This window comes from Pongo abelii, chromosome 7 (genome assembly GCF_028885655.2).
Source record: "Pongo abelii isolate AG06213 chromosome 7, NHGRI_mPonAbe1-v2.0_pri, whole genome shotgun sequence".
Taxonomy (NCBI): Eukaryota; Metazoa; Chordata; class Mammalia; order Primates; family Hominidae; genus Pongo; species Pongo abelii.
Genome location: NC_071992.2, coordinates 110,995,634 through 111,061,591, shown reverse-complemented (window position 1 = coordinate 111,061,591; position 65,958 = coordinate 110,995,634). Strand labels below are relative to the sequence as shown.

The 65,958-nt window shown below is 40.1% G+C and overlaps 1 protein-coding gene across 2 annotated transcripts; it reads right to left on the bottom strand.

The window, feature by feature from the left end:
* Window positions 1-9,764: 9,764 nt before the first annotated feature.
* On the bottom strand, window positions 9,765-32,546 carry PLEKHF2 (pleckstrin homology and FYVE domain containing 2). 2 transcript variants are annotated; one of them, XM_002819296.6, is made up of 2 exons: window positions 32,408-32,546; window positions 9,765-12,430 (listed from the first exon to the last, which is right to left on the bottom strand). In XM_002819296.6, the coding sequence occupies exon 2, from the start codon at window positions 12,414-12,416 to the stop codon at window positions 11,667-11,669; it is 750 nt and encodes a 249-aa protein (XP_002819342.3). In that variant the 5' UTR covers window positions 12,417-12,430; window positions 32,408-32,546; the 3' UTR covers window positions 9,765-11,666. The 2 variants fall into 2 exon arrangements, with proteins under 2 accessions (XP_002819342.3, XP_054374669.1); XM_054518694.2 differs by lacking the exon at window positions 32,408-32,546 and adding an exon at window positions 12,736-23,290.
* Window positions 32,547-65,958: the final 33,412 nt, after the last annotated feature.

Sequence of the window (65,958 nt, the reverse complement as noted above, 5' to 3'; positions counted from 1 at the left end):
GAAAGCACTTGCTCCTTCACGCAGGTGAGTGAATGAGCCAGGGATTGTGCTGGGATGTAGCTGACAAAAGGTTGCAGAATGTAGTAGCATCTACTCATTCCATATAAAAGGAGTTGAGAGGTCCCATTCTAGAATGGGAAGGAAGACATTTGCCTAAAAGCTGGTTTGCAAGGCCAGTACATTGTTTCTAATTAGATCATGATTTAGGTTGATTTGTTGAGAAAAACTGATTCTCAATTCCTGCCCTCCCCATGGTCTCACATTTACTAGTCAAGTCCCATTTACTAGGGTAGACAGACATGTAAATGGACACATTAGGACCAACATGGTGGATGCAAAACATACGTAAATTAAGTGCTAGGCAAGCCCCAGGAAATTAACAACCAAATGGGGAAGACAGATGAGGCCCTTTGAGCTGGGACTTACTATAAAAGTAGGAACCTGCCAGTGTTACTCATTTGCTCAAAAATCTTTGGTAGTTCCTTCAAACACACACAAGGACTTTCTTGACTTTGAATAGCCTCTTTAACTTAGACACTGGTGCATGAACTCTGGAGCCAGACTTCCTGGGTTCACATCCTGGGCCTGCCCCTTATTAAATATGAGACCTACCTCTCTATGCCTGTAAGTGAAGGATAATAATATTATACCTACCATACAGGGTTCACATAAGAATCCAATTGACTTAATAAATGTACTTAGAACAGGGCCTGACATACAGAGTGAAATTAGGTGTTAGCCCAGGCACAGTGGCTCATGCCTGTAATCCCAGTACTTTGGGAGGCCGAGGTGGGTGAATCACTTGAGCTCAGGAAATCAAGACCAGCCTGGGCAACAATGAGAAACCCCATCTCTACAAAAAAATATAAAAATTGCCAGACATGGTGGCACACGTCTCTGGTCCCATCTACTCAGGAGACTGAGGTGGGAGAATCGCTTAAACCCAGTAGGCAGAGGTTGCAGTGAGCTGAGATTGTGCTACCGCACTGCAGCCTGGGCGACAGAGCGAGACCCTGTCTTAAAAAAAGCAAAGACAAAAAAAAAAAAAAACGATAAAAAACTACCAACTATGATCTAAAGGCAGTTCTACTTTCCACCATAGGCAGTGAGGGCAACTGGGACTCCAAATAAAGGCCTATACCAGAGAGAAGGCCCCTAAAACACCAGCATAGCTTTTAATGTAAAGGTAAATCAAATTGAATGATTCTTAAATCCACAGCATGGCTACATAGAAGCAACGAAGGAACAATGAATGGACTCTTGGCCCTGTGCAAGAAACTCCATAAGGCTCAATAAGTAATAATAATAAATGTTTTTGTTTTTGAGACAGAGTCTTGCTCTGTCATTCAGGCTGGAGCACAGTGGCACGAACTCGGCTCACTGCAACCTCCGCCTCCCAGATTCAAGTGACTCTCCTGTTTCAGCCTCCCAAGTAGCTGGGATTACAAGTATGTGCCACCACACCTGGCTAACTTTTGTATTTTTAGTAGAGACGGGGGTTTCACCATGTTGCCCAGGCTGGTCTCGAACTCCTGACCTCAAGTGATCTGCCTGCCTCAGCCTCCCAAAGTGCTGGATTACAGGCACAAGCCACCGCACCTGACCCATTATTTGTTGATAAAGTGTTTTAGGCAGATCTGACATGGCCTACCACCAATCCATAAATTGGAATCGTCCCTGTTTTTCTTTCAAGATTCTTACTGCCATATTCATTTAATTAAAAATACCCTAAATGTTTGTTATATATCAAAGCACATGAATACTTTAGAGAGAAAAAAATACATTTTTTTTTGGTCCTAAGAAAACAAATGTTTATTCATTTATCCAAATGTTATCAAGCCATTTTTATGTGCAAGCTGCTGGCTTATACGGTATTTTAATGCACCATACTTTTGTTAAAGGGCTGGCAGCAAGAAGAAACAGCTACAACTGGCCAGGTGCAGTGGCTCACGCCTGTAGTCCCAGGATTTTGGGAGGCCAAGGAGGGCAGATTACCTGAGCTCCGGAGTTCGAGACCAGCCTGGCCAACATAGTGAAACCCTGTCTCTACGAAAAATACAAAAAATAAAAATATAAAAAGAAATAGACACAACTAAGCATAATTACAAGGTAAGGCAGAACACATTGTCAGAGGGATTATTTCAGCTCTGAAGGAGGCAGGACAGCTTCAAGTAGGTAGTGTGTGAGGAAGGAGAAAATGGGGTAAATACACAATGGTTGCATAAGCAGTGGCACTGCCATGAGAAGAACAGTGTGAGCAGGAAACAGGTGAGAACACTTCAGAGCATATTCAGGGAGCAGCAATGGTTCCAGTTCGCCTGAAACCTAGGTGTACAGTGAAGGAAAATACTGTGCAAAATCTGATTCAGGTATAACATCACGAAAACCAAAGTATGAGTTTAAAGATGCAATTCAGCCTTGGCAACATGGCGAAACCCTGTCTCTACAAACACAAAATTAAAAATTAGCGGGGTGTGGTGGTGCGTGCCTGTGGTCCCAGCTACTGGGGAGGCAGAGGTGGAGGATCGCTTGAGCCCGGGAGGTAGAGGCTACAGTGAGCCAAGATCATGCCATGGCATCCAGCCTGAGCAACAGAGACCCCGTCTCAAAAAAGAAAAAGAAAAAAAAAGCAACTTCAGACATTTTTCCTCATTCACTTTTGCAAACACATATTACCTCTAAACATTTCAAGAAAGTTTTCTATCTTAGGTATAAACAGTTAATTAAATTTTAAAATAACATCTTTACAATGATTACTATAACCAAAATAAGTGTCTATAGCCAGAAAACAGAGACAACATATTCATGACAATCACAACTAATTGTATGGAGCTTTTTGTTGATAAAATATAAATTTTCCCTTATCCACCATAGGAAAAATCCACATTAAAGAACGCTTTCAACTTCCTTTTTCTACTTACAAGTAACCCAAATATCACATTCCTAGCACCTCATGCTCTCTAAACTGAGGTTAACTCAATGAAACCTCAGTTACTGTGCACAAAATTAAAACTTCACAAATAGAAGTGAATTTAATTCCCTTATAACACACACATATATATCATGAGCATAGATAATAGTTGTACACATTACATAGAAGGGAAGCTCCTCGTGAAAATAAGGAATTATATTAATCTACCATTTAGCCTAGACTCTACAACTTGCTTTGGTTAAAGTTAAGATAATTTGGCATCTTCGCCAAGTGAAAGCTGCTTTTAACGTTTTGCCATTGATTCTTTCTGCTTTAAAGACCTTAAAAGCTACCATTAGGTTGATGCAAAAGTAAATGCAATTTTTGCCATTAAAAGCAATGGAAATCACTTTTGCACAAACCTAATACTAAAATATTCCAAATCACAGAAGCTATTTCTAAATCACTGGATGTAAAATATTAAATTATCACTGTAAACTTCATGATGTTACCATTGACACTTCCCTATTATGAAATATACATTTCAGAAGATCAGTAAAAACTTTCTAAGTCATTTGTTTATGTTCACATGAGGCATGCTTTTCACACTTCTATTCATGCAAAGGAACAGGAAAAACCTTGACCTTTACTAGCATAGGCCTCAGCGTCTATGCTCAGAGATTTAGATGTTAAGATATCCGCCAGATTCTTGCAGATGTTTTCTTGTAATAAAATATTTTTAAAACTTAAGTTATCCCCCAGAAATGCTTTTAAAAGATAGAAGCCTTTGAAATTGGGAGTCATTACACCTCAAAACCAACTATATGCTTTATTATACCAAGTTAAAAGTAAACTGGTTTTAAAAAAAAAACTAATTTTTCAAATGTAATCTCTTTTAAACTAATTCTCCCTAAGTTTGCTGTTTTTTTCTATTCTTCAATGACACAGTATTCTGTATAATTATTATTATCACTATGTTTTTGAGACAGGGTCTCAATCTGCTGTCCAGGCTGGAATGCAGTGACACAATCTTGGCTCACTGCATCCTCAACCTCCTGGGCTCAAGTGATCCTCCTACCTCAGCCTCCCAAGCAGCTGGGACTACAGGCACGCCACCATATCTGGCTAATTTTTGTATTTTTTGTAGAGACGGGGTTTCGCCATGTTGCCCGAGCTGGTCTCAAACTCCTGGGCCCAAGCAGTCTGTCTGCCTCATCCTCCCAAAGTGCTAGGATTACAGGCATGAGCCACCACATCCAGCCTGTATAATTATTTTAATTTAACTATCAATATTCCCTTTGTACTTTAACATGTGGATAACGAAGTTTTTATTTACAGATTTTATTTTTTTGAAATACGCCATGATTTGCCATACTGGCCCAAAACACAAATATACAATTGTATACAATAGTGGCTACTTATTTTTCACATCACAAAAATTAATTTTCAAATAATTTCTGGAGAATTGTGTACTTGACTTTTGATTCATTTCACTAAAACTCTCTTAAAAATCTAACAAATTCCATTCATGAATTCCTCATCTAAATCAAGATCCTAAGTCTCCTCCTTCCAGCCTGCTTTATGTCTAAAAAAAATACAAAAATTAGCCGTGTGTGGTGGCAGGCGCCTGTCATACCAGCTATTCGGCGGAGGCTGAGACATGAGAATCGTTTGAACCTGGGAGGCAACCTGGGAGGCGGAGGTTGCAGTGAGCTGAGATCGCACCACTGCACTCCAGTCTGGGAGACAGAGTGAGACTCTGTCTCCAAAAAAAAAAAAAAAAAAACCTCCCTTCCTTTCCTCCTCTTCCCTTCCTCCCTTCTTCATTCTCTCCCTCCTCCCAGGTGAATTTGTTTTAAATATATCTTTTCCTGGCCGGGTGGCTCACGCCTGTAATCCCAGCACTTTGGGAGGCCGAGGCGGGCAGATCACTTGAGTTCAAGACCAGCCTGGCCAAGATAGTGAAACCCCATCTCTACTAAAAATACAAAAATTAGCCAGGCATGGTGTGGGCACCTGTAATCCCAGCTACTTGGAGGCTGAGGCAGGAGAATCGCTTGAACCCAGGAGGCAGAGGTTGCAGTGAGCCGAGATTGCACCACTGCACTCTAGCCTGGGCAACAGAGCAAGACTCCATCTCAAAATATATATATATATATATATCATTATTATATATTATATATAATTATATTATACAATTATAATAATAATTATTATATACTATATATATATATTTTTTCTCCTTTCTTCCTTCTTCTCTTGGTTCTCCAATCCTTTCTTCAGGCAGAACAGCTTGAGAGCTCTGGTTTTATCTGTCTTATTCGTTTATGCTGCCAGGTGAGTTTGTTTTAAAAAGATCGTCTCTCCCTCCCCCACCCCCAGGTGAGTTCGTTTTAAAACCATATTCTCCTGGCCGGGGGCAGTGGCTCACGCCCGAAATCCTAGCACTTTGGGAGGCCAAGGTGGGTGGATCACCTGAGGTCATGTGTTTGAGACCAGCCTGACCAACATGGAGAAACCCCATCTCTACTAAAAATACAAAATTAGCCTGGCATGGTGGTGCATGCCTGTAATCCCAGCTACTCGGGAGGCTGAGGCAGGAGAATCACTTGCACCTGGGAGGTGGAGGCTGTGGTGAGCTGAGATTGCGCCACTGCACTCCAACCTAGGCAACAAAAGTGAAACTCCGTCTCAAAAAAAAAAAAAAAAAATATATATATATATATATACACACACACACACACACACACACACACACACACACACATATATTCTTTCTTCCTTCCAGGTGAGTTTGTTTTAAAAAGACATTTTTTCTCCTTCCTTCTTTTTTCTCTTTCCTTCTATTATGTATATAATATGGCCATAACCCTTCCCTCCTCCTTCTGAACAACTCAGCCCTAAAGCCATTAGGTGGACTAGAGAAAGGCAGGCACCTATGCGAAGAAGCAGCCTGGTGTGAGGGGTCAGAGCCACAGCTGGCTGAGGAGAGCAGCAATGGTGACAGGTAAAGGGTGGTGGGGACACTGGGATAGTGCAGCCAGTGTAGAGTCAGAGCCCAAAGAGAGTCAGGTATCCTGCATGGGGGAGCAACCTGACATGCTGGTTCGAGCCTCAGCAGAGGGAATGGGGAGGGCACCCTCCTATGTGGGGAGCTTGGTGCCTAGTTCTGGATCCCACACAGAGAACTGTGAGGACATCCACACAGAGGACAGGCTCAGGGCCTGGTGTCAAGGCTCATGCAGGGTGAGGATGGCACTCAGATGTGCGGGTGACCCAGTGAGGGGAATCAGAGATCAAGCAAGTAAAATGTACTCACATGTGGGTAGCCCAGAGTGGTGGGTGAGAGCTAGGCAGGTTGAGGAGAGCATTCTCACGCCACAGAGGAGGTCCAGTGTTGAGTGCTGGAGCCCAAGTGAGGTGTGGAGAGCATCCATCTGTGAGGGCAGCCTAGAATGCAGTACTAGAGAGAAGGATGTCCATGGCGGGCAAGCCAGCAGAGGGTGTTGGAGCTCAAACAGAGTAAAGGGGGCATCTATGACAGGAGCAGCCAGGTGTGAAGTGTCAGAGCCTTAGGAGTGCAAAGAGAATGTCCATGTGGGAAAGGGGCAGCAGTGGTGATAAGAGATTGGTTACATACAGGGAGATTGATCAAATAATTTAAATATCTTAAAGCTAGTGAGACCCAGTTCCTCAATGTCAAGAGAAGGATGGAGCCCTACAGTATTGTTAGAATTGGAGGCATCTGTATGATTTCATGGATTTCAATAGATACAGAAGTTTAAATAGGAACATGTAGGTATGTATATACTCATGTTCTCTAAATGTGTCCCCTGAAAAGGCCTGGGAGTGGCACTTTCCCCAAGGCAATGAGCACACCTGGTGCTCAGATCTTGGCTTCTAAGTACCACTTAGCACTAAAAGAAACCAGGGATCCTTGAAGAAATGGCCAATTCCAGGGTTGGGGCAGGGAAAGTACAAGATGAGCCTGGAACATCTTGCTGTGGCAAAAAAGTAAAGAAGCGTTCAACTAATGAAGATTTGTCAATAGGCCACAGAAGCCAGCTGGCCACTGACCAAATTAGAGATAGTTTGAGCATCAAAATAATGACAATAACAAGTAATAAAATGTGGTCCCTGGGCCAGCAGCACTAACAGTACCACCTGGAAACTTGTTAGAAATGCATATTCTCAGGTCTTACTCCATACCTACAGAATCAGGAACTCTAGAGATGGGACCTGGCAGTCTTTGTTTTAACAAGCCCTCCAAAAGATTCTGATGCCCACTCAAGTTTGAGAACCACTGAATCAGGAAACTATGAGTTCATATTGAAAAGTAAATGAACTGAAAGTTTGATGAGGAGCATAGTATTTACATAATCTCAAAAGTACCACCTCAAAAATACTATAAAGAGAGTAACTCTACAATTAATTCTGGGATACACCACCTTAATCAAGTGATCAAAGTGAACATAAGCCACGAAACAAACTGAAATTGGGCACCATCTGATGTGATAATACAACTTCTGTGATATTTCGGCTACACAGATGCATAACCTGAATTTAATGAGAAGACATCAAACCCTAATCAAGGGTTATTCTAAAATCGCTGGTGGATGATCTTTAAAAAATATCAAGGTCATGGCAATAAGGGAAAGAATGAATTGCTATTCTAACTCATTCTAATGATAGTAGACATATTAGAAGTGCTCAATAATGCCAGGTACTGTGTGGTTCGTGCCTGTAGTCCAAGCTACTCAGGAGACTGAGGCAGGAGGATTGCTTGATGCCAGGATTTTGAAGCTGCAGTATGCTATGATCACACCTATGAACAGCCATTGCACTCCAGCCTGGGTGTCAGAACAAGACTTCATCTCAGGAAAAAAAAAAAAAAGTACTCAATATATATTTATTGAGTGAAATGGTTTAAGTAGCTCTGGAATTTTGGTTTCAAGTCATTAGAATATTTCTGTAAGAAGGCAGGATCTATATCAAAAATCTAAACTTATTATTTTACCCTATTACTTTTGTAATGGTTTAAGTCAAAATAGTTTATCTTGAGTCATTCTTTTGAAATGTACTTATTTTGTGAGACAGGGTCTTGCTGCTGCCCAGGCTAGAGTGTAGTGACATGAACACAGCTCACAGCAGCCTCAACCTCCTGGACTCAAGCTATCATCCCACCTCAGTCTTCATGTAGCTATGTAGCTGGGACCACAGGTGCATGCCACCATGACCAGCTAATTTTTTATTTCTTGTAGCATCAGGGGTCTTGCCATGTTAGGCTGGTCTTGAACTCCTGAACTCAAGTGATCCCTCCACCTTGGCCTCCCAAGTGCTGGGATTACAGGTGTGAGCCACTGCACCTGGCCTATTTTTTAAAAACTGACAAAAATTTATATATATCTAATATGGTACTGTGTAATATATAATTATACATTATATATCATTATATATATATGATATTATATATATGGTATTATATATAATTATATATTATATATATAATTATATATATAATTATATATTATATATATAATTATATATATAATTATATATTATATATATAATTATATATTATATATATGATATTATATATTATATATATAATTATATATAATATATATATGATATTATATATTATATATATTATATATATAATATATATTATATATATAATTATATATATATGGTACTGTGTATTTGTTTTGAAAGATGGATACATTGCAGAATGGCCAAATTGAGCGAATTAACATCACATACTCATCAGTTTCTGCGGCGAGAACACAAAATCTACGCTGATTTCCAAGGATACATTGTTATTAGCTATAGTCATCATATTGTACAATAGATTTGTTGCATTTATTTCTCCTGAAGTTTTGTATCCTTTGGCCAGCATCTCCCACCCCCATCCCCTCAACCAGCCCCTGGTAATCATCATTCTACTCCTGGTTCTATAAGCTCAACTTTTTTAGATTCCACATATAAGCAAGATCATGAAGTATTTGTCTTTCTGTGCCTGGCATATTTCACTTAACATAATGTCCATCAGTTCCATCCGTGTTGTCACAAGTAACAGGATTTAATTTTTTATGGCTAATATTCCACTGTGTATACAGACCACCTTTTCTTTATCCATTCATTTGCTGATAGACTCTTAGGTGGATTCCATATCTTGGCTACTGTGAATGCTGCTGCAATGAACATGGGAGTACAGATTATCTCTTCAACATACTCATTTTCTTCAGATATTAATATATACTTAGTAGTGGGATTGCTAGATGCTATAGGTAGTTCTATTTTCACTTTTTGAGGAACCTCTACTGTTTTCCTTAATGGCTGTGCTACTTTACATTCCCAACAGTGTGCAAGGGTCTCCTTTTCTGCATATCCTTGCCAACACTTCTTTCATCTTTTGGTAACAGTCATTCAACAGGTGTCAGGCATTATCATTATCTCATTGTGGTTTTAATTTGCATTTCCCTGATGATTAGTGATCTTGGACATTTCTTCATATACCTGTCAGCCATGTGTATGTTTCCTTCTGAGACATGTCAATTCAGGTCAAGTCATTCCTTCTAACAGTAATTGGACAGCAAAGCCAAATTGTATTAAGGCACTTCCCAATAACATTAAGCCATATCTTCAGCATTTGGAAGAATGCTTGTTTTCTGAGCCTTCGTGCGGTAAATCCAAAAGGGAGTTTTGTTCACTGCTCTAACCTACTGCCTAGAACAATGCCTGGCACATAGCAGGCACTCATGGTTGCTGATTAGGCAAAACATGCATAATATCTTTATTATCTTAGCAGAGGGGGTAAATCCTCAAGTCACAATATACAGAGAACAGAAAGTAAGTTGTAAAATATTTTTTATTGTAAAAACAAAGTCAATAAAGGTTGACAATGTAAATGTTATCTCAGAATATTTCCCCTTGGTTCCTGAATTTGCTAGATTCCTATGTACCAGCAAATCTCCATTAGCATTTCTCAGGTTTCATGATCCTTTTCAGATATGTTGGTTGATTATATGTATATATTGCTTAGAAACAAAAATCCACCTGATATTAAAACAAACCAAAAAAAATCATAAAAGCAAGCAAACGAACAAAAAACCCTAGTTTTGTTGTGCTTTTCTTTCACATTTCCTACAGGGAGATTCGTATATCTCAGATGCTTTCAAAATCTAATAGGTAAGTAAAATTAGTGCCTTAACCAAACAGTAAGATACCAAAGAATCCTCCATCACAAGTTACTGAATCAAACTTCTCATGACATTTGCGGTATATTCAGATTTGAAGATTTTTTTAATTTAGAATTTAAAACAAACTTTAGACTGCTGATTTTCCATATTTCAAAGACTGTAGTTGTTTGCAGCATATAAATGGAGAGAGTAGTGCAAAACGCATCAAGTTTTATATGATAAATACATACTTTCAACCTAATGGCTGCCTCAAAAGTAAAGAGTGAACAATTACTTCTCAAAATAAATCTAGATTGACTTAAAAGTTCACAATTTAGAAATAGCAATTGCTACTCTATTTCCATAGATTGCAAAATGATTTCAGATACAGATTACACATACAACTGTTTTACAAAAATAGAAATATTGTTTGGGATTTTACAAAACTTTATAAAATATAACACTATATTTGCAAATTCAAGATAGTTTCACACTGAAATAGACAATACTTCCACAATATGAAGTCTAGCCAAAGTTAAAGTGGTCTGCCTTGAGGCCATTCTTACATATTATTTCTTCCAAATCTTCAAGCCTAGGTAAATCTGTGCTCTAACACAGGCTTTGTAAAAAAGAGACTGTTTATTTTCAAGGGTTTTATAAGATTTTCAATCCAGAAATAATGTTAAAGCAGATGAATTTGTATCTAAAAAATATGTCTTACTAAAGGTAGAAGCTAATGCAGTATGACAATTCTATATAACTGATAGATTTCAAACCAAATTCCTAAGAATGACAACCTATTATTAATTTAAAATATATATTTGACAATTATAACTTGGGACCTATATAAAACAAAAATATAATCACAACTATTTTATTGAAAAATATTTATTCATATAGAGTGAAAATACCTCCAAACTTAGTTATTTGTAGCTGTCAGATGAGAAGTATTTCCTAATTACACCCATTCATAAACACTCATTTTATCACTTCAAAGAGCACCAGTGTATTTTTTCAACAAACCAGAAAGTAAGAAGGTAGGGGCTTATTTCATGTAACAGTGCTATTATGATAAGGCACCACTAGGTATATGAAAAAGCCAAACAAAGTATTTCCAAATCATGTGTTTTTGTTACTGGTGTCTTAACCATTAGACAGGATGGTTAGAAAAAAGCTGCTAACATTATTAATGAACCACATTACAGCCCCTTTCCCACCATTCTGTGCTTTTAGTTTTACTTATAACAGAAATGAAAACAACAATGTAGTACATGATCTGTTAAACAAACATCTTTTCCCAACCTTCCAAGAAAATAACCTAAAAATAAACAAGAATAAGAAACAAAAAATTTATCTGATATATTTGCAAAAGTCTATCCCTGTAGAAGAGTGCGAGGAGTGGGAGAAGGCAGGGGGACCTACTTTCTATGGAATATATTGAGGCACATAGGTTACAAGTTTCTCAGGCAAATTCATGGCTAGAACAAAACAGAGAGAGAGCTCAGAATCTTACATTTCTCCCAAAGTTGATTTCTCAGATAGCCACACCTGATTAAATACTCCCAAATGTGTCCTTAGTCACTGCTATCATCATCATCATCATCATCAGACATATCATTTAAAGGAGACTTCAATGACTGACTGTAAGAGTCTGATCTAGCAGGCTGGCATGTAGCCATGTCCCCAGTAGAAAGCAGGTCATAGCAGAAGTCACAAATCCGCACAGGCTTAGAGGACTGGCTAGGAAGAAGAAATCTCTTTTCAGAGCAGGGCCCACAGACAACAAAACCACATTTGCGGCAATGGTGGCGACGATTAACAGGTGTGAATTTTGCTTTCTGACAACGCATACATACAGTTGCCTCAGAGTCAGGAACCCAGACAGCAGCATGTTCATTACTGGGTGTCTTCCCACTTTTGGAGAGTAAATCAGTAACACATTTATTTATGTGATTCATCCATTCTGATTTCTCCGTAGCAGTGGCAGCATAAACTGCAAAAGATTTAGTTGGTGTCTTGATTAGCCATCCATTCCTTAAGTCTCCCTCATCTTTGATGGAATCAATAGTGACATTTTCCAGGGGAATAATATGCTGTTTGTTATATTTTTTCTTCTGGATGACAATATTGCCATATACAAGAATATCATTAAATAAGAAAAACTGCCTTGCTTTGGGCTTTTTTCTGCACAACTTAGTCAATACTCCTTCTCCAATAAGAACTCGTCCAGGTATAGTTAAAGGTTGACCAGCTGCTCCAAAACAGTTTTCCACTATACTTATACGTCTAGTATTTGCTTCACTGTTTGCCAAGCGATCCACCATCTTTCACTAATAGCCTTTTAAAAAAAAGAAAAAGAAATTAGCACATATAAATTATAAATTCCTATAAGTTAATTATATATAAATTAAGCTAACAAAGCATTGCTTTTACACAAAGGCAAAATGTTCTAAAATTCTTTCCCTCTAAGATAATCACTAAGCACACCAAAAGGGCTAACATTTCTCAATTTTTAAAATGATCAAAAACACTTATTTATCATCTCCACGTAGCACCATACTAGTTAAGCAGGTATTTGTAAAAGTATAAACTTCCTACAGACATAATTGAATGAAAGACGATTGGATAATTAACATAACTTACCTCTGCAAAATAATAAACCCCGTTCAATGAAATGTAATCTCAATGGGATTCTGAACAATAGAGAACAAAATGTTACATAAACTAAGAAAAATGACTACAATTTTCCGAGTAAGCTATTACCACTGAGCTACAGCCTTAATTCTCTCACCTGGATTACTAGAACTGTTTCCCAACATGTGTCCTGGCCTTCAGTCTTGCCTCCAAATCAATCTTTGGGCAGTGATCTCTAAAACACTAATTTGACCCCATCATTGCTCAAAATGATCCCTTAACCTATTAAATACAGGGTGTTCACGGCCTTTCATTACTTGGTCCTTACTTGTCACTCCAACCTCACCATAAATCAGTCTTCACCTCAAATGTCATATTCTAAGAACACTCTACTACTTGTAGTCCATTTCACTGTTGCTCGTTTTACTACTTACTACTGCAGCTAACTCATATTCATCCTTCAAGACTTAGTTTATCATGTCTCCTCCAGGAAGCCTTCTTTAAACTCCTATGCTAGACTAAAACCCTTCCTGTGAGCTATCCATATTCCATGTATATTCTAGCTTCACTTTTACCAAAGGACTGCAATCTGTTCCTCCAGAAACCATGCGGAACCTAAAAAGCAGAGATCATCTGATAGCTTTGTTTGAAACTGATATGGTCTGACACAGAAAAGGTACTAAAAAATGTTAATAACATTTTAACAATGTGCAAAACACCCTATTAATCTAAACATTTAATCTCTCAGTCCAATATTGACTTCACTCAAGTCCCAGAGTTGTATCCTATTTCAAACCTACTAAACTAATACTACTATACTATAACCAAGTCATATTAAAGAACAACAAGCCTTGAGAAGAAGAACATTTAAAGTTTAAAGACTAACAGCATAGTATAAGTTCCAGTATTCAGCTCAAAAACTGACACTATAGCCCTTCTTGGACTTCATTATAAAGGACACTAGAATTCTGGTTATTCCTGAATTCTGTCTCCCCGCAAATCTTGGGTCCTTATAAAGCCCTCTTGTCCTCCACAAAGGTAGGATGTAGCAGGCCTAAAAGTTATTCCCAAGAATAGGATAATGCATGGTTCCAAACTGGAAAGGTTTCTAATTAGGAAAGGTTTCTAGTTAATGCCAGCCAATTAAAAGCCTACTATCCTATGCACAAGTACATCACAGAAAAGGAAATAAAAACGGCTAATAAACAGGAAAAGAGGCTCAATCTCTATCATAATTAAAGAAATGATATTAAACATTAGTATATTTTTCACTTAGATTAATAAAAATTGTTAAATTTACTAAGATGCAGTACTCGTAAAGGTATAGGGAAATAGGTACCCTTGTACACTACAGAGAATATGTGTATTCACCAATCTAATTAAATAAATTTCACTCACGTGCATAAAGATATGTACAAAGATAATAAGCACAGCATTGTTTATAACAGGAAAACAATTGGAAAAGCTCCAAATAGCCATCAAGAGGAACTGGTTGAAAAAGTTATGACACACCCTTAATCATATATCTTGAGAATAAGATAGATCTAAAACCAGTGACAAGGGAAATGCTCAAGATCTTTAGGTGGGGAAAAGAGATGAACTTCCTGTTCTCATTTTTATTTCAAATAAATACCACATTTCATCACATCTGAGATGCTATAGATTTTAAGACATATTTATGTGCAACTCATAAAGAGAAAAATGTTGCCAATTAAACCACAGCATACCATTGATTATAAGACCAATTTCAAACACATAAAATATAGTAAAAAATGTTTATCTTTAGACTCAATGGAATATATATTTCAAAAGCATAATCATAGACATCTGCATCTGTAAGCACACACAGAACATAAAGTTAAAAAATATATACTATCAACAATGGTAATTTATCTCTGGAAAGTATAATTATGGATCATTTTTTCATACTCTACATTATATTCAGGCATTCCACAAGTATTTGTCAGGCACTTAGGATCTAGGTGCAGGAAAAGTAAAAATAAACACCACAGGCGATCATACTTGAGTATGTGAGAACAGCTAAAAATTTAAAAAAATAGTAAATTAAACAATACAGGCAAGGTCCCTGCTCTTCAGGGTTTACATTCCAGTTGGGGAGAGGGAAAGAGAATACAAAATTGAGAATCTAGTACTAATCAATGCTATGATTTTTTTTAAAAGTGATTTTTAAAAGAAACTGAGAGCTATTCAGACTAGATGGTCAGGAAAGGCCTTTCTACAATGGTGTCATTTCAGCTGTACTAGATGGACAGACATAAGAAGGGGTAAGGATAGGGGAGAATATTCCAGACAGAAGGAGTAACTGCAAAGGCCCTAAAGCAGGAAAAGACATTGGCACTTTAAAAAAAACCTGAAAGGATCTATTTATCTCCACCTGAATCAACTACTGAGTCCACCCATTTGAACATATACTTATTAATTAACTCATATACAACACAAACAGATTTCCTATTATTGCTACTATGAGAATACTATCATAAATTTGTACTGTGCTTTTCATATTATTTTCTGATTTGAACTGTTTGAAATGCCTATGAAGTTACTAGAGAAGTTTTTTATTGTGCCCCAAAGAAGCATCTAATAATATTAGCTGAACTGTGAGCTGATGAAGAAATAAAGGCACAAAGATATTTAATAATGTAAAAGCAAAACTTAACCTGGAATGAACTCTACTCATAGGGAGTCCAACCAATGTGCTGTGCACTTTGCACTTATTACTGTATTTGCTTCTCACAGCAACCTTATGATACATGCACTATTAGCTCCATTTTATGGATGAGTAAACAGCCAAGGAGGGGTTAAATAACTTGCCCAAGGCTGTCACAGCAGAACAGGCCTCAAATCTGATTTCTCTGTGATGTTACAGTATGTTATGGTACACTAATTGTTTCTTAGAACCCCACTGAATCTACAAGAACTCTAAGGAAGCTATTAACTAACCTCTGGACCTTCACCGCAAACCCTAAAAATACTGAAGATAAGGGAATACTACCTTGAACAAATCACCTGAAAGGATGGATATGTCATGATTTACCCAGCTGGTGTCTTGATAATCTTTCATTGTCCAAATGTTTCAATATATTAAGTCTAAATCTTTGTTCATAAATCTTTCTCCCTGTTTAATAATGATGCAACTTAAGCGAGGTTTGAGGCATTATTAATTAGTATTTGGCTGCAGCAAAGCAAATAGCTTTCAAAGTTTGACAATGACCAACATAAACACATTTTATATTGCAAGGTTACAAACACTCGTATAATTATTTCAACAATGAATGATGCATTCTTTTATCTTCATTTATTTTAATGATTCTGGCAACCCACTTGATTGATTGGTGGGTTGTGACCTATATCTGAAAAACTACGGGCATGCACAAAACCTAAGGCCTTTGGCCTTAAGCAGCCTCTTCCATTATCCTTTTTGGTCCTGAATATTTTCTGTATGTGTCAGACATAAAAAAAGATGGTAAGCAATGAACTAAAAAACCCAGGAATACATAAATGCTGCCCTGCACACACACACAAACACATATAAGAGAGAGAAAGAGGGAATGGTGGTAGGGAAATAGGAGGCAGCAAGGAAAGAGAGGAGTGGGGAGAGGTTATCAAAAGGGAAATCAAAGTACTACTTTTATCTGGGTTACAGCTAGATACCCCAAATAATGTTCTTTGGTAAACTGGATTAGGGCACTACCATTTGGTTCAGAGCCTAAGCAAGGCCTCTCCCTTCCCCTAAAGCCCAAATCTAAATTTACCTCCAGCACACTGAGGTGCCCCAAGCAGTAAGAATGCTACACTTTTGTGAGAGGATTAGAACACAAGATTATAGGGCCTAGCCAAGGACTGAGTCCTTCCCATATCCTACTCATTGAGGGGAGGAAGCAGAAGAGAGCTATAAACATGGCCCAATTTGATTAATGTCTACTTTTCTTGGGAAAGAATACCAGTGTATATAAGAAGAACTAAGAGAAAGCTTTCCCATCCCCTTGCAGAAGTGGCTTCATAGAACAAATTCCAAGAAGTAAATAAAATTACTGGCTCAAAAGGCATGAATAAAGAATCTTGCTACCTTTTACAAAATTTCCATTCTGGAAGTAACACCAATTTACCAAGCAGCACAATGACAGTATCCATTCCATCTTGTCCTACATATGGTATTTTTCTTTAAAAATTTCAGCAAGCATGACAGATTTTTAAAAGGGTCTTGCTTTATTCATTTTACTCACCTTTATTTAGTGTTTATTTATTCAACAATTATTCACTGAGCACTCTCTAGATGCTGGGTATTATGCTTTTCTTCTCAGAGCTTAGAGGCCAGTGGAAGAGAAAGCCCATAAATAAATAAATAGGTAATTCCAAAAGATGAAGTACAATGAAGGAAATAAGCCGGTTGTCAAGATACAGGGGAAAACTCATTTAGATTGAGTAGTACAAAAAGGCCTCACTGAGGTAGTATTATAAACTGAGTCTTAAGGGATGAGGAGTCAGCCATGCAAAGACTATTAAGCAAAAGTCCTAAGATAGGAAGGAAAAGTACTTTTAATTTAATTGAATGTTTTCTTCTGTAGCTACCTAATGAGGTCAATGATTTTCTAACGTGTTTATTAATCACTTGCATTTTAAAGACTATATATTTAGAGGTTATTAATCTACAAGTGTGTTACATATAAAGACTATTAATCCCTTTTTTTTGTTTTCCTAGTATATTAATCTATAGTTTTATGGTGTTTGACATGAAGTCAGTTGTATTTCTTAGGCAGTTAAACTTACAGATCTTTTCTTTGCGCTATTTTTCTTCCATCACTCCTAAGCTTCCCTATCCAGATATCAGATGCACCTATTTATTATCTATGCTTTATGACACAAACTCTACATTTAATTATCTTATCCACCTAAAATGTATTCTGGCATATGTAAAAATACTTTTTTTCTTTTCAAATATTTGCATTCTGAAAGAGCTAATTGTTAGAGAAACACCAAGAACTGTGTGACCTCAGATATCCTTACTTGTACATGGGAATAATAGCAGATACATCAAGGAAAAGATGGATGAGATAACGCATATAAAACGTTCAGCAAGCAGTCAACGAGTGGTAGCTTGCATTAATGCTGTTAGTAATCTAATCTACTGATTGATGTCACTCTCGTATTAAATTTTTACCTATTCTAAGATCTGCTTCTGGGCTATCTGCTTTAATCCACTAATCTGTTTCATAATTCTTATGTCAGTACCATATATCTGGTAGCTCTATTCTAGACCATTACTCAACTTTCTTAAAAACATTTTAACTAATCTTGTTTATTTGTCTAGATAAAATCCACTTAGAATAGTGCTTCTCAACCTTAGCTTCACATTGGAATCACAAGGCAGATTTAATCTCTGGCATATCAGAAAAAAATGTTCACCTCAATTGACTATCTGGGTCCAAAATACTTTTTGTCTTTAATATTTTAAGTAATTTTATGACGAATTTAAAAAATAAGAATAAAGGGGTAGTTTTTTAAAAAAAAACTTTAAGAGAAAGCTTTATAAAAACTTAAACATAACAAATTTTTTAATTCCATCTTTCTCTGATATTAAAGGTATATATATCCGAAATAGGAAACACCCTTTGAATGAAACTTTGAATGCATGAACGTGTATTATTTCCATTTTTTGTCCTTAGAAATACTGTTCATTAGTTCTTGAGTTTGAAAAAAACTCATCTAGGAAATCATCATTTGAAGACTCACAGTCTAAGGTTTCACTTATACAATTAAATTCACTATCATTATTAAGTGTTGTTTCTTTGCATTTATCTTCTGACTGGTCTAATAATTCTGAAATGTCTTCCTTTGCCTTTTTTCTTTGCTATTAAAGACAGAAAATAAAAAATGAAAACAATATGAATTCCCAAATATGTTAAATGAAAGCTTAGAAGAAAAATGCTAAAAAGGATGATCTCAAAGCTGTTTTCATATTTTTGAGAAATGATACAGTAGTGATGCTATATTTCACCACTGCATCATCCTTCTTGGCAATTCTATCACTCTTCCATTTTCTTCTTTTTGGCATAATTGGGGGAAATTAATGAATAATTATTAAATAATTCGCAGGAAAATGAAATAGCAAAATGCTTCAAGATATAGGAAAAGCAAAATCACTAAGATCCCATAATATATCTTAGATTTATAAATGCCCAATGAAACCATATGGTAACTGCACACTAGAATGAGTTTTATTTTGCTTTTTAAAATAAGTAAATTTTGTTTTTGTTCTTTGGAAGACTCTATGAAATGAGTTATAAAATATTAAATCAATACAATAATTAGAACTACTCAGAAAAGAAACCGAAAACCCAAAATTAAGAACAATGAACTCTGCTGATAAATATCAAGGGTTAAGAAACACCAATACCTAGATTCTTCCTCCAGACAGTCTAATTTTATTGGTCTGGGGTATGCAGGGTAAGACCTGTGCACCGGAGTATTTTTAAAGCTCCTCAGATAATTGTAACATGTAGCTAACGTTTAGAACCATTTTTTAATTACAATAAATAAATAAAAGAATAAAATCCCACTGAAATGCTGATGAAAATTATATCCATAAGTTACTTCAGAATTAACATCTTTACAGTTTTGAGCATTTAAGGGTGATAGTTATCTCTTCCCAAGGCTTCAAATCTTTTATGGCATGGTAATTTTGTAAGTTTCTTCTGTAAGATAGTTACACTTTTTAAATAGGCTCCCAGATTTTGTATACTTTTTGTTGCCACTTTGAATCTAAGCTCTTTTTTACAGTATGTTTTCTAATTAGTTGAAACTGTTAATAGGAAAACTATTGATACTTGTTTCTTTTCACATTCAGGTACTTCATAGAATTCCATTAATTTCAACAGTTTTCCATTTGACTCTTTTTTTTTTTTTTTTACGTTCTTTGTCTTCTTTTCCAGCAGTGCCTGGCAGTGTTAATTCAGTTAAAACGTAAAAATTAGAGCAGAAGCATATCTTTTAAAAGCCAGCTTTTATATAGCAATTTTTAAATATAATGAAAGGTTTCAAGTCATCTTCTTCACACTGCAGACAAGAACTGCATTTACATTGCCTAAGCTCCATCCTAGTCTTTTGGTAACATCTTGCTTTTAAAGTAACATGTTCTTCAGTGGGGTGTCTACCACCTGTTAAAAATGTAATACTAGAAGATAAAAAAACTCTTTCAAAAAAAAAAAAAGACACAGAATCCTACTTACAATTGAGAAGAGAGACCAAATGTCATAGACTACTATGTCCTAGTTCTCCCTGCTGGAAATCAATACTTCTTATCTCATCCTTATAGGTGAGTTTAAAATGAAAACAAATCTAATTTTATTTCTTACATATACCCATGGTATCTGTTATCAGTGAGCTTCAGTATTCAACTGTGCATTATAGTGGAAAACCAATGAACTATGAACTAAAGGACCTGGATTCTAATCTTGGTTCAGACACTAAATAAGTGATTTCATACAAATTACTTACCTTTTTTTTTTTTAAAGAAGAAAACATAAATAATTTTTAAAGCCCTTTCAGTCCTTAAAATAGTGAGTCTTTGATAGTAAATGGGCCATATTTTCTGGTTTACTGTAGACTTACTTGTCTACAAGTTAATTTTTAATCAAATTTATGACTCTTTTAATCTCAATCAAGATTTTAAAATCTTGTTACTACTGGATTGAAACTTTACAGAAAATGTAAAAGGAAAGGGAGAAACAAACAAGCAACTGGAGAATGGAGGTAAAAACAAACAGCAATAAACTACCAGAGGTACATTCTCCTGAGCAAATGTATAATAGTAAAGCAAACTATTCCTCTCTTAACACATCTAAGTCAAATGAACAAATATTCTGAGTACCTACCACCCGCAAGGGACAAGACAGTTCTTACTTTCAAAAGTTCTACAGTTTAGTAACCAGAATAATAATCAGGGAATTCTTGGTAAGAGTCTCAATAAATCATTAGGATGATAAAGCAAAAAAGAAATACTTGGCCGGGCGCGGTGGCTCATGCCTGTAATCCCAGCACTTTGGGAGGCCAAGGCGGGCAGATCACGAGGTCAGGAGATCGAGACCATCCTGGCTAACACGGTGAAACCCTCGTCTCTACTAAAAATACAAAAAATTAGCCGGGCGTGGTGGCGGGTGCCCATAGTCCCAGCTACTCGGGAAGCTGAGGCAGGAGAATGGCTTGAACCCGAGAAGTGGAGCTGGCAGTGAGCTGAGTGAGCCTGGGTGACAGAGCGAGACTCCATCTCAAAAAAAAAAGAAATACTTGAAAATTTAGCAAATTGCCTTTGGAATTTTAGTAAACTCTACTTATTCCATCAAAAAGAGAGGTCAAGATTTTTTCTGTCCCTTCCCACCAGCATTTCTGCCACTGTGGCCAACCGATTACACAGTATGTGTTGTAGAAATTATTAGTGATAAAAGGAAGAGGTTCATTTCTTTGGTAAGACAAAACTTCCATATGTTAATTTTAAATGTATTAAAACTGGATTGAGAAAAATGGAAACTTCAAAATTCTGATTCACATTTAGAGAGAGGTCAGTTTTTTTTTTTCTTTAAATCTCTCATAGGCACCAAATATGCCTATTACTGAAAATTAGACTTATTCTATAGTCTCAGCCAAGAAAGAAAAAAAGGAAGTAACATTTACTCAGCACCCACACATGTGCATAATAGCACATTCACATTATACTCTTTCATTTAATAACCTCGATTTTGTTAAGTGATCATTAATTTTACAAAAAAACTGAGTCACGAACTAACTAGCTAAGCAATTATCAAACGGCCTCATAGTTTTGTTTTTTGTTTTTTTTCTGGGTTTGTTTTTTTTTTTTTCTTGAGACAGAGTTTTGCTCTTGTCACCCAGGCTGGAGTGCAATGGCAAAATCTCAGCTCACTGCAACCTCTGCCTCCCGAGCTCAAGCAATTCTGCCTCAGCCTCCCGAGTAGCTGGGATTACAGGTGGCCACCACCACATCCTGCTAATTTTTGTATTTTTAGTAGAGACAAGATTTCACCATGTTGGCCAGGCTGGTCTCGAACTCCTGACCTCAGGTGATCCACCCGCCTCGGCTTCCCAAATTGCTGGGATTACAGGTGTGAGCCACCGTGCCCACTCTTTTTTTTTTTTTTATGCATATTCTTTCCATTATACCTTCACCTTCAGAAATAAATATGACAGAAGTATTTTTTGCATATGGACCTATATTATGTATTTGGAATGGCCACTGACAAAATAAGAGGAAAAAAAATTACATATCTATGGTAATAACCATAAGATATACTCAAAATGATTCTTCAAATACTAAAAGGAAGTAAAAGGCAAAGCTATGACTAATTTAGGGTACTAGTAAAGGCAGTTTCAAATAGGTTAGATTTGATAGAGAAATAGTACGTAAGAACAACTAAGTCATAGTTGAATATTTTAGAAAATGAGTTTGGAAAATCAGAACAGTCACACTGGAGGTTTAAAAACATCTTTAGAGAGGTAGGAGAGAGGGAACAAATATAGACTTCAAGTTCTAAACAAGCAACAAGCCCTCTAAATTTTTAGTATTTAAATCAGGGGTGTCCCATCTTTTGGCTTCCCTGGGCCACACTGGAAGAATTATCTCACACCACACATAAAATACACTAACATTAATGATAGCTAATGAGCTAAAGAAAAAGAAAAAAAATCACACACAAAAAAAATCTCATAATGTTTTAAAAAAAGTTTACAAATTCGTATTGGGCCACATTCCAAGCTGTCCTGGCTTACATGCACCCCATGGGCTGCAGACTGGACAAGTTTGATTTAAATCATCCTATGCAAGGCAAGATTAATATTGTTTAACTATAGCTATAATCAGGTAAGTCTATTCAGAAACCAGATTCCTTGGCCAACAGAATCAAATCTAAAATCCTTAACCTGGTATTCAAAGCCCTTCACAGTCAAGTCCTAACCTGTTGCAATCTATCTTTCCAGTTTTACCTCTTTCTCTACATTCTCTGTTATAGTCAAACCAGACGACTAGCTATTACCAGAATATGCTCTGGGCTTCCTTCCCTACCTCTAAGTTCGGCATGTCCTCCCTCCTTTGTTCTTCTCTATTTACTGAAATCTCACCAATTCTTCAAGACACACTCAGTTCGATAGCCTCACAGCCAAATATTGTGGCTGGGTATATCCTGTGGCCAGGTGAATCCTCACACCATTTTATTTGTACCACTTTATAGCACTTATAGTCTATGTGTTTCATAAAAATGTGTGTACTTGCTCATTCCCAACAGATGTGGAGGTTCCTTAAAAAAGATTATTTCCAGGCCGGGCGCGGTGGCTCACACCTGTAATCCCAGCACTTTGGGAGGCCGAGGCGGGTGGATCACAAGGTCAGGAGATCGAAACCATCCTGGCTAACACGGTGAAAGCCCGTCTCTACTGAAAATACAAAAAATTAGCCAGGCGCGGTAGCGGGCGCCTGTAGTCCCAGCTACTTAGGAGGCTGAGGCAGGAGAATGGCGCGAACCCAGGAGGCGGAGCTTGCAGTGAGCCGAGATAGTGCCACTGCACTCCAGCCTGGGCGACAGAGCGAGACTCCGTCTCAAAAAACAGAAAAAAAAAAAAAAAAAGGATTATTTCCTCCAACTTTGTATTTGCAACAGCACCTAAAAAAAATGCTTGCATAAATGGCATCAATGTGCCAGTGTGCACTGAACTGAATATGATCAGCAGTGAGATGTGGCAGCAGCTCTCAATCTTGAGTTTGATGAAAATCAAAGACTTCATTTTTAACGTCTATATTAATTTTCACAGAAAACAGGAACCACACCCTACCCATCAACTGCTTCACTAGACCCACAGATTTTAAATTTACAAGCAAATGTTGTGGCCCATTTAAGTACAGTATGTAATTAAAAATTCTAAGTATTGAGCAAGGCAGATCCTGTTTTTTAAAAAATTTCAATCTCATGATAATATATATAAATGATTTCTTCTTTCTCCAAAAAGCACAGCTGTTTAGTTAGTAAACAAAAAATGATGATTACGTGCATATTTTCATCATCACAAAACTCAGATTCAAAAACTCACATCATTTCCAAAAGTATTTGTACAGGGGCAGCTGTACAGTGCTGACAGCTGTAAAGAAAGCATTGGATAGTATCTAAAAAATAGCTTGGGCATAATGGCACAAGCCTGTAATCCAGCACTTTGGGAGGCTGTGGCAGGCAGATCCCTTGAGACCAGGAGTTCAAGACCAGCCTGGCCAACATGGTGAAACCCCATTTCTACCAAAATTACATAAATTAGCCAGGTGTAGCGGTGTGCACTTGTGGTCCCAGCTACTCAGGAGGCTGAGGCGGGAGGACAGTTTGAGCCTGGGGGGCCAACGCTGCAGCGAATCATGACTGCACCACTGCACTGCAGCCTGGACCACAGAGCGAGAACCTGTCTCAAGAAAAAAATTAATTAAATAATATCTGAAAATAAAGCTGGTAAAGCTCAACTAAAACACTACTGAGGAATTAGTTATCCTGTCACATCCCTGACCAATTTTCTTTAGTATCATTCAAAACAGTTACAACCTGCTCACTACATTCAAGGTTTATGTTTGGTGGAAAAAAGAACAAAGCAGACACTAGGAAATAAGATATACGCCACAAGGTTTAATACAAAACACAAGGAGATAAGTACCATAATAAAAACATTAGCAAAGTAGTAAGGAAGCAAAAAAAGCAAAGAGTGAGGGCACGGCACAGAGAATACAGCATTTGAACACTGAAAACAGGTTGTGAAGAATGAGCGGAATTTAAGAAGGCAAAAAAATGGCTAAATAAAGGCACAAAGCTTTGCAAGTAAAAACACACATAAAAAGTCACACTGGGCAAGGCGCAGTGGCTCACGCCTGTAACCCCAACATTTTACGAGGCCGAGGCAACCAGATCACTTGAGGTCAGGAGTTCGAGACTAGCCTGGCCAACAGTGAAACCCCGTCTCTACCAAAAAAAAAAAACAAAATTAGTCAAGTGTGGTGGCATGCACCTGTAGTCCCAGCTACTTGGGAGGCTGAGGCAAGAGAATTGCTTGAAACCAGAAGGCAGAGGTTGCAGTGAGCCAAGATCGCGCCACTGCACTCCAGCCTGAGCCACAGAGCAAGACTCCCTCTCAAAAGAAAAAAAAAGTCACACTGTACAGCTGCAGCAGAGGCTGTAGGGGAGTTATTTAGTGGGAAAAGGGGGGAAAAATAAGACAAAATCTTGTTAATATCTGAGACTTCCTTCTGAAACTTTTGGAAGGAGTGGCCTGATCTGATCTGGATTTTTCTAAGATAACTGTAGAAACGACGAAAGATAAATTGAGAAGGAAGAGACTGAAAACAGGATCCAGTTGAAAAGTAACTGCAAAAATAGAGGGGAAAGAGTCTGAAGCTTACAATAGGAAAATAAAGGACGGGTCAGATTCAGAATTGCAGACTGGATATAGAAGAGTAAAGCTAAAATTAATCTCCAGGGTTTTAGTCTAAGTGATTAATTCAAAAGCAAATAAAACCATTAATTTTTAATGAATTCCAAGTAGACAAACATTTATTATCACTTGCTCTGTGCAAAGCAGTATTAAAGGACAGAAGATACTCAAAACTGAAAACCTTTGAGGAAGAGAAAGACAGCTATATTCTCATATTTATATAGACAAATATATATAATTCAGTTGTGTTTCTATAGGAAAGATTATCATGGGAGTAACTGACAAAGAAGAAAAAAAATGAAACAAGGAAGGGGTTTGGTATCCCTATAATGTGCTATAAACTGAGGTATACAATTAACTTAAATCTGTGCAAAGTCTAAAACAGCGAGGAAAAACAAGCCAAAAACTTTTTTTTTAACTTAAAAAAAAAACAGTGGTAAAGGTCCCAGGGCCAAAGAGTTGAGGTGGGATGTAATTTTGACCAGGTAGAACATCTACGAACACGTCTTGTAAGGACTAGAAATTCAAGCTGGGCCTTAAAGCAAAAGTAGTAGCTCAAACTATCTGGGGTTTGGGGATGGATGATGGTACACAAGACTACTCCCCCAGAGAGGAAATAATGGAGCCTAGGCCAGAGGAGGCAGGGTCAGGAGAAGGCATAATGATAAGAAGTCTGGTAAGAGAGGGATGAGACAAACTGCAAAACAAAGCAACCATCAGATAGAAGAGTTTACACTTTATTACACAGGCCATGGGAAGACAAAGGTTTTTAAATAGGAAAATATTAATCAGACACAGAAGCAGTACACGGGATGGACTGAAGAGAATATGAAGAAGCAAGACTGAAGACAAAGAAACCAGTCATACAAGGATTACAACAATCTCTAAATGAAAGGTAAGAAAAGCCTGAACCACAATAATTGGCAGATAACTGAGGCACAGCAGATAGGATTTAGGAAATAACTGAACACATGGATGAAAAGGGACTGTAAGATGACTTCAAAGGCTTAAGGGTAAGACACTGGGCAGATGCTAGCTTTGTTTTAGGAGAGAGAAGAAATCAGTTTGGGACATATTTATCTTGAAGTCCTCCAGGGCATCCACAAGACAAACACTTCTGCAGGACAGAGATGCCAGGGTGGGCAGGGAGCTTCAGGACAGAGAGATTTGGTAGTCACCCACCTAGAGATGCTGGCTGATGCTGGAAGAAAAACGAGGACAGAGGACTAAACTTTGGGGAACTCCTAGTTTAGAAAGCAGGAGGAAAATTTAAGAGAAAAAAGAACGGGACACAAAGGAGCACAAAGCACCTTTTCAACCTGCTCTCATATGTTTCACAACTCTCAGAGACTAAACAACCTGCCAAAAGGTCACAATCAGCAGTGGGACACATGGAAAAAAAAAAAAAAATCAAGGACTAATGGCAATGTATAACAATAAAATATCTGAAATTTTTACCCACAAAAATTTATCCTGGAGAAATAAACTGGAGAAAGGGGGTGGAGGGGGTGTGGCACATAAAAAGTTTTCCCTCTGGTATTAACTCTAATAGTGAAAAACAAAACCTAAATTTCTAGCTGAGGAATAGTTAAATGTATCACAAAAAGCCATCATAAAAGAAAAAATTTACTACCTAAACTTTTAAAACTTCATAATTGGGGGAAGAATATTACAGTAATATGGCAAAGGGTCAACATTTATCAATTGATTGACAGGACAGGGTCTTGCTTTGTCACCCAGGCTGGAGTGCAGTGGCACAATCTGAACTCACTGCAACCTCTACCTCCCAGTCTCAAGCGATCCTCCCACCTCAGCCTCCTGAGTAGTTGGGACTATAGGCATGCCACCTTGCCCGACTAATTTTTGTATATTTTGTAGAGACAGGGTTTTGCCATGTTGCCCAGGCTGGTCTCAAACTCCTGGACTTGAGCAATCTGATCTGCCCATCTTGGCCTCCCAAAGGGCTGGGATTACAGGTGTGAGCCACCACACCCAGCCAACATTTGTAATATACAAAGGGCTCCTGTAAATTCACAAGAAAAAAGGAAAATATCCCAACAGAAAAATAAGAAACAAATGTCAATTTAAAAAAAATGAAAATGACCAGTAAATCTAAAAAACGGCAGTCAGTCTCAATCAAAGAAATAAAAATTAAAATGATATTCATATATTACTCACCTAAGATGTGGTAAAAATGGACCCTCATATTCTTGACAATACTGTATACACACTGGAACAACTTTTCTAAATGCCATTTTGGCAATATAAATGCTTTAGAAAGTTTATACAACAATTCTATTTCCAATAATATATACAAAAATTAAAAGTGTACAAAGTTGTTCACATGAAGTTCACTGTAGCTTTGTCTATAATATAGAAAAGCTGGAAACAACCTAAATATTTAACAATAGGAGACTAAATAAATTATGGCACATCCATTAGTTTTTAGGCAGTTTTTTAGAAAACACAATATTTAATGTGAAAAATGGTTAACGCATTTTATTAAATAAAAGTTTCTAAATAGCACATATAGTATAAGCCTACTTGTTATTTAAAAGTGGTTGATATGCACCAAAAAGTTAGTAGTGCTTATCTCTAAGCACTAGACTAATAATATTTTGATATGCCTAATTATCTTATAATGAACACATTCTCTCATAGACAAAAAAAGCCTTTTAGTTCGGGAAGAAAATACAAAGAAGAATGTGTAGAAAAATATAAGTATAAAAAGTAAAATATAGTTATATGTACAAGTAATAAAAATATGAGCAAAGAACACAAAAATCTTTCTTTTTCCCCAACTGTTGTTTAAATGAAACAAGTACAAGGAATTAAAAATAGTTCCACTTCTGAAAAAGTGGGGGGGAGGTGGGGGGGGAAGATGAAGAAGTTGGTGCAAAGAAGAAAATAGAAAATTCACATCATAAAATCTTAATCATTTTAGAAGGAAGCAAGGTCATCTGCTCAAAGTGTTTCGAGACTGGGGTTAGCAACCTGACTGGAGTGAAAAAGCAACAGAGAAAATAAGTCAACTTGGGGATAAGAAAAGGATTAGAAAGTGACTAGTATAAAGCAGGTAGAAAACAAGTATGTAACGATCATCAAAAGCGTGACTTTGGGGGAGAGTGTAGGGCAGGGACAAAGGTAGAAAACTGACCAGTTATACCCAGCAAAGGTCAAGGAGAGGAGGGACTATGTGGTCTAGTGAGTTCAGGTTAGAACATGAACTACAGAGTTCAAGGTTGAAAAGAGGGACGACAACTAATGGCCTAGGAGGGACTGGAGGTGACAATAAGGACAAAAAGCTGCTTCACCAGTTATGACAGAAAAGAGAAACAGAAAACAGACCCTTGCATCGCCATCTGGCCACAGGGTTTAAGACCTGAGGTAGAGTGGTTCTGAATGATGACAAGTAACATGGTCATAACATGCAAGCTGCTGTTGTAGAGTAGCAGTGGGGGTCACTGGAGTTAGTGAAGTGTAGTTCCAAAAGTGGCCATTCTGGCCAGAAATGAATGTAACCCTTACTTAACCTCTATGCACTTCGCTTTCCTCAGTTACAAATACTTAATACATCCTTTCTAGCCTGACTGATAGGAATCTGGCTGGCAGCTAACCCCTCTGCATTTTATTCAACTACAAAATGAAAAGCATAAGAAAGGAGATGGCAAATTGAGTTAAATCAAAGGTTCTCCACCTGACTGAACACTAAAATCAGGGATGTTTTAAAAAAAGAGGCAAAATTACCTTTGTTCTGTTCCCAAACCCAGTAATTCTGATTTATTTGTCCTGGGGTGGGATCCAGCCAATATTATTTTTAAGTACCTCCTCAGGAGATTTTAATATGCAGCCAAGGCTGAAAACTGAACTAGGTATTCCTACAGGCTGCTTCCCTTTAAAACTTTTTAAATTCTATGATTCTATATAATTCACTGCCACTCTGTTCATTTGTTAAAATAATAGCTACTATCGTATTCCAGGCCCTTCCACAAACATCGAATCTTGGGTGACCCTCACGCTAACACTGAGGCAAATATTTCTGTGCCCATTTCACAAATGAGTCCAGTGAAGCTCACAGAAGTGAAGTGGCTTGTTCAAGAGTCACAAGCCAGCAAGGAGCTGAGTCAGGACAAGGTTTATTTGTTCCAGTCCATCCTACATGCAACTTGCTTTCTTTCCAGTGCACTCACAGCAACTACTTGAATGCCTTTTATTCTCTTCCCAGGACCTCCCTAAATTGAGCACATTAGTTTGTGGTTTCGTTTGACAGGGAAGAAAGTTATCTTGGGTGGGGGCAGGAAATAAACCCCGAATTCTATAGGCATTACAGAATTACAAAACACCTTAACCTAGAGAGGTTTTCCAACTTAAAACAGCACTGTGAAAGTGTATCCATGATTATTCAGTTAAGTCAACACATACATTGCTTTTAAATATTAAGCAGGCAGCTCATGTACAAAGCTGGTTCATCAAAGATAAACTTAACAACAACAAAATTTTCATATACTTTCTATTAAGCAGGGCATTCTAAAAATTCTAAGACAATTCTGGCAAAACAATAATTGATAGAGCTATAATGAGATTTGTTCCAAGAGCTTAAATGTATAAATATGAACTTTAAATTTTTCAAGCATTAACAATATTTCCATCAAGTTCAAATACATTCAATCACACTTAAAATTATGATTGTAATCCTTTTGATGATCCATGGCTTCTCTCTCATACATCAGTAATTATACTTTAATCCATTATCTACTTAGAAATTTCATAAATATTCAAGTTCTGTACCCCCAGGCGAAAATTCACTCAGTTACTAAGTTAAATTCTCAACAAAACAACAAAACATATATATGTGTGTGTGTGTATGTGTGTGTGTGTGTATATATACATATATAAAATAAACCAATTTGTGGATTTAATGGAGTTGATGGCATGTACTGGGAAAAAGACTACAAAGAAGATTTAACTATGATGCTCATGGAATTTATAATTTCAAAAGAAATTCATGAAGCGTATTTACAAGGAACAAACATATGTGTACTCATCCATTCAAACCTTTCCTGAGCATCTGCTATGTTCTTGGCATGCAGGGAATGAAGAGGCAAATCAGACCCGATGTGTTGCCTGCTGTCAAGGAGATGTCATGACACATTTACGTGATATTTACAGTAATACCATGGGAGAAATTAATTGATTTCTGGGGAGGGAAAGGGAGTGGAATGAGAGAACAGAGCAGAAAAGGCTTCAAAGAGTATAGGCTTAAGTATTTTTAAGGAAAAAATTTCATCACAAGGATCACCTGGAAATCAGCTCGCTGGGAAATAAGTATTTATACTGAAAAACTAAATTCAAGTCAGAGCAGTGATAAGAGTAAACGAGATGGACAGATTGCTCCAGAAGACTGAGTTATGCATCCTACAAAGTTATGCTATAGGAAAAATGAAAAGGCTTCAGAGTCATAAGATCTCAGTTAAATACCAGCTTGGCTGCTACATTTGTGAAATTAGTTAATTTCATTTCTAAATAAAAAATAAATATTATAATGGCATTTACTTGACAATGAAGCAAAACTAAAAGAATTTTTAAGAACAACAGAAATTGACAATAGAGCCTGAGCAACATGGCAAAACCTTGTCTCCACAAAAGTCAAACAAAAATTAGCCAGGTGTGGTGATGCGCTCCTGTAGTCCTAACTACTCAGGAGGCCGAGGTGGATCACCTGAGCTCCGGGAGGTTGAGGCTGCAGTGAGCCGAGATGACATCACTGCACTCCAGCCTGGGCGACAGAGAAAGACCCTGTCTAGGAAAAGGAAAAGGAAGGAAGGAAAAAGAGAAAAAAGGAAAAAGAAATTGACAATCAAATATGAGCAGAAGCTGTATTTTTAGATCTAAAAAGTAAAATTCTCCAAGAATTTGGGGTTTTAGGGCTTACTGTATTTGTGTTTAAGAGCCTTTTTCAGTTCATTTAACAGAATTTTAAAGCAAGATGTCTTTATTTAAAAATCATTTAGATTCATTTACTGAGGCTGAATCTTTTCTTTTGATGCTTAGTCACTATACTAGTTTTATTTAGAGGCCGATTACGTGTGCTTTCCAAATAAACAGCTTAATTACCATTCATCCCCCGTGTGGTCGGGACCCAAAGAGATTATAATGAAGCCTTCGTTAATACTGAATTAACGTGAAGACCCCACGAGCTACCAGAGTATTAAAAAAAAAAGTAAATGCTCAAAACGCGGTAGGCATTCACCCTTAAGAAACTAAAGGGAGGGGAAAAAAACTTCAAACTGTCAAGATCACTTCTTATTCTTAAGAGAACACATGCCTTCAAGACTCTCAAAGTTTGTGTCTAAATCTTTCTTTAATGAGTCTCTTCAGCAACGTACTACACAACACGACAAAGAAGGCATTTATCAACAACGTGTTTTGTGAGTCTATGAATTACCGAGGAGGGCTTAGGTGTCTGTAACCTTCATACCCACTTCCACCGCACACTCAAGTTATTGCTGGAATGTACGGAGAGCACACAAGGCTATTCAAGCAACACCGGCAGCGCGCTCTCGGCCTTCAATCACGTTTTTAAAAAGAAAAATAAATTCGGCAAAGGATCATAAAACTTGAAAAGTCTCCAAATAAATAAACCATCGCTTCTATCAAAGCAAATTCTGCGGGGCCATTTTTTTCTCCCAAGTGACATACAAATATGTAGTTCAGGTCATAAGGTCCCCGACACGCAGACCCTGCAAACTTTTCGCCCAGAAATTTGTTGCGACCCTGAGACGCCCCCGGCCGTGTCCAGGACCCCCGTCCTCAGGCCCCATAACTTCTCGCCCGGCCTCGGGGCTCCTTCCTGCGTCCGCCGGCTCCCGCCCCGCAGACCCGTGGACCGGACCCTCCCCGGCGGCCCCCGTTCCCCCGCGGCGGCGGCGGCGTCCTACGGGCGGGCGCGGCTCGCTCCGGGGCTGGCGGGACTGCGGCGGCAACTGGCCCGCGGGCCGGCCCCGGCGCGAGGGGAGCGGCCGGGAGCGCCCCGTTTCTCACAGACCCCAACATGGCGTCGGCCGCCACCGCCCGCGACGACGACACCTCCCGGCGCTGCGACGGCTCCGGGACCGCGGGAGGAAGCGCCCGGAAAGTTTCGCGTCTCCCCTCCCGGCCCGTCAGGAGCCGGCGGACCACCCACCCGGGCTTCACCTACCCCGACGGCCACGGGCGGCGGCGGCGGCAGCGAAGGCGAAGGTCCGATTCTCCTGGTCGCGGACGCAGGGCGCGGACTCTGCCCGTTCCCCGCCGGGGCCTTCCAGGGTGTGTGCTGTCCGCAGCCCCGCGCAGCTGGCGCGATCCAGACGCGGTGGGCGGGCGGCCCGCCAGCGCAGCCGCTCGCAGGTGACTCCCCCGCCCCTCCGGTCGAACCCAACAACGGCTGCCTGTGGTGGCCTCTCCCCTGCGCGCGCACGGGCGCGCCCCCGTCCACACTCCGGGCGCGAGCGCGCGGGCACGAGCACACCCACACCGCTCGATCCCCGCCCTTTCTTGCCAGTTCCCTCGCCCCGCCCCTCGCGCCCCTCGCGACGCGCTCTAGGGGCGGGGCCTTTGGCGGAGGCCACACCCACCCAGGCCGGCCGCGGGCGGAGCTCGTGCATGAGTGAGGTCGGGACGCGCTCCCGCGACGCGTTGAGGTGCACGTGAGGCGCCTTACCTGACTTTCCTGACTCTGACCAGCCCTTAGAAAGTATTGCTCAACTGTCTACGAAGTTCTTAGGGAGACTGGAATAATAGAAGGAAGACACCTCCCCACCCACAACAGGCCTCCCCAGGGAACTGAAGAACGAGAAAGGCAGGCTTCAGATCTAAATGCCCAAAGGCGTCGGTACTGGCATTTGCTGCTCCCATTTAGCACAGCAGTCCTTTCCGTCACACTTTCCCTTTGCTTTACCTAAAATCCCTCCTCTTGAAACCAAGGGAACTGCGGCGACACACACATACCCCACGTGCTCCACCCAGCCCTTTCTTTTAAATGCATACTTTAGAATTCTGGTCTTTCCAAAACTTTGACGACACAAAACCCCATCAGCCTACTTCACATACCTAGAAACTGTAATTATTGCATAGTATATAAGGTTAAATGTGCCCTAATTGATCTGATAGCTAAGCGCTCTGGTGGGTGCGTAGAGAGGTAACGAAGTTGCTTAGGGAAGACTAGGGATGGGGGCGAGGTAGGGAGAACAGCATACTTGTTTTAAACAAAGTGTGTGTGGTGTGTAGGAGGAAATTGGGTTTTGGTAAATTTTATATTTCTTATTCATCTATTATTTCAGTAAGTTGTTTTAACCTGTGTTTGATTGCTGTTGAATCAGAGTCACTACCAGCCAAGCTGCACGTGTATGAGCACCTAGGGATGGGAGCAGACGTGGGGAATTCCGCCCTGCTCTTCCACCTGGGATCCTCCTCCTCCAGGCTTGTTGCCTCCTATCCTCCTCTATTTCAATAGAGTTTGTCTCTGAAACAAACAATTCTTTTTTAAAATTAATAATTAGAACAAAATGGGCAAAGATGAACTTTTTTTAAATGGGGAAAGTTGTATGATCACACACACACAATCTTTTGTGTGTTAGAGTTGTCTCTAGATGAGTACAGATGTCACCAGGACGCTTGTCTGTACCATCACTCTACCTCATTCACCTCTACGTGCGCAGCAATATCTATCAGTGGGGAAAAGGCAGGACTAAATAATGCCTAAAATCCTTTTAAATTTTGAAAGTAGGAATTGCTATGTCTGACTGGTTGTCTAAGGTCAAGCCTAGAGCATTAGTTATCAAATATTTTTGGTCACTCACGTTAGTAAAAATGTTTGCCCTCTTCACTTCCCATGTACTTATTTAGCTTAAGTAAAGTGCATAGATAGAAGCCAGAATGACTGTAATCAAACATTGGCTTTGTCTCTAACAACCTTGGCACATCCAAAGATGACTTTGGTTTTTTCACTTGTAAAATGGAGATAATAAAAGTATATCACAGAGTCATTATGCAGATTAAATGAATTAATATATGTAAAGCATATACCTGGCACACAGTGCTTTACAAGTGTGAAATAAAATTATTACGTACATAATATACCCACTTATATAGTGCTACCTAAGTGTGAAATAAAAATTGTTACATATGTAATATACCCAGCTGCTCAGGAGGCTGAGGCTGGAGGATCACTTGAGGCCAGGAGTTTGAATCCAGCCTGGGCAGCATAGCAAGACCCAGTCACACATACACACAGAATTATATGTATAATATATATAGTGTGTATTTATATACACACATACACCTATTATAATATACCTAGTATGTTAGGTACATTAAAAAACAACATACACACACAAAAAAATCAGTATATATATGTATGTTTTCTTTCTGTACTCTTCATAGTCTATGCCCTCCCTGGGCTGCATGCACCCCAATTTGGAGACCGTTGATTTAGATCTGTGCTAACAAATACAGTAGCCACTAGCCACATGTCTTAATTAAATGTAAATTTATTTAAATTAAAAATTTAGTTTCTCAGTCACACTGACCACATTTCAAGTGCTTAATAGCCACATGACTATTGGACAGTGCACATATAAAACATTTCCATCATTGCAGAAGTTCTATTGGATAGCACTGACCAAGCTGGAACAAAGCAGGGAACTCAAAGTCACTGAAAGGGAGTAAGATTCACTCCTACCCAAACCTGTAAGTGTGGTATCCTATTCAAGTCAAATGATAAGGCAGCTCTTTGAGCCTCATATCTCAACCACAAAATGAAGATAAAAATAGGAATTACTGGCCTCACGCCCAGCCCCACCCTCCCACCTGCCCAATTTTTTTTTTTTTTTTTTTTTTTTTTTTTTGAGACAGAGTCTCACTCTGTGGTCCAGACTGGAATACAGTGGCATGATCTTGGCTCACTGCAACCTCCACCTCCCAGGTTCAAGTGATTCTCCTGCCTCAGCCTCCCAAGTAGCTGGGATTACAGGCATGTGCCACCGTGCCTGGATATGTTTTGTATTTTCTTTTTAGTAGAGACGAGTTTTCACCATGTTGGCCAGGCTGGTGTCAAACTCCTGACCTCAAGTGATCCACCTGCCTCAGCCTCCCAAGGTGTTGGGATTACAGGTGTGAGCCACCACACCCGGCCTGTAATCCCAGAACTTTGGGAGGTCGAGGCGGGAGGATTGCTTGAAGCCAGGAGTTCAAGACCAGCTTGGAGAACATAGTGAGACTATGTCTCTACAAAACAATTTTTAAATTAGCTGGGCACTTGGAGTCCCATCTCCTCAGGAGGCTGACGTGGAAGGATTCCTTGAGCCCAGGAGTTCAAGGCTGCAGTGCAGTGCAGTGAACAATGATCCAGCCACTGCACTCCAGCCTGAATGACAGGAGACCCTTTCTCTTAAAAAAAAAAAAGAGAAAAAAGAAAGAAAGAAAAAAAGGAACTTCCTCATGAACTGCTGAATGGAGGAAATAAGATAATGTGTAAAGTGTATGACACACTGCTAAAACATAGAGGAACTTGAAAAGATTAGTAAAACTTGAATTTATATTTCCCCAATTTCTTTTTTTAATTTTTTATACTTGAAAATAAGAGATTGGGTCTTGCTTTGCTGCCCACGCTGGATTCAAATTCCTGGGCTCAAGGGATCCTCCCTCTCAGCCTCTTCAGTAGCTGGGATTACAGGCATGCACCACCAAGACTGACTAACCCGATTCTTTAATCCTGAAAGGCAAAAAAGATCATGTTATTGTTCTTGAATCTAATGTGTATTTTGTAAAAGTGAATAGTTTGGTTAAGTTTTAATTGAAAACAGAATATTCAAGAAGAGATAGGATGGCAAATACCTGCATTTTAATTACTCCTTGATTTCTTTGTCCCCTCCACTTTTAAAGGCTGGTCCTCTCCCAGTTTTGCCCATCTCAGTAAAACGGCACTGCCATCCACAAACCTGATGAGTCATCATCCTGTCATCCTTTTTCCCATCTCCTCCATCCAATCTCTTTATCTCCAAAATATTGTAGGATCTACCTTCAAAACACTTCGTCTCATCTGTTCTCTCCTCCTGGCCCCTCCACACAGGAGCCACACAGGATTGTGTCACTCCCTGAGGAAACATTTCCATGGCTCCCCACAGAGGCTGCCATATAGAATTGTACAGTTGTGGTAGAACAACCCTATGGCAGAGTGCATTCACATTGGAGGCACTGGAAATTTAATATTTATTATGAATATTTTCTGGCAGATTTTAGTGAAGCGACTCATTCTAACAAAATTATCTTACAACAATTTTCCAAAAAGATGGAAATCTAATTTGCCCAAACATGCCACATAGAATAAGAGCGTTTCTCTTTCACTTAGTACGAAATACCAGCTCATCACCAGGTTCTACAAGACCCAGCACAATCCAGCCCCTGCCATCTCCTCCAACTTAAAATGATGCTACACTCCACCAACTGCCATTCACACTGACCTTCGTCATTTCCTAAAATAAATCAAGCTCTTTTCTGCTGTGGGGCTCACTGCCCTGGACACCTCTCTACCTGGATAGTCACAATCCCACAGTCTTTGCCCTTCACATAGCTGTGGCTCCTTGTCATGTTCCAGGCCTCTGAGAGGTCTTTCCTGGACACTATGTCCTCGGTTACTGTCAGTCACAGCCCTTTGCTTGTTTCCCTCACAGAACTTACAGGTCTCCCTGGAGTCTGAAACCTGCATGAGGCCAGGGACCTCATCATCCTCTCCTTTCTACCCATAGGTCCCAACAGGAGCATGTGCCAGCTTGTCAGTGGTCAACTCGGCATGATTGCCACCCCCTTCTACATTCTCCTCTGCACCTATAGGGAGACAGCCTAGCACTCTATTTTCCAGAGAACTTACCCTAAATGTTTCCAGGTTAAATTCTCCCAGTGGAGACACATATATAAGAATTGAAAGACAGAAGAAAAGCAGAACCCGTCATTCTCCAGTTGCTATGTTCTGAATGTTTGTGTCCCTCTAAAATTCATGTGCTGAAATATAATCCCCAATGGGTTGGTTTTAAGAGGTGGGCCTCTGGGATGTGATTAGTTCATAAAGATAGAGCTCTTGTGAATGGGATTAGTGCCCTTAAAGAAAAGACCTGAGAGAGCCTCTGTGCCCTTCCACCACGTGACAACACAGTGAGAAATGTGCCATCTGTAAGGAACAGGCCCTCAGCAGACACCAATTGTTCTGGTTCATTGATCTTGGATTTCCCAGCCTCCAGAACTGTGAGCAATACATTTCTATTGTTTATAAGTTACCCAGTCTAAGACATTTTGTTACAGCAGCCCAAATGGACTAAGGTACCGGTATAAATTTGAACATGCAGCTCAAATCCTAAGGGGCTATTTTCCTGAACTTCTGGGAAAATATTAGATACAAAAAACACAAAAAGGCGGGCATGCTGGCTCACACCTATAATCCTACCACTTTGGGAGGCCAAGGCAGGGAGACTGTTTGAGCTCAGGAGTTCAAGACCAGCCTAGGCAACATGGCAAAACCCGGTGTCTACAACAAATACAGAAATTAGCTGGGTGTGGTGGCACACACCTGTGGTTCCAGCTACTCCAGAGGCTGAGGTGGGAGAATTGCTTGAGCCCAAGAGGTCAAGGCTGCAGTGAGCCATCATCATGCCACTGCACTCCAGTCTGGATGACAGTGCGAGACTCTGTCTCAAAAAAAAAAAAAGGCAAAAAACTGAATATACTACTTTTTAAAGAGGAGGGATACGTATTATTATTTTTTTTTTTTTCTTGAGACGGAGTCTCGCTCTAACGCCCAGGCTGGAGTGCATTGGCGCCATCTTGGCTCACTGCAAGCTCCACCTCCCAGGTTCACGCCATTCTCCTGCCTCAGCCTCCCGAGTAGCTGGAACTACAGGCGCTCGCCACCACGCCCGGCTAATTCTTTTGAATTTTTAGTAGAGACGGGGTTTCACCGTGTTAGTCAGGATAGTCTCGATCTCCTGACCTTGTGATCCGCCTGCCTCGGCCTCCCAAAGTGCTGGGATTACAGGCGTGAGCCACCGCACCCGGCCCAAGGGGAGGGGGCTGTGTTCTCGAAAAAAAAAAAAAAAAAAAGCAATACCTGACCCTAGACTGGACCCTGTACTATAAGGGGAGGGTGCTATAAGGGACGATATCGGGTCAACTGACAAATTTAAACATGAATGGAAAATTAGATAAAAGTGTTATGTCAAAGTTAAATTTACTGTTCTGGTCATATAAGAGAATGTACCTATTCTTAGGATGTATGCACTAGTGTATTTAAGGGTAAATGATGTGTGTATAAATGTTATATATAACATAATTTAAATATTACATATAAAGGAGAAAACTCACATACATAAAGGATAAAGCAAATGGAGCAAAATGTTAGTGGGTAAATCTGGGTAAAGGGTATATGAATGTTCCTTATATTATTTCTACTTTTGCAACCTGTCTGTAAGTTTAAAACTATTTCCCAAAAAACAGTTAAAATATATAAAGCACTAAATAAACTACTCTGAATAATGCAAGACAAACTAGGATAGTTGTTGTAAATATTCAGTCTCAAAATGGACCTAAACTGACTGTTATATGATTAAACAGCAATACATTTTACACTTTTTTTCTAATTCCTCAGAGAACAGAAAGTGAATTTACTGTTCTTACAGAAGACAAGATGTTCCCTGGCTATGGGAAAATAACCCATCGTACACACAGCATCTTTCTAAGCATTTCAGTATGCAACATTTGTGGCTTTGCTGCTCACTGTGACCTGCAACCCTGTTTGGCACAACCACATTTGCTGCAAATCCTGGACTGCATGAAGCGGGATCAGATATTATATTCCTTATAAAATTGATTATGTAAAGAGAATAATCCAACATATAACCTCATCCCCAAATTGCAGCATCACATACTTTTTGCTTTGAAGCAAAAAGGCCCTGGGCATGGAAATACAACTCTGTGCCTTTTTTTTTTTTTTTTTTTTTGAGACAGAGTCTCGCTCTGTTGCCTAGGCTAGAGTGCAGTGGCTCTCTGCCACTTCCACCTTCCGGGTTCAAGCCTCCCAAGTAGCTGGGATTATAGGTGCCCTCCACAATGCCCAGCTAATTTATTTTTTGTATTTTTAGTAAAGATGGGGTTTCACCATGTTGGCCAGGCTGGTCTCAAACTCCTGACCTCAAGTGATCTGCCCGCCTTGGCCTCCCAAAGTGCTGGGATTATAGGCATGAGTCACCACGCCCGGCCAGTTCTGTGCCATCTTATCAAAGACCCTTACAGTCAGCTCTTAGAAAACCGTTTAGAAAAGTTTCCCAGTTAAATGACATAGAAGGTTCCTTTAAATATATTACAAAACCAGGCATGGTGGCTTGTACCTGTGATCCCAGCTACTCAGAAGGCTGGGGTGAAGGATCTCTTGAGCCCAGGAGTTCAAGTGCAGCCTGAGCGACATAGCAAGACTCTGTCTCTAAAATATATACATATTGCAAGACCCTGTCTCTAATATATATATATATCTCTAATATATGTATATATATGTATAATAGCAAAAAAAAATCCTCTGTGCTCTGCCTATTCACCTCTCCCTTCCCCCAACACCTGGCAACCACTGATCTTTTCACTGTTTTTCTATATATACATATATAATATATATACACACACACCTATATATATAGCATATATATATAGTCCTATATATATAGCATATATATATAGTCCTATATATATAGCATATATATATAGTCCTATATATATAGCATATATATATACTCCTATATATATAGCATATATATATACTCCTATATATATAGCATATATATATACTCCTATATATATAGCATATATATATACTCCTATATATATAGCATATATATATACTCCTATATATATAGCATATATATATACTCCTATATATATAGCATATATATATACTCCTATATATATAGCATATATATATACTCCTATATATATAGCATATATATACTCCTATATATATAGCATATATATATACTCCTATATATATAGCATATATATATACTCCTATATATATAGCATATATATATACTCCTATATATATAGCATATATATATACTCCTATATATATAGCATATATATACTCCTATATATATAGCATATATATATACTCTATATATATAGCATATATATATACTCCTATATATATAGCATATATATATACTCCTATATATATAGCATATATATATACTCCTATATATATAGCATATATATATACTCCTATATATATAGCATATATATATACTCCTATATATATAGCATATATACCCCACATATAGCATATATATACTCCTATATGTACCCCTATATATATAGCATATATATACTCCTATATATATACCCCTATATATATAGCGCATATATATATATATATATATAGCACATATATATATAGAGAGAGAGAGCAAGACAGTGAAAAGATCAGTGGTTGCTAGGTGTTGGGGGGAAGGGAGAGGTGAATAGGCAGAGCACAGAGGATTTTTTTTTTTTTTTTTGAGACAGAGTTTTGCTCTTGTTGCCCAGGCTGGAGTGCAATGGTGTGATCTTGGCTCACTGCATCCTCCACCTCCCAGGTTCAAGCAATTCTCCGGCCTCAGCCTCCCGAGTAGCTGGGATGACAGGCATGCGCCACCACGCCCAGCTAATTTTGTGTTTTTAGTAGAAATGGGGTTTCTCCATGTTGGTCAGGCTGGTCTCAAACTCTTGACCTCACAAGATCAGCCTGCCTTGGCCTCCCAAAGTGTTGGGATTACAGGTGTGAGCCACCATGCCCAGCCACACAGAGGATTTTTAATAAAACAACTCCATATGATACTGTAATGGTAAACACATACCATCAGACATTTGTCCAAACCCATAGAATGTACACCACTAAGGGTGAACCCTAACATAAACTATGGTCTTTAGGTAATATTGACTTGTCAATGTAGAGTCATAGATTGTATGAATAACAACTGTATCACTCTGGTGTGGGATATTGATAGTAGAGGAGGCTGTGTGTTTTGGGGGTCAGGGGATATAATGGGAACTCTGAACTTTCTACTCAATATTACTGTGAACATAAAACTGCTCCAAAAATAAAATCCATTCAAAAAAAATGACACACATGTCTCTTGGAGAGGTTGAAATTTAAGCTTGGAGAGTTATTTGAGAAATTTTTTGGCAGGCAATTAAATTCATCACTTGAAAGATTTATTGTAATCATTTTCCTTCGGCACTGCTCTTTTAACCATCTGTCAAGCTATTTCACCTTAGAATCAAAAAGTGATGTTTAAATTTGAACTGAGATACTTATCAATATTTTTAAAAATTAAATTTTCTTGGCAGAAATTTGATCTTGATCTTGGGAGTTTTAACATATAAATCTAGTATACATTGCATCCTGTGAATTTTCCCAACAATCAATATAAATTGAGTATTTGCCTTACTGCAAACTAAGTTTATATATTTCTAACAGGGACATCATTTACTTGTCATATCAGAAACTAAGGAACTAGATTTATAATCACCTCTGTCCTATCAGAAACATAAGACTTAACACCCTACAATAAAATACATTCTAAGTAGATTAGTAAATTATGTGTAAAATATGTAAACTTGAGTATAAAAAATCCATATAAAATACACCGCTCTATTAATGTTTTTTCTCTGACTAGCATGCTTCTTTTCCTTTTTTCTTCTTTGTATCTAGCCAATCTTCTATAATAAGTATGTATTGTTTTATTTTTTAGAAAAACGCAAGGCACAATCATGGGTACATTTTGGATCCAATTCAAATACTCATACACAAAAATACACAATAGCTGCTTTATTAGTCCATTTTCACGTTGCTGATAAAGACACACCCGAGACTGGGAAGAAAAAGAGGTTTAATTGAACTTACAGTTCCACATGGCTGGGAAGCCTCAGAATCATGGCAGGAGGCAAAAGGCACTTCTTACATGGTGACAGCAAGAGAAAATGAGGAAGATGCAAAAGCGGAAATCCCTGATAAAACCATCAGATCTCATGAGACTTATTCACTACCACAAAAACAGTATAGGGGAACTGCCCCCATGATTCAAATTATCTCCCACCGGGTTTCTTCCACAATACATGGGAATTCTGGGAGTACAATTCAAGATGAGATTTGGGTGGGGACAAAGCCAAACCATATCATTTTGCCCCTGGACCCTCCAAATCTCATGTCCTCACATTTCAAAACCAATCATGCCTTCCCAACAGTCCCTCAAAGTCTTAACTCATTTCAGCATTAACTCAAAAGTCCTCACTCCAAAGTCTCATCTGAGACAAGGCAAGTCCCTTCCGCCTATGAGCCTGTAAAATCAAAAGCAATCTAGTTACTTCCTAGATACAATGGGGGTACAGGTATTGGGTAAATCTGTTCCAAATGGGAGAAATTGACCAAAACAAAGGGGTTACAAGGCCCATGCAAGTCTGAAACCCAGCAGGACAGTCAAATTTTAAAGCTTCAAAATGATCTCTTTTGACTCCAGGTCTCACATTCAGGTCATGCTGACACAAAAGGTGGGTGCCCATGGTCTTGGGTAGCTCCACCCCCGTGGCTTTGCAGAGTAAGCCTCCCTCCTGGCTGCTTTCACGGGCTGGCATTGAGTGTCTGCGGCTTTTCCGGGTGCATGATGCAAGCCGCCAGTGGATATACCATCCTGGGATCTGGAGAATGGTGGCCGTCTTCTCAGAGCTCCTCTAGGCAGTGCCCCAGTGGGGGCTCTGTGTCAGGGCTCCAATCCCACATTTCCCTTCTGCACTGCCCTAGCAGAGGTTATCCTTGAGGGCCCCTGCCCTGCAGCAAACTTCTGCCTGGGCATCCAAGCATTTCCATACTCCTCTGAAATCTAGGTGGAGGTTCCCAAACCTCAGTTCTTGACTTCTGTGCACCCACAGGCTCAACACCACATGAAAGCTGCCACAGCTTGGGGCTTCCACCCTCTGAAGCCACAGCCTGAGCTCTACATTGACCCCTTTCAGCCATGGCTGGAGTGGCTGGAATACAAGGCACCAAGTCCCTAGGCTGCACACAGCACAGGGACCCTGGGCCTGGCCCATGAAACCACTTTTTCCTCCTGGGCCTCTGGGCCTGTGATGGGAGGGGCTGCTGTGAAGGTCTCTGACATGGCCTGCAGATATTTTCCCTATGGTCTTGGGGATTAACATTAGGCTTCTTGCTACTTCTGCAAATTTCTGCAGCTGGCTTGAATTTTTCCTCAAAAAATGTGTTTTTCTTTTCTACTGCATCATTGGGCTGCAAATTTTCTGAACTTTTATGCTGTTTCCCTTATAAAACTGAATTCCTTTTATAGTATCCAAGTCACCTCTTGCGTGCTTAGCTGCTTAGAAATTTCTTCCACCAGATACCCTAAATCATGACTGTCAAGTTCAAAGTTCCACAAATCTCTAGGGTGGGGGCAAAATGTCACCAGTCTCTTTGCTAAAACATAACAAGAGTCATTGTTGCTCCAGTTTCCAGCAAGTTCCTCATCTCCATCTGAGACCACCTCAGCCTGGACCTTACTGTTCATATCGTTATCAGCATTTTGGGCAAAGCCATTCAATAAGGTTCTAGGAAGTTCCAAACTTTCCCACATCTTTCTGTCTTCTTCTGAGCCCTCCAAACTGTTCCAACCCTCTGTCTGTTACCCACTTCCAAAGTCGCTTCCACATTTTCGGGTATCTTTTCAGCAGTGCTCCACTCTACTGGTACCAATTTAGTATATTAGTCCGTTTTCATGCTGCTGATAAGACATACCCGGGACTGGGAAGAAAAAGAGGTTTAATTGGACTTACAGTTCCACATGGCTGGGGAGGCCTCAGAATCACAGTGGGAGGCAAAAGGCACTTCTTACATGGCAGCGGCAAGAGAAAATGAGAAGGAAGCAAAAGCGAAAACCCCTGATAAACCCATCAGATCTTGTAAGACTTATTCACTATCAAGAGAACAGCAAGGGAAAGACCGCCCCCGTGATTCAATTACCTCCCCCTGGGTCCCTCCCACAACATGTGGGAATCCTGGGAGATACAATTCAAGTTGAGATTTGGGTGGGAACACAGCCACACCATACCAGCTGCTTTCTTCCATAGAAAATTTCTAAATTATTGGAACATTACCTCCCCTGCCATTAAAGGAAAAATACACAGCAAATGCTGTATTCCTCAGCATTAAATCCTATAAATGGCAAAACATTAACCTCAACAAGCAGTTATTTAACAAGCTTATGTCCTATGAAACTAGCTCAAAGTAAGTATAAAATCTGCAAAGTTAGAACACTGTATTAGGTTTTTAAAAATTGGTGCCAGGTTAAATAAAATTCAACAGAAACCTTAAATCCAAACGTTGCCAAGTGAATCTATTTAAAAAGCAAGCTGGGCTGGGCATGGTGGCTCATGCCTGTAATCCCAGCACTTTGGGAGGCCGAGGTGAGCAAATCCTGAGGTCAGGAGATCAAGAATGTCCTGGCCAACATGGTGAAATCTCGTCTCTACTAAAAATACAAAAATTAGCTGGGCGTGGTGGCACATGCCTGTCATCCCAGCTACTCCGGAGGCTGAGGCAAGAGAATCACTTGAACCCAGGAGGCAGAGGTTGCAGTAAGCCGAGATCGCGCCACTGCACTCCAGCCTGGTGACAGAGCTAGACTCCATCTCAAAAATAATAAAATAAAATAAAATAATAAAAAGCAAGCTGGGTGTGGTGGCTCACGCCTGTAATCTCAGCGCTTTGGGAGGCCAAGGCGAGTAGATTGCCTGAGGTCAGGAGTTCAAGACCAGCCTGGCCAACAAGATAAAACCCTGTTTCTAATAAAAATACAAAAATTAGCTGGGCATGGTGGCACACACCTGTAGTCCCAGCTACTCAGGGGGCTGAAACAGGAGAACTGCTTGAACCTGGGAGGTGGAGGTTGCAGTAAGCTGAGATCACACCAGTGCACTCCCACCTGGGCAACAGAGCAACACTCTATCTCAAAATAAATAAATAAATAGCCATATATTATTCTAGAGTACTGGCATAAATATGTCATTTATATTCCCATGCAAATACATGAAATTTAAGCATGATTTTATTTTTAAAATGTATTTTTAAATAAAAACTTTTATAGTTTGAAGCCAGAGAGACCTAGATTCAAAATCTGATTCTATAAGTTTTTAGTTGGCTAACTCTGTGTAAGTGGCTTAATTTCTCTGCACCTCAATTTCTTTCTTTCTTTTTTTCTTTCAGCCTCTCAAAGTGCTGGGATTACAGGCGTGAGCCACCACGCCTGGCCTGCACCTCAGTTTCTTTATTTGTAAAATTTATAAAATGAGGAAAACAATCGCTATCCCCTATGATTATAAAGATTAGTGATAATATTAAGCAAAGCACACAGCACAGCACCTAGCAAATAGTAGATGCTCAATAAACAGAGGATGTGTTGGCAATAGTTGCAGTAGCAAATGTTGCTGCTGTTGAAATTACTAAGAAAATATAAATTTTTACCACTCATGTGAAAAGGCAGGAAGTGGTATATTAATCCTTGATGTGTCTGATTCACAGGTCCCTGGCCAATTCTTGCAAAGGTCTTTCCACCATCTTTGTGCCTCTTCAATGACTTTATATTCCTGAAGTTGACAACTCACAAGGGCTGTTCACAAACAGGACAAATGCCATGTGAACACACCGTCATTCAGTTGTAGCCACCCAATCCCACTCCTCACCTGGTCTCCCTTTGACTCTGTATGAAGCTATCCCCTACACTCATCTCCAGCCCTGACTTCTACCCAAATTCACCCACATGTTTCTCCACTTCTTAGCTCAAATTCAGCCACCAGGCCTGGTGGGCACCAGGACAGGCAGGCATGGCTGGATAGAGGGGAAGGTGGCTGGATCAAGAGTGCCTCAGAGAAGGGTCTGTGCTCCTTGCAGAGCAGTTTGCCCATTCTACCTCAATTGGGCCTTAGCACATACAATCACCATTGCATTGAGTCACACATAAGGCAAGTCATCTTTTAGGAAAGGAAACCAAAATTTGGATATGAAACTAAGGGCAAGGCAGCCAAGAAACAGGGAACAGAGGCAAGAGGCAGAGAGGCTCATAGCCAGAGACCACAGGACTTGGTGCTAAGGTCTGTTTCTAAAACGAGAGCCAAAATTCCTAAGTGTTAGAAAGGAAATTTTGATCTGGAAAACACTAAATTAAATAGCTTTCTGATGGCGATGCAAAGTTACAAATGGCCTCTTCCCACTATGCAACACCTTCTTCCCACTTTCTCCGTTTACTGAACTTTTCTCCTGTTGTTTCTCTCCCATATCATCTCCAGCATATCTTCACCTTATTTTCACCTTGTCTCTGCTTTCCTACAAGAAGAGTCCTGATACACATTCAACTTTCCCAGAAATGGAGCACTGTGGTTGTAAACAGAAATAAAAATATGTTCATCATGAATTTGAAGACCAAAATTATCATGGAAATCTTCCACTTGGGGATAAGGTTGGAGTGGAAAGAAAATATAGAGTAAATTCATCTTATTTATTTATATATCAATTCATTCATTTATTTACAAATATCTATTGCCTGCTATGAACTAAGTATTGTTCCTAGAGTTGGGGATGGCCTGGGGTAGGGCAGGTAGGAGAAACAGACAGAGTCCCTGTCCTCATGGAGCTCACATTCTAGCAAGGAGAGAAAAGACAGACAATGGTGAGTACAATAAAGGAAATAAAGATGATAGGCAGCATGATGTCACCTAGGAATCAAGAATCATTTGACATACTTAGTTTGAAACATCTATTAGTGATCTCACATAGCAATATCAAGTCTAGAGTAAGGGGAGAGATCAGGACTGAAAATAGAAATTTGAGCATTGTCTACAAAGAGATGGGGAAGGAGAATAGAGTTAAGGGTGCTTGCAAGAAAATTTTAAGAATAAAATCTTTCAAAATCAAAGATACAAAGATGAATGAATATAATCTGTCTGTTATGAACTGAATGTTTGTGTCATCCCCAAATTCATGTTAGAATCTTAACTCCCAATGTGATGGAATTAGGAGTTTGAGCCTTTGAGAGTTAATGAGGTCATGAGAATGGAGTCCTCATAAATGGGACTAGTGCCCTTATATAAAGGACCCCAGAGAGCTCTCTCAGCCTCTTTCCACAATGGGAGGATCCAAGAAGCAGGCAGTATACAACTCTTGCCAGAACCCAACTATGCTGGCACCCTGATTTGAGACTTCCAACTTCCAGAAGTGTAAAAAATATGTTTCTGTTGTTGATAAGCCACCCAGTTTATAGTATTTTGTTATAGTAGCCCAAACTAAGAAACTATTATAAGAAATGATGCTTTATGGAGATACCATCTCACACCAGTTAGAATGGCAATCATTAAAAAGTCAGGAAATAACAAGTGCTGGAGAGGATGTGGAGAAATAGAAACACTTTTACACTGTTGGTGGGACTGTAAATTAGTTCAACCTTTGTGGAAGTCAGTGTGGCAATTCCTCAGGGATCTAGAACTAGAAATACCATTTGACCCAGCCATCCCATTACTGGGTATATACCCAAAGGATTATAAATCATGCTGCTATAAAGACACATGCACACGTATGTTTATTGCGGCACTATTCACAATAGCAAAGACTTGGAACCAACCCAAATGTCCAACAATGATAGACTGGATTAAGAAAATGTGGCACATACACACCATGGAATACTATGCAGCCATAAAAAATGATGAGTTCATGTCCTTTGTAGGGACATGGATGAAGCTGGAAACCATCATTCTCAGCAAACTATCGCAAGGACAAAAAACCAAACACCCCCATGTTCTCACTCATAGGTGGGAATTGAACAATGAGAACACACGGACACAGGAAGGGGAACATCACACACCGGGGCCTGCTGTGGGGTGGGGGGAGGCGGGGAGGGATAGCATTAGGAGATATATCTAATGTTAAATGACGAGTTAATGGATGCAGCACACCAACATGGCACATGTATACATATGTAACAAACCTGCACGTTGTGCACATGTACCCTAAAACTTAAAGTATAATTTAAAAAAAAAAGAAAAAAAGAAATGATGCTTTATGCTCAAAGATGTTTTTTGCAGTATTCTAATACCATTAGTAAATGGGAAACACTAAACGTCTATTTGAGAGCAGTTGAATACTTTGTCACAATGAAATATTATTCAATAATTCGAAGTCTTTACTAAGACTTCTTGATAGAAAAGGGATACATTTATATTATAATACTAAGTGATAAAAACTACAAACCTAGCTATATAGCATGATAACAATATATAAAAAAAACCTATAAAAAAAGAACAGGACAGCTACTCGAGAGGTTGAGGCAGAAGAATCATTTGAACCTGGGAGGCAGAGGTTGCAGTGAGCCAAGATTGTGCCACTGCACTCCGGCCTGGTGACAGAGAGAGACTCCATCTCAAAAAAAAAAAAAAAAAAAAAAGAACAGGAGAAATTACATAAAAGGGTAACCATAGTAATTTTTTTTAAGTCTTTTCTATATTGTCTACAATTCCCATTTTATTAATCAGCTTAGGCTAGGCTGATGGTGAGGCAACAAAAAACACTGGACATCTCAATGGCTTAACACATAAAATTTATTTCTCACCCAAAGTCAGCTGTAAGTTAGGTGTAGTAGATAATAAAAGATAACCATTATTAATACTTTCCCACTCTGTGGCATATGCTACTCATTGCACCAACGTTAGGAGTCTAATTCCCTTCCCTTTGAACCTGAACTGGCCTTAGTGACTTGCCTTGACCAACAGAATATGGCAGCAGTGATGTTCCAGGACATCCAGGGGTAGCTTGTAAGAAGCTTTTTGAATCCCATCTTGGTCTCTTGGAATACTCACTCTTGAGATGCATCTGATGGGAACCCAGAACCCATGCAGTGAGACTCTAAAGCCACATAGGTGCTCCAGTTGACAGCTTCCTTACACTCAGTCAATAGCCAGCATTAATTACAGCCAGACGAGTGAGCCACTTTGGAGATCCAGATCAGATGAGTTGTTAGGGTGACTGCAGCTCCAGTCAACACCTGACTGCAATCAGATGAAAGACCCAAGCAAGAACTGCCCAGCTTAGCCCAGTCAGCCGACACAGAATGATAAGAGATAATAGTAAATTGTTGCTTGAAACTACTAAGTTTTGGGGGGGGTTGAACACACGGAAATCAATAACCAGAACATCTACTGGCTCTGCAAAGCAGCTGACATCCATGCAGTGACTCAGTGATCCAGGCTGCTTTGTTCTTACAACTCCACCATCTTAATATCTGGCCTCCACTATCGCTCTGAAGGAGAAGAGAGAACTGAAAGTTTGCACAGGAATTTTTGCTGCCTTGGCCCGGAAGAGACATATGTCATTTTTGTCCACAGCCTAGTCATACGGCCTGTCTAACTAAAAGGCAAGCTAAGAAGTGCAGTCTTCCTGCACCCAGGAAGGAGAAAAAATGATACACTGGTGAACACTGGTAATATCTGTCAAGCCTGTGCATTGCTTTCACTTTTTAATTGTGAAATATTCCAAACATAACAAAAGTGCAATGCCCAAAATAACAGGCATTCATCTACTCACTATCCAGACATCTAACTTGTACAACCACACACACAAAAAGCTTTATTTGTAAAAATATTATTGGATATTAAATATCCCTGGAGATCTTTCTGTGGCTGTTAGGTGATAATTGCTGACTAAAGTCTTTCAAAGATTTCAAGTTCGGACTCTTTAAAATCCACTCTCACTCCTCAGCCCATCTTTCCAGGGACCTCACAGTTTTTCTACCAGTATACTCAATAGAGAGTGTTGGTATTTTTTGCCTCCTTTCATCCATTTACTCTTTCTAAAACAACATCCTAATTTTCCTTTGCATAACCATTCAAACCCACTCTCAGCAAGACAAGCATAATCTGGATGAGATTAATTCCCCCGCAACTCCAGTGATGAGCTGATCTATGCTCAGCAGGGTATCCCATGCTCCTGGATACAGCCACCAGTCCCATTAGTATGAAGCCCAGGAATTTATCTGACATCTGAGGGCAGAGAGGTTCTCTCTCTTGCTGTCATGAACAAGGAATCATACGATCCCAGGACTGTTGGCATCTGCTTTGGGACTTTGAAGGAAGACTGCCCTAGGATGCAGTTCATACGGTGGAAGCCAGAACAGAGAGAGGAAAAGAAACAAGATCCTTAATCAAGCCTTATCTAGAGCCTGAACTACCTCCGGACTTTTTAGGTGAGACCATGAATTCTTCTTATTGTTTAAGTCAGCGTAAGTTGGGTTTTCTGTTGATTTCAACCAAGGCTTCTAACTAATAGTGTCAACACAATAATCCAGTCACACAGAGTCACTTTCAGTTCTCTTAAATACGTGTACTTTTTACTTCAAAATATGGTTAAACTCATCCTTTGATGTGGTTAGGCTGGGCACAGTGGCTCACACCTGTAATTCCAGCACTTTGGAAGGCCAAGGCAGGCGGATCACTTAAGTGCAGAAATTCAAGACTAGCCTGAACAACATAGCAAGACCCCGTCTCTAAAAAAAAGAAAAATTAGCTGGTTGTGTTGGCATTCACCTGTAGTCCCAGCTACTTGGGGGGCTGAGGTGGGAGGATCGCTTGAGCCCAGGGGGTTGAGGCTGCAGTGAGCCATGATCGCACCACTGCACTCCAGCCTGGATGACAGAGCAAGATCCTGTCTCAAACAAAACAAAACAAAAAAGTAGCGAGTACAGTCACTTGTAAAAAGCATGATCCAGGCCCCGATGATCATGGCCGAAGAACAAATCACCATCTGCGGCATCTAGAAAAAAAAAAAAACTTTAAAAACTGAGAATATTCCAGCTGTTGAGCATTCCTTAAGCGTTGGCTTGTAGACATCTGTCACTTTTCTTTGTTTGTTTTTTGTTTTTTTCGAGATGGAGTTTCGCTCTTTCGCCCAGGCTGGAGTGCAGTGGTGCGATCTCGGCTCACTGCAACCTCCGCCTCCCCGGTTCAAGCGATTCTTCCGCCTCAGCCTCCCTAATAGCTGGGATTACAGACACGTGCCACCACACCGGCTAATCTGTGTGTTTTTAGTGGAGACGGGTTTTCACCATGTTGGTCAGGCTGGTCTCTAACTCCTGACCTCAGGGGATCCGCCCGCCTCGGCCTCCCAAAGTGCTGAGATTACAGGTGTGAGCCACCGCGCCCAGCGGACATGTGTCATTTTAGGGCATCTGCCTGAACAAGTGAGCAGCTCTCACACTCTGAGGTCACACCTTCTCTCAAAACTATCTGCCAAGCAGTCATGTTTGGAGCAACTGAAAAGAAACCTTGAAGCTGCGTAAAGACCCTCATCCGAGGTCTGACAGCTCGTGTATGTGAAATATGTGGCTAGAAAAGCCTCGACTGAGTCAAAGTTATGCTTCTAACTTCCTGATGCGGTTGTTTGAATGGAGAAGTGTGTGTTCCTCTGAGTATGTGCAACAGAGCTCCAACCACTGTGGCTGAGTCAACTGGAGAAAGTTTCAAGGACAGAAAAAAAAAAAAAAGAGGGGAAATGGAGAAACAGTTTTCAGTCAGAGAAGCAAGACTCTTCCTTCTCCTGTTGTAACTCTCTCATCTTCTCACCACATTTAAACAGCTAGAGAAGTCTCCAAGAAATGATAATATAACATTTAAAAGTTGCCAAGGGATGCCTTCCAGAAATAGCACAGTAAGTGGAATATGTGGCTTGCAGTCATCTCAGTCATACAGATCCATCTTTTCTTGGGTCACTGTAATTTTTCCCTCTCTCCTTCCTAAATAAGACCCTTCAGCCTTCTTGGTGCTGACAAATATTGAGGTGTTCAAGACAAACTTTTTAGACTCCAGTAGAAATGATGAATAAATTAGATTGATTAAACATAAAAAGAATTTTTGAAGAGTTGGCAATTTGGCAAGTTGAGTACATGATTTGCTTGGCCCTTCAAATGCAAGGCTATCTCAATAGACACTTTTTTTTTTTTTTTTTGAAACAGTCTCACTCTATCCCCCAGGCTGGAGTGCCGTGGTGTGATCTCAGCTCACTGCAACCTCCGCCTCCCAGGTTCAAGCGATTCACCTGCCTCAGCCTCCCGAGTAGCTGGGATTACGAACACCTGCCACCACGCCTGGCTAATTTCGAGACGCTTTCATGTATTATTTTCTGCAAATCTCAGGAGAACATTTATATTAGCTTATTTTTCATTTCAGATCTAATTTGAAGCATTGGTATCAAAGTCCATTTTATGAATCTCAACGATATGTTAAAGAAAACCATACCTGCCTTTTTTGTTAATGTTGCTATTTTAATCTCACAGAAAGAAAAATATGGGAAAAGGAAAGAACATAATTATCACCTGTATATACCGGCTGAATGAAAGAGATTATAGAACAGTGGTAGAAAATATATACAGAAAGTCAGCAAGATGACTCATAAGTACAGTCACTGAAATAGCTCAGCTTTTGTATACGGTGTGACAGATCTGCCAACAACTAACTAATGTAATAGAATAATGAATCACTTGGGACTAAAGTTATTTAAAAGTTCCTGTGAAGTACACCTCCATAGGCAGTTCCAGAAAATGCCATTGACTTTCAGCAAACATGGCTTTTGGTATAAGCGGGGAAATCACAGGAAAGTCACTTACTGGTGAACTCACAGCACCAGCTGCTTTTGCGGTCCTGTGGGCCTCCCTCACATTCACCTCCACCTGCCTGTCAGGGAACCACTGGGGTTCAGTGGTTAAACTTCTGGGACCATGCCTCTGGCTAAGGGTGAGGTACCCACTCCCCACCCTTCTCCTTTCTTGTCTTGTGCAAGCCTCAGGCCACTGAGGGCCCTTCTCCCTTTAAAGGCAACACCATTCATTTTTTTGTTTGTTTTTGAGATGGAGTCTCTCTCTGTCCCCTAGGCTGGAGTGCAGTCACGCCACCTCAGCTCACCTCAACCTCTCTGCCTCCTGGGTTCATGTGATTGTTGCCAATGCCACTCATTTTATCTCTGACTTCTCTTCTCTAGTCCAAGGATGGAGGTGCAGATTGCTTGTCCAATGCAGTCTTTGCTCTTTCCTAACAAAAGCGCTTATTTCCTTTCCTGGCTAAGCCTTCACTGCAGATGACCTCAGGAAGGCAAGCAGGGCTTGAAGGCAAGAAGAGTCCATGCAGGAAAGCCTTAGGGCTTAAGAAATCCCACCAAGTTCTCACCTCCCGGGACCTGGATACAATTCCTGACCCCTGGAAGGTCCCTCAGCCTCTGTGTACTCTGCACCTCACTGTATCATAAGCTCTGAACTCTCCTCTCCCTGAGATGGGGATGGCGCAGAGTTGATCATTCCTCCATGAGGCCTCCCTCCCAGCGCTTAAACCTGCAGCTCCAATGGGGACTGAATGATGAGTCAGCTACTATCCCCTCTGGCACCATTTGTCTGAAGTAAATAATTTAATTTCCGAAGGCCCCTAGACTGGATGACACATCTTTTTGAAGTATTCCCTACTCCATAGAGAAATGATTCTCTCCAGGATTTTCCTCACACTCCCCACAAAAAATCAGACTAAAGTCAGGCCACCAGGTTTCCAGCCCTTCCTCTGCTACTTGCTTGCAACCTGTGTGACCTCCGGCACATCACTGAACTTCAGTCAGTCTCAGTTTCCTTACCCGTAGGACTGTGGTGGTCTCAAAGAGATCGTCTACTCAGCACAGACCCTGGTATACAGTAAGAATTAACACCAGGAGACTTGCCAATATCTGCTGGCCAGGATCCAGCACCTAAGGGGGCAATACCTGGCCTGGCAGTGGGCCATCTGGACTTTGCTCCATCGTAGCAGCTGGCATCCATTCAGATTGGTCAGCCCATGGGGCATCCTGGTTGCTAAACATTTTTAATCCTAGTGCTGATTGTTTTTAATCTTAATGTTTGTACTGTGTGTGCTAAAAGCAAAGTCACACAGAGAAATATATACTAATGGGTCATCAAAGCACTGGGGAGGAGAGAGAGGAATCTACAGAAGCATGGAGGGACAGGAGGGAGCAGGATGGCAAGGTGTCTTTTGTCTGCAACATGGTAGGCAAACAGAATCTTAATGGCTTATGGTGTAATAGAGGAGTGTAGGGAAGATTGTTGTGTTAGTTTCCTGTGGCTACCAGAACAGATTGTCACAAACTGAACGGCTTAAAGACAACAGAAATCTACTCTCTCATAGTCTTAGAGGCCAAAAGGTTCAAGCTCTCTCTGAAGTCTCCAGGAGAGAACCCTTCCTGGCCTTTCTAGCTTCTGGTGACTGTAGGAGTTCACTGGCTTGTGTCAGTGGAGCTCCAGTCTCCCCTGTGTGTCTCTGCAACTTAAATCTCCTCTGCCTTTCTCTTATAAGGACACCTGTCACTAGATTAGGGCCCACCCTAAACCCATGATGATCTCATCTTGAGACCTTTCATGTCATTGTATCTGCAAAGAACAGTTTTTGAAATAAGGTCAAATCCACAGGTTCTGGGGGTTCAGACTTGAACATATCTTTCTGGGGGCCACTATTCAACCCATTACAATTATATACAAAAGCAGAGGCCTTTGCACACTTAATCTTTAACTTAAGCACATCTGCAAAGCCCCTTTGGTCATGTAAAATAGCATAATTAGTTTCCAAGGATTAGGAGATGGACATCTTTGAGGGGCCATTATTCTGTCCGCCATAGTTGGAAGCATGGGTTTCTTTCTAAGAGCAGTAGGAATCAATGGGAGATTTTAAGCAGAGGAGTGAAACCAGCAGAATCAGGATGCAAAAGCAGAAGAATCATACTGGAAGCAGGGACAAAAGGCTTATCCATAGCTGGAGGATATAAAGTGAACATAGGAGCCCACTAAACAGTATTTTAAAACTCATATAATATATGGTCACTTGTATGATAATAGTAAATAATATGTTTTTATTCTTTTATAGTGTGGGCTTGGTCTTTCTCAGTTAATCCTCTGATGTTTTTATAAGGTCCTGCGTTCCAGGACCCCTTTGGTTATTGTTAGAGGTAGACAGCTTGCCATGGTGGATCCCAGATGACTATTTTGGTCAAGATACTAGTGCCCACGATGAGCAGGCAGGTGTGCGTGTGCCTGGAGGAATGCTGCTTTGGCAGGCACATTTCCACAACACCTTACCAAGGCACTACCTACACGAGCAAGATGCTGGAACTATCTCAAGAACAAGCAAATGGCTAAACAGCAAGAGGAAAGAATGTCATCAAACTATAATCCAGGAATGTGCAGTATGTGGCTTCTTGGAACCACTTTATAAACACCAAGTAAAAAGAGTGCACAGAACGGATCATACTGAGATTACACGTGTATTTAAAGGATACATATGTCAGTAAGGATTTGAATAGAGTTTTATATTTTCTGTGATGTTTGGGAAGTGTATTCCAACCTGTCTGTGCATCTGGCAACAGCTTCCTGTCTCTGATCTTGCACAGAGATGCTCAGAATTGTCTGGAATGCCTTCCAATGACTCCTTTTGGCTTGCCTCTTCTTGCTCCTGTCTTCACTGGCCTTCTAATCTCATTCCTCCCCGCTTCACCTCTCCCTACCTATCTCAATGCTACTTGTTAGAATAAAAGTCTTGAGTTCGCTGGCTACCCCCTGGCTGCTCTGGGTGTCTTGGCTCCCCTGTCATAAGTGTGGGTAAGAACCTCTGGCTTCCTGCCCAGGCCTTTAGGGTCAATCAAGCCAGGCCAGCCCACAGGGCTTCACCTCCAAGGATGGGGATCAGAGAGTTGGAATGATAATTCCTTTCTAGCAATGCACTGCTTGGAGAAGTTACAAGTGATTTACCGATCAGCATAGGAAAGACTGCATTCAGCCAGAAATTTTCCATAGCAACAGAAATCTTGGAGCTGACTCTGAATCGTGGGATCCAGAAAGGACATTATCCAATAACACCTTGATGGAGCAAAATAAAGAGGGGAGGCAAATTTTCCTTCGGGAGATTGGATAACAACATGGTTCTAATGTAGAATTATCCATTATATCAATTTAACAGTTACAGAGGAGGCAGAAGAACATAAAAATTTAAAAGCACAAACTCTGGGCCCAGATTTTCTGGATTCAAATCCCAGTTTTGCTACTTACTGGCTGTTGTTTTTGAATCAGTGGCTTAACTTCTCTTTATCTTTGTTGCTACACCTCCACAATCAGGATAAGAATAGTATCTGCCTTATTGGGTTGTTTTGAAGATTATAGAAAGCACTTAGAATAGTGCCTGGAACATAGAAGCACTCAATGTATGTTAGCTAACTTATTTTTACTGGAATGTGTCCAACACTGTACATCACTGATATTTGAAATGGCTTTGCTAGCCCATCTGGCTTCTTAAGTAAGTGGCACCCATAAACCATACCTTACAGAGCAATGAAATTGTGCCTGTAGATAAAGAGCTCCACAAAGGCATCTTCACAGTTGCTGGGTAAAAAGCTGAAGCACGTTCTGCCTGGTGCAGTTTGTTGGTTAGGCGAGATACTAATGAGATCACAGCTGTAGAATTAAATACATTCATTCTGTTCTATGACTCCAAACTAAGGTTTTTGCTCCTCCAACCATCTCTCAGGCATATGCCACTGCTCCTAAGGACAGCCAGTCACCATCATTGGCTATTATAGGACTAAGAGCACCATTACTGGAGAAACTGCCACAGGTCCACGGATAACACATAATGGGTCATTAGAATATTCCTCCTAAATTAATAAGAACGCTTTTTACCACAATCCAGGGGATCGAATTAAGGTAATTCAAAGATGATAAAGAGGAGAAGAATCCTTATAAGAACATACTGGTACACAACTTCACAATTTTTTTGGAAGTGTAGCAAAGTATTCCATACAAAAATGCAGAAACAGACTCACCTGCATGATCTTGGATAAGTCATTTTCACTTTACCAATCTGAATTTCAGTTTCCTTATCAGCAAAGTGGGCAGGGGCTGGTCTAGGTGACCCAATGTAATCACAAAGGTCCTTATAAGAGACAAGTAGGAAGTCCAGAGTCAGAGAAGGAAGACGTGATGATATAAGAGGTCAAAGTGATATGGGGTAATGAGAAGACAAATGGATAGACATATGGGTTCATCATGAAGGTATCTATCTATCTATCTATCTATCTATCTAACGCTACATCTTTATCTATGATTACATTTTCTGCAAATCCAACCATTTATACATCTTATCATGGAATTGTAAGGCATTCTCTGAAGAGTACAAAGATTTCCAGATGCTCTTCCAATGGATAAACAGCCTGCATGGGAAGAAGTTAGATGAAGCTAAGAAAGAAGTTTGACTCAGGCCGTAAAGACCATACAGACCTTACAGACGTCTCTGGATATTATTCTGTTGACAGCACAAATCCATCAAATGTTTTAAATTTGTTAATCGTTTATTTTGTTTTGTGAATTCTAAAAAGGTTATAAAAGGACATGCCTGTACATTATGTTGGACAAATAGACTTTGATTTCTATTGCCCAACTAATTAATATTAAAGTTTTTGGAAGAACATTTTTAACAAGTGAGCTGAGAGGCTTTGGGGGGATTTAGTCTGAGGCGTTTGTTATCCTGAAAGAGCTTGGAGCTGGGAAAAAACAGGCAAATGGGATAAACTGTAAATTGTTTCTATATCTAATTCCACCCAAACATCACAAAATTTTTCACATATTGAGAAAAATGAAAAGAATAGTACAATGAATACCTGTATTCCACTTCAGTTCAATGATTAAAATGTTGCTACATCTACTCTATTTATCTATCTATTTTTATTGTGGTAAAATATACTTAACATAAAATTTACCATTTTAACCATTTAACTAATCAATACTGGAATCCCTGCTTTCAATTCTTTTGTGTACATACTCAGAAGTGGAATTACTAGATAAAATTGTAATTCTACATTTAATTTTTTGAGGAACTGCCATACTGTTTTCCATAGCAGCGGTACCACTTTACATCCCACCAGCAAAGCACAAAGGTTCCAATTTCCCCATATCCATGCCAACACTGGTTGTTAAATGTACAATTCAGTGGTCTTAAATACATTCACATTGTGTGCAACCATCACCACTATTCATCTCCAGAACTTTTTCATCATCCCAGGCAGAAACTTTCTACCCATTAAACGATAACTCCCAATTTGTCCCTTCCCCCAGGCCCTGGTAAGCGCTGTTCTACTTTTTGTCTCTAGGTATTTGACTATTCTTCATACCTCATATAGGTGGAATCATACCATATTTGTCCTTTTGTATCTGGCTTATTTTACTTAGTACAATGTCTTCGAGGCTCATGAATAATATGGCATGTATCAGAATTCCATTCCTTTTTAAGGCTAGGAAATATCCCATAGTATGTGTGTACCACATTTTATTTAGCCAATTATTAATCAATAGATATTTGGGTTGTTTCCAAAACATTCCAAATAGTGCTGCTATGAACATGGGTGTAAAATATTTGAGTCCCTGCTTTCAATTCTTTAGTGTACATACCCAGAAGTGGAATTACTAGATAAAATTGTAATTCTATATTTAATTTTTTGAGTAACTGCCATACTGCTTTCCACAGCAGCTGTACCATTTTACATCCCACCAGCAAAGTACAAGGATTCCAATTGCCCCATATCCACACCAACACTGGTTATGTTCTGGTTTTTTGTTGTTGTTGTTTTTCTATGGTAGCCATCCTAATGGTGTGAAGTGCCAGCCGATGTTTCCAAGATCATTTGGGTGGGAGGACTTGCCAACACAGCCTAACCAAACTCATGTGGCCCAGGCAGTTGAATACTAGGAGGGCATCTTTCTCCATCTACTTCTGGTACTATCGAAGCTCCTAGGTCACAAATCCAAATGACTCCAGGTCATTCAGTTACACCCTCCCAAGCTCCTCTAGCTCCTGAAAGGCAGACTCGTTCTGTGCCTTACATATGTCCTTGATGACTTCCTTGGTACCTTTAAAAACTCAATAATCTGTACTGACATTAACATTTTTAAAAAAACACTTTTTAATAATAGCTTTATTCACATACAATTATCATAAGACAAAATTCACCTTTTCAGAGTAACACTTTTTTTTTATTATACTTTAAGTTCTAGGATACAAGTGCAGAACGTGCAGGTTTGTTACATAGGTATACACGTGCCATAGTGGTTTGCTGCACCCATCAACCCGTCATCTACATTAGGTATTTCTCCTAATGCTATCCCTTCCCTGTCCTCCTACCCCCCGACAGGCCCCAGTGTGTGATGTTCCCCTCCCTGTGTCCATGTGTTCTCATTGTTCAACTCCCACTTATTAGTGAGAACATGTGTTGTTTGGTTTTCTGTTCTTGTGTTAGCTTGCTGAGAATGATGGTTTCCAGCTTCATCCATGTCCCTGCAAAGGACATGAACTCATCCTTTTTTATGGCTGTATAGTATTCCATGGTGCAGCCACATTTGCTTTATCCAGTCTATTACTGGTGGGCATTTGGGTTGGTTCCAAGTCTTTGCTATTGTGAACAGTGCTGCAAAAAACATATGCATGCATGTGTCTTTATAGCAGAAAGATTTATTATCCTTTGGGTATATACCCAGTAATGGGTTGCTGGGTCAAATGGTATTTCTGGTTCTAGATCCTTGAGGAATCACCACACTGTCTTCCACAATGGTTGAATTAATTTATACTCCCACCAACAGTGTAAAAGTGTTCCTACTTCTCCACATCCTCTCCAGCATCTGTTGTTTCCTGACTTTTTAATGATTGCCAGTTTAACTGGTGTAAGATGGTATCTCATTGTGGTTTTGATTCGCATTTCTCTAATGACCAGTGTTGATGAACTTTTTTTCATATGTTTGTTGGCCACATAAATGTCTTTTCTTGAGAAGTGTCTGTTCATATCCTTTGTCCACTTTTTGATGGGGTTGTTTGTTTTTTTTCTTGTAAATTTGTTTAAGCTCCTTGTAGATTCTGGATATTAGCCCTTTGTCAGATGGATGGATTGCAAAAATTTTCTCCCATTCTGTAGGTTGCCTGTTCACTCTGATGATAGTTTCTTTTGCTGTGCAGAAGCTCTTTAGTTTAATTAGATCCCATTTGTCAATTTGGGCTTTTGTTGCCATTGCTTTTGATGTTTTAGTTATGAAGTCTTTGCCCATGCCTATGTCCCGAATGGTATTGCCGAGGTTTTTCTTCCAGGGTTTTTATGGTTTTAGGTCTTACATTTCAATCTTTAATCCATCTTGAGTTAATTTTTGTATAAGGTGTAAGGAAGGGGTCCAGTTTCAGTTTTCTGCATATGGCTAGCCAGTTTTCCCAACACCATTTATTAAATAGGAATCCTTTCCCCATTTCTTGTTTTTGTCAGGTTTGTCAAAGATCAGATGGTTGTAGATGTGCAGTATTATTTCTGAGGCCCCTATTCTGTTCCATACACTTTTTTTTTTTTTTTTTTTTTTTGAGATGGAGTCTGGCTCTGTTGCCCAGGCTGGAATGCAGTGGCATGATCTCGGCTGACTGCAAGCTCCGCCTCCCATGTTCATGCCATTCTACTGCCTCAGCCTCCCAGGTAGCTGGGACCACAGGTGCCCGCCACCATGCCCGGCTAATTTTTTGTATTTTTAGTAGAGATGGGGTTTCACCGTGTTAGCCAGGATGGTCTTGATCTCCTGACCTCATGATCCGCCCACCTCGGCCTCCCAAAGTGCTGGGAATGCAGGCATGAGCCACCGCGCCCGGTCCATACACATATTTTTAAAGACAACTTTCTGGTTCCTCTGATTAAGATGGTTGCCCCTAGGCCAGGCAAGGTGGCTCATGCCTGTAATCCCCGCACTTCAGGAGATCAAGGCAGAAGGATCACTTGAGCGCAGCAGTTCAAGACCAGCCTGGGCAACATGGCAAAACTCCATCTCTACAAAAAATACAAAAATTGGCCAGGTGTGGTGGCTCACGCCTGTAATCCCAGCAATTTGGGAGGCCAAGGCAGGTGGATCACGCGATCAGGAGTTCGAGACCAGCCTGGCCAAGATGGTGAAACCCCGTCTCTAGTAAAAATACAAAAAATTAGCTGAACGTGGTGGCGCATGTCTGTAATCCCAGGTACTCAGAAGGCCGAGGCAGGAGAATTGCTTGAACCCAGGAGGCGGAGGTTGCAGTGAGCCAAGATCATGCCACTGCACTCCAGCCTGGGCAATAGAGCCAGACTCCGTCTCAAAAACAAAACAAAACAAAAATTAGCTGGGTGTGGTGGCACGCACCTGTAATCCCAGCTACTTGGGATGCTGAGATGGGAGGATCGCTGGAGTCCAGAAGGTTGAGGCTGCAGTGAGCCGTGATTGTACCACTGCACTCCAGCCTGGGCAACAGAGTGAGACCCTGTCTCAAAAAAAAAAAAAATGCCCCTAAATTCAGGGTAACTTTTTAGAAGAGGAGTATTTTGTGATAGAGCAACAGTGTGCTATACCTCAGCTAGACATCTGCTTACAGGCATGGCCAGCTGTCTTGGTCAGGCTCTCTTTGTTGATGGAAACAAAGACTTATTTATTCCTTAGAAAAAGGCCATTTATGATAAAGATCTTTGTGAACAGAAGCTAGGAAGCCATCCGGAACTGACGCTACTTTTTCTTTCTCTTGGGCTACGTGATCTCTCTCTCTCTCTCTCTCTCTCTCTCTGTGTGTGTGTGTATGTGTGTGTGTTTCTCATAGCATCATTACTTCTCTGCGTGCTTCTGTTACACTCAAAAATTTGACTTGCTCTTACCCTCCATGGCCCCAATTCTAATCTTCTCTCTTTCTGGGCATCCTTTTGTTTCCTGATCCTGTCACTAACAACTTTATTCTCTCAGAGAGAAACTCTGGCTGCCGCAGCTCATCTCTCCCAGCCAGGCCACATGATCGGTGCTGACCAGCCAATGTGGTGCTGCTCGAGGGTCAGGTGCCCAGGCTGGAACAATCTACCTTGCTGTGAGGGGGCTGCAGTCACATAACAAAAGAAACACAGAGGAAAGGGTGAAGAGATCCCAATGGCAACTGCACACACAATGGAGTGTGTTACAATGGGATGAGGAAGCCGAAGATTAGGAAGCATGACTTTTTTAGAATGGGCAGTTATAATGGCCTTTGCTCCAGAGGTGACACTATATCTTCCAAGGCTGTTCACTACATAAACATCCTTAGACGAGGCTGAGAAAGACAGTCTAGGACAAAAGGAAAGTCAGTACCTTTGTGTTTAAAGGTACTGACTTTGTGTTTAAGTGCAACTGTAAGATGCCTACTTTCATTTTATTCTTTTAAGTCATAGAAATAGGCCAGCCTTTGCCTGGGCCCTTGTAGGCTCTACTTGGTAAGCGTCGACCAGCCCTACCTAAAAGAGTACAGAAAGATGTCCAACTGGTTGAACCAAGCCATCCAGAATGGTAGAGAAGGCACCAACCATAGGGACCTAGCACAGGGAGTTACAAATGTAAACGCGTACAGGGGCCAGGCAAGTAGGTGTATGAGCGAGGTGACTAGATATAAGAACTGGGAATAGTGGAGATTGCAGAAGACAGAAGAGGCCATGCTCTATTTGAAACTGGCAGCCAATACTCAGTTCCAACTGATTATTTCCACGGAAGAATGAGGATCCCAAGTTGTTTGACCTCTTTTTTCCCAAAAGAACTAGGAAATGTGAATTTTTATGTGCTATATCACCCACCCTTTAAATGTTGGTAACGAATTAGAATTTAAAATACAGGTGCAGTGGCTTACAGCTTAATCCCAGTACTTTGGGAGGTGGAGGCAGGAGGATTGCTTGAGGTCAGGAGTTTGAGACCAGCCTGGGCAACATAGTGAGACCTTGTCTCTATCACATTAAAAAATAAAAATAAAATAATGTAAGTGGCCAAGAGAAAACCTGAAGAAGCAGTGGTTGGAACTGATGGAGCAGCCTTATAAAGGAAGAAGCTGGCTCTGATAGACACCTGATCTCCCCCAAGTGGGTAGTTAAAGCCCTGGTTGATCACAGTCTTAATGGTAAGCCCAATCAATTAAGAGAACAAAAAGCTAGGGATTGTGGAGAGAACTCTGATAGAATCACAATCCTGTCCTCTTGCCCTACTCCAACTTCTTCTCCAAGAAAGAAAGAATAGCTTATTTTATTGGAAGTTCAGACAAAAGAACCATGCATGCCTGGACTGGCTCACTCCTATCCTTCTCTTTGAGATTTGCCTATCTCCAAAGAAAGTCACTGGATGTCTATGCCATATGTTTTACAGCAGTCAATCTACATGGCAAGAGGGGCAGGAGGTCGGGGAACAGGGTCCTGTGGGCTGTTTAACACTACCAGAGACCATGACACAGGGTCAGCTCCTGAATGTTATTCAATATGAACTTTTCTCAGTAATAAAGCTGACATTTTATTTGCCATCCTACTGATTTTTGAGTCAATTTCTCAATTGTTTCTAAATTTGGTTAAGAAAAAGGTGTGGCATTTATTTATCCATTCCAACTCAAACAGGCATTATTATTATTTCCACTTTACAAGTGAGAAAACAGTCATTGATTGATCAAGCTGTATCTGGCCCCATACTCTGTTCCTAACAACCACCAGTACAGTAGATTTTTGCCTGCCTATCAGCCATTTCTCCCTCTTCTGGTATCAACAGGTTGATTTTTCTTGGAATTTCCTCCATACATTTGATACGGGTAAGGTTGACTCACTCCCACCTAAGGGCTGACCAATCAGAGCCACAAAACCACCTGAACACTATGATTGGCTCAGGAGCAAACATGTGACACAAGCTTGGCAAAACAGAGTCAAACTTAATCTGGCGTAATGCTGGGGGACAAAAGTGCTTTCTTTGCATCGGGGTCACCGAAATGAAGGGCTAAAAGCCTGGAGTTGCCACCCACCATCTTGTTGTCAAAAGGTACATGACGGTAGAGCCTGTAGAGAAAAAAAGGAATGCAAAGTTGGTGTGCGGCTGTCAGTTTATTGCCTCTCGGCTCCATTATTTACCCTTCATTGTTTGTTGAGCAAAAATCTAGCTGGGCCCTGAAGTATTTCTCTTTTACTATTTGTCATGTTATTAAACTTTTTCAGTAGAGGGTGCTGAAGAGACACTGCAGAAGACATACAGTTTGCTTCCTGGTTCCAGTGTGTTCACTGGGAGCATGGGCTGCTTCTCCAGTGTCCAGCTCTTGCAACACTGACAGCTCCTCTAGCACCTGGCTCCTTCAGTACCAGCAGCTTACCAGGGCACCTCCCTCAGGTAACTTCAGTGAAATACTTTCCCATGAATTGCTTTCCTGAGCATCCTAGAGACGAATTTCCAGCAAGTTCCAGGGAATAGATTTCCACTGACACTGCATGACAGCAACTTCTCTGTCAATCAGTGAGACACAGCCATGTGCTCTTTGACAAGTTCTGGGTCTCAACCCAGGCAGTCAGGAGTGGGGGGCCAGGAGTAGCAGATTCTTCCTTAGGTGCTCTATCTCAGCCCTAGGAGAAGTAGTACTCCTTAAATCTGCTATTCCTGCATTCTTTCAAATTCTCTTTATTTGTTACTAGCCAATCCACTGTTATCCCAGCCCCCTGTTAATAGTTAATAATTCTTTAGATTGGCTGGGTGTGGTGGCTCCTGCCTGTAATTTCAGCACTTTGGGGGGCCAAGGCAGGTGGATCACCTGAGATCAGGAGTTCGAGACCAGCCTGGCCAACATGGTGAAACCCCAACTCTAGTACAAATACAAAATTAGCTGGTTTGGTGGCAGGCACTGTAATCTCAACTACTCGGGAAGCTGAGGCAGGAGAATCACTTCAACCCGGGAGGTGGAGGTTGCAGTGAGCCAAGATCGTGCCATTGCAGTCCAGCCTTGGCAACAAGAGTGAGACTCCATCTCAAAAAGAAAAAAATAAAATACTTTTTTAGATTACACTTTTCCTAATGTTCAAATGATCATGTGGCTGCTCTCTCTTGATGGAACTGTGAATGGCACAGATGGCAGGTGACACCATGCCCTGATGGCACTGGCTGAGCCTGGATCCAGCTGGGTCAGAAGCTGCCTCTTCCTCTGGACTTTTCAGTTACAGAAGCCAATTTTTTTTTTCTTTACTTGAGTCATTTTGAGTTGGGTTTTCTGCCTCTGTTAAATTGAAGAATCCTGATTACAGAAGCCACAAAAGGGGAATGAACAATTAAGATAACAAGAAATGTTTACCTAGGAAGAGTCATCTTCTGAGGGGATGATATGAAAACTATGCATGTGTCCATCACGTGAAAGCAGAATTTCAATGTCAGGGTGCACTCGAATTATATGACTGTAATATAATTTGTCATACGATGACCAAATTAGGGCCAAGGGGTGGAAGTTACAGAGACAGTTCATCATGACAGCATGAGGAAGAGCCTTCCAGCAATTCAGTGTTCAATAATGGAATGAACTGCCCTGCCCAGCTGTGAGCGCCCTGTCTCTGGAAGTTGGGAGACAAGGAGTGCCTGCCACTGTCAGGTATGTTGTGGAAGAGGTGATTGCATTGGGTGGGAATTGCAACCAAGTAACCGATAAAGTCCCTTCCAAATCTAAGATTCTACTATTATGCTTGCAGAAATTCCTTAGCCTAAATCCCATTAGATGGTCCCAGCTAAGAGAAAACCAGACAAGGGCAACATTGTGCATTATGTGACTCAC

What these genes read in the sequence shown, in the direction of transcription:
- PLEKHF2 (XM_002819296.6), bottom strand. Translation starts at nt 12,416, where the DNA reads ATGGTGGATCGCTTGGCAAACAGTGAAGCAAATACTAGACGTATAAGT.